The sequence below is a fragment of the Scardinius erythrophthalmus genome (assembly GCF_964197995.2).
Source record: "Scardinius erythrophthalmus genome assembly, chromosome: 5".
Classification (NCBI taxonomy): domain Eukaryota; kingdom Metazoa; phylum Chordata; class Actinopteri; order Cypriniformes; family Leuciscidae; genus Scardinius; species Scardinius erythrophthalmus.
The window spans coordinates 2,306,362-2,378,450 of record NC_138225.1 but is presented as its reverse complement, the minus strand read 5'-3'; the positions used below and the strand labels follow the sequence as shown (position 1 = coordinate 2,378,450).

Here is a 72,089-nt window from a genome sequence, read left to right as displayed (position 1 = left end):
CACACACACACACACACACACACACACACACACACACACACACACACACACACACACACACACACTCACACTCACACTCACACACTCACACTCACACACTGGCTGAATGTCATAAATGAGAGCATATGTTGTTCCTCTGAAGGTGCATGGCCTCCTTATATCAGGAGCCAGACTGGTCCACCAAACTAGAGACTGTGAAAGACAAGATCGTCCAGAGACTCAGCGGTCCTGCAGTCAGCTGGGAAGAGGCTTATGACAAACTGAAGAAATATTACTATGAGAAAGACCTATTCAGCTTGACTGACATCTGGGCAACGATGTTCATTACATGTTATGTGAAAGAGGTCTGTAACTATTCATAATACAACACTCAATGATGTATGATCTTAAAGTCTACTTAAAAATTAAAATTCTGTCATCATTAGGGGCTTTCGCACCGGGAAACCTTTTCACAGTTCCTAGAACTATTGGCGGAAGTTCCCGGATGTCGGCGTGTTCGCACCGCAGGAACTGGGAATGATTTTAGTTCTAGGAACTCCTTTTAGAGGAACTCATTAACTCCTCCTTCAGAGTCGGTCTAAACCAAGCGGGAAGGAAGTTGACCGGAAGTTGATGCCGGCCGCGTGCCACCATCTTGTAGCAGAACTTCACTTGCGTTAGCATTCCATTGACTCCCATTCATTTTGGCGTCACTTTGACAGCGAATAACTTTACATCTGAGGCGTTTGAAGACTCCATTTGTCCATTATTTATTTCTAAAGAAACACGACAATGTATAAAATGCTCCATTACCTTGTAGCTTATGTTATGGCCCCGTAGAAGCAGTTTTTGTAAAAGTAGGCTAACGATTGCATCATAACCACGCGACTCTCTGTCGCACAGTAGAGAGATTACCGTATGGACGGGAGGAGAAGCTCGCACACAATCGGAGGGATGTGGAGGCAAAATGACAAAATAATTAATCAGAATACCTAGCAAAAGTTGCTCCTGCTCCTAGCTCATGGACACCTCCTACTCACGCTCTCCGTCTCTGCAAGTTTCGGAAGGGAATGATTCAGATTTCTCTTGGCACAGCCACTAGAAGACAGACGGGTTGCTCACGTCACATCTACGTCGTCAAGCTCAGTTTGAGTCGGTTTGAGTCTGCGCGTCAGGAACGGAAGTCCTAAAAAATCGCTAAAAATGGGCTTCACTTGTCTCAATTGAGTTCCAATGAGATGGCTCTGTCCACTTCTTATACTGTCTATGGTCTAAACCAGCGCTATAGGAACTATCCGTGACGTTAGTGTTCGCTGATTGGCCGAACGCACGTGAAACACCAGAACCCGCCAGTTTTAAAAAGCTGTGTAAACACACAGATTAAAACCTATATATTTACTCCATAAACTAACTCTACGAACATGTAAAACAGTGATAGATGAAGCTCTTAATCTTTACACTGAGGAGAAAATCCAACGTGACTCTGAGGAGAATAAGAGAAACATGATTATGTATTTCTGCTCAGCAACACTGGACATCAAACACACGGCACGCTAATAACTCTTCATCACTGTCTACTTTCTATGTATAACAGTTCTATCTAATAACGTGTTGGACAGATTGTTAACTAATGAACATGGAGAATGCGAGCACTATGAGCTCTGGTGTTCTCAGCGCTGTCAAAATAAAAGTCACAACAACAATATACGTCTTGCAACCAGGAAAACCTTCCTATGGGAACCATTAGTTCTCTGGGAATCATCCTGGTGGCCAGTTCCTAGATCTACCCAGTGCGAAAGCTCCTATTTACTCACCCTCAAGTTGTTTCAAACCTGTATGAATTTCTTCTGCTGAACACAAAAGAAGATATTTTGTAGAATGTCGGTAACCAGGCAGTTGATGATGGACCCCACTGACTTCCATAGTAGGAAAAAAAATATAGAAGTCAAAAGTCTGAGACCCTATTGAAAATCTGAGATTTATAAACGATTCCTAGTGTAACTGTTGTAGGCCAGTGAGAGCTGTGTGTGTAAACCTCACTCCCCTGATCTCAAGAGTAACAATAGAGACTGCGGTCTTTAGCTTTCCAGGCCGGAGACCCTGGATAGAATCCGAACGGGTAGCGAGAACCGGTTACACTAGCAGGTGTTTTTCACTTGATCTTGATTGTGACTGAATAAATTGTTCCAGTTCTCTCCTACACCAACATGATAAATAACAGCTGCTGAATTTTTCCTCTTCAGATTGACGAACACACACTCACAGATCAGTGGGACCAGAAGAGTAAAGACCCGTTTCCCATCTACACAGCGATCGACAAGCAATGCAAAAAGAGCAAAGATGCAGGTGTGTGTGTGTGAAAGACAGACAGTTCATGTGTTTGTGTCAGCTGTTATATGGACGTGTTTCTGTCTGCAGACCCCTGGTTTGAGTTCACTCCACATGAAGCCGGTTATTCCCTCACTGGAGCGTTTGTGGAAACATCCAACTTTGGCAGCAAGTTTGCAAATGGCCGTAAGATCAAGAACCAGCCTGAGATTGACATGCTGTACCTGCAAGGTAACAAACTCTGTTACAGGAGAGTTTATTAATATTTATAATATCAACTTACATTCTCTTGATTCTCTATTGTACATTGACCTGAATTAGAGAATAGTGTAAAACAGATCAATAGTATCTGGGTGTAGAGGTTTGAAATCTTGAGATATGCAATGGCTTACACTAATAACTGTCTAATATTATTCCAAGCAGCTAGTCCCATTTGCAGTGTTCATTGCCAGCCCAGCAACACAGTTCAATAAATCCACTTTGAAACGTTGTTAAAATAAAAGATGAAAATCTCCGGTTTTATTCCTTGGTTTCAAATTTACAAAAAAGAAAATGTGAGCTGACTAATACACTTATTCTGTAGTTGCTAATGAAATAAAAGATATAAGTAGCTAGAAGTTAGCAGTTAGCAGGTAAGAAAACCGTTCGCTTCCACAGCTCTCAAGATCTGAATCACATAATGTCATAAGAATCAACGTAATATAGCCGGAGTTGGCCTTTTCTTAAAGAGGCAGTACACTATTTTACCAATATGTACCAAATACTATAAACACATGAATTCTAGTATGCTTTTAACCTTTTAAGTATTATTTAACATTTTAACAATTACATGAACTTCTAAATGAAATTATTTACCTTTTTAACATTAATTCTTATTCACATTACTATGAATTGTACTTTGGCCTCAATAGTGTAAAACAGATCAATAGTATCTGGGATTGATCTGGAGATCAGGGGTCTCATTTATCAAGCCTCTGAGAATTACTCACAAGAACACTGCTAAGAATTGACTTAAGAGTAAAACAATTCTTGGTTCAGAGCAGCTTTTAAAAGTTAGTTATCAAGCATCTCAGTCGTAATTTAAGTGAAGTGTAGGACTAAATCTTAAGTGTCAGTCTTAGAGATAATTCACTACACTTTGCTGTGTCACAAATGGGATTTTGGATGATGACATAGTTATGGACCAATCACTGAATAGATTTCCTTATTTAAGAATATTCTCAGATGAATTTACATTGAATGGTGAAAGTTTACATTCAACACACATTTGACAATAAATAATTTTCAAGAGAATACATTATGATATACACATTGAAAATGAAAGATAAACACATTTTCCACTTTCCGTCTTAATTACAAATTTTAAACCGGTGTGCTGTTAACAAAACATTCTTCCTCTCCTGAAAGATCTGCGCAGATCTCTGTCTCCTCAGTGCCTTCACAAGCCCCTACTGGCAACTCCTAGACCTCTCGAGCTGTCTTAAAGGGATAGTTCACTTTGAAATTAATTTTTGATATGTTTTAGCTTACCTCAAGGGCATCCAAGATGTAGGTGTCTTTGTTTCCGCAGTAGTTTCAATTTTGATATTTTTAGGTCAAACCGTTCTTGTCTGTCAGTCATATAATGCAGGTCGATGGTCACTGTCTCAAAACACAAGCACAGAGTCCAAATTAAAACAATTCCCCATCGTCCAAATGAAACAATTCCCCATCATAAGTACACATTGATGGCCTAAGACACGAAACGAGCGGTTTGTGTGAGAAAACGAACAGTATTTATATCGTTGTTATCTCTTGAAAACAGCACACGTCCAAATGATCTGACGGCGCGGGCGGGTATAGATATATACATAGATGTCACCTTGGCTACTGCAGTTCATTGGAACGAAACCGTAGCCAAGCGACATCTAGTGTATATATCTATACCCGCCCGCGGCACTAGATGTCGCCTTCGTTACTGCAGTTCATTGGAACGAAACCGTAGCCAAGGCGGCATCTATGTATATATCTATACCCGCCCGCGCCGTCAGATCATTTGGACGTGTGCTGTTTTCGTTTTCTCACACAAACCGCTCGTTTCGTGTCTTAGGCCATCAATGTGTACTAATGATGGGGAATTGTTTCATTTGGACGATGGGGAATTGTTTTAATTTGGACTCGTGTTTTGAGACAGTGACCATCGACCTGCATTATATGACTGACAGACAAGAACGGTTTGACCTACAAATATCAAAATTGAAACTACTGAGGAAACAAAGACACCTACATCTTGGATGCCCTTGAGGTAAGCTAAAACATATCAAAAATTAATTTCAAAGTGAACTATCCCTTTAAATAACCGGGGGAGAAAGAGTGATTCTTAGCCTTAAGAAATGTGATAACTTGCTTTTATACTTAAGTTTGAAAGATGGAGTAAATTTCATGAATTATTAGCACATAAGACTAAAAGGGCACTTTGAGAAGCTTAATGAATACGGGCCCAGGTCTGTCAAAACTGAAATATAAAGCATTAAAATTAGAAATGCTGAAAAATCATTAAAATCATTTCACCAACACACTGAGGTGCTGCTTTTCAACATAAACCTTCTCATTACCCAGTGATTTAAAGGAAAAATTATTTTTGCTTAACAGTAAGAGCTTAAATCAGACTGTATTACGCATTTTATTTTAAAAATGATACATTTTCGTTTATTGTGAACACTTTTAAGCTCATATATGTTTTCTGCAGCTATGTGCGGCAGCGCTTTTGCCGATGAAGACGAGATCCGTCAAGTCCTCTGTGATAAAATAAAAGGTGCAACTTCATTTGTTCTGAAGATTCAGTTCTGTCTAAAGCTGAGAGTCATTTCATTATCATGTGAACCTTAATTCTATTTGATTTCCCCCCCAGAGTTATTACAGCATTTAAAACCTAAATCTAAAACACAAACAGAAATGATGATGCGTATGGAAACGATGGAAGGTAAAGCATTTATTACATCTTTTATTTATTGACCAAGTTGATTTATCTTTTGTGGTATATGTGGAAGATCATTCAGTGCTGTGGTTCCCAAACTCTGGAATTCTCTTCCTCTAACTCTTTGTTACAGTTCTACTATATACTCAACTAAAAACCTATCTTTTCTTACAGTATTTCCAACCCTCCTCTGTTTAGTGTTCTGCTGTTTTGTTACTGTATATTGTATGTATATGTCCTATGTGATGCATACTAATGCCTAATGCTGTGTTTCTGTAATATTCTTGTACAGCGACCTTGAGCTTGGGAAAGGTGCTTTATAAATAAAACATATTATTATTATTATTATTATTTTGTGTCTAATGATCTGTTCATGCTACCTGCTGAGGAATAAAAAGTTAAACTCTTTACTGATGAAAAATAAAAGTGAGCTATAATGATGAGTGTCACCTTAAAACACCTGATATCTGAATGTCATAAATTTGGGGATGGAAAGCACTTGATATTCAAGACATTTTGCCCTGTGTTCATGTTTGTTCAAGGTGTGTTTTCTTCAGAAGAGTCAAACTCCCCATCCACAGACGAATGTTACCAGGCGCTCATGGATCTCGTGGACATGAATCTCTTGGTTTTGAATGGCAAAGATCCGTCAGCTTACGATAAATCCATCAGAACAAAACTGAGAGGTAAGAATACACAAAAGTGTGCTGGAAAATGTATCTTTAATGGCCTTTCAGCAACATTTAAACAGTAAAATAAACTACAAACTTATTGATGAAACGGTAATATGCAAAAACATCTAATTAACACAAGATACACAAACCTGTATCAGATTAAAATAACTCAATCATGTTCTCCTCTTTTCTCAGAGATCTCTGGAGGCAAACATCAGCTGATTTTTCAAACGGAACAATTGAATGTCGCTAAAAAAGTTGATGCAAAACAGTTTATGAAACAATACACTGAGGATGTGTTAAATTTTTTGAGTCATTACCGCAGTTTCAAGCATAAAGGTAGGTTGACCTGTCTTTACAGTGTGTTGATTTGTATAATGTACTTCATTTTTGATTTTCTAGCCAGACTGATGCATAAACCGAGTGTGCTTTACTGTAAGATTCCATAAAGCTTCCAATAGCACCATCTTAGTGAAAAACAAATATACTAAAATGTATTTGAAATACTTTGTTTTGTGCTAAGTATACTACAAATACATTTACATATTTATTTGCTTAATAAAAATACCCTGCAATTGTACTTTTGGAATACCAAACTGGTATACTTAAAGTCTGCTAAACTGGAACAACTAATTTCATACTCAATGCACTTTAATTGTGAGGAAATAGTGCTGAGGTCCGAGATATACTTAAGTATATTTGATTGTGGTAAAGTGGAACAATTGTAAGTATACTTTAAGTACACTTTAGATATCATGTATTTAAAAACTGATATTATACAGCAATCATACAATCCTTATTAATAATGATATCAAAACACATTTTAGGCACATTTCTTAATATTATGCCTAAAATGTGTTCAGTAATTGGTTCTGATACTGTTTTATATTCTGTATCAGAACCAATTACTGAATTTAAGAACCACTGCGTATTTGTTTTACAGATCTTTGGGTGAGTATTTTTGATTGCATGGCTCAGTGGATCTGGGGCAGGAAATATGACTTTCTTCACAACATGAAAGGTGAGAACAGAAACTCATAGACAGATGCTAACTGGAAATTTATTGTGATTAATATAATAATGCTGTGATCCCTCAGATAAAGCAGTGCCCTCCACTCTTCCGGAAAGTGAGACGAGAGATTATATGGACGCTGGACTGTTGCTGAACTCCCCCTATTTCCCAGTGCTGAGAGAAGAGAGAAACATCGACCTCATCATTTCCCTGGATTTCAGTGACGGTGATCCTTTAATGGTATTATACGCACAGAGAATTCACTCATAGAAGTTCATTTAAAGAGATAAATCCCCCAGAAATCATCATTTATTCCCTCTCATGTCGTTCCAAACCCGTGACTTGTTTCTTCAACAGCAGATTTTTGACATTCATAGTGACAGAGCTCATACTAATCTAAAATAAACACATTAACAGATCATTTCAAATGCTGTATGTCAACAAACAAGAAAGAAAACCATTTAAAAATAAAAGCATGGGTTTTCATCTAACCATATTTATTTATAATACCTAGAGAGTGCTGTTCGCTAGCATTCTCATTTATCTCAGAGGGGGTTTCTCATCTCGACGATTTTGGTGAATACTTTAAATTTAAACTTGAAATGTCTATTTAACCCTTTTAATGAAACAATAATGTGCTGTTTTTTACTGCAGACAGTGAGGGAAGCTGCTAAGACGTGCGGGGAACTAAAGATCCCTTTCCCTGAGGTCAACATTCCCAATGGACACTCCGAGAAACCGAAGGACTTCTATGTGTTCAAAGGCCAAAACACTCCAACCGTGATACACATCCCTCTCTTTAATGAGGTCAACTGTGGAGGCAAGTTAAAGTCTTAATGTCCTGAATAAAACTGAAATATCAACTGTGTTCTGATTTAAGTGTGTTAATGTTTCTTCAGATGATATTGAGGAGTGGAGGAGCAAATATACCACTATACAAGGTCCTTTCAGCGCTGAGATAATCACTGATCTGATGGAGGTCGCTGGAAAAAACATCACAAACAACAAAGACAATCTGCTGGAGCAGATCCGTGCGGCCATGAAAAACACAAAAGATGAATAATAAATATCAGTGGTGTGCAGCGATCTGAAACTAGACGGCAAAGTCCTCACTGTGTGTTTTCATGTAAATTCCAGTTACACTTAATGTGGACACGTTTTTGACGCATGTGAAATGTGCATGAAAACATGTGGACGGAGCAATAGGCCAATCATTATGTGTTTTTTTCTGTTTAATGTTAAATAGTTTTTGCATGTTTCAGTCTGTTCATATAAACAGCTGATCATTAAAGGTGCTGTATGTAACTTTTTCACTCTACTAAAGCATAAAAATACCATAATATGTTTGCAGATATTTGGGAAACATGCTAAATTCACATACTTGTTTCTCTGAAAAACACTTCCACAGCCAGTTATTTTACTTTGAAATGCGCGTTTCCAGGCTGGAATGTTTCTTTTTGTTTTGGTCTGTGATACTTCACGTTGCCAATTTGCCAATTTTCATTGTCCATTACGCTCGTCCCCGTTGCGCATGCTAAAACTGGCAACCCGAGTGAGTGCCGTCCAGTCTGAGGAGCAGGAGGCGGGAAAAACCACGATCTCCAATATTTTGAATAATACTGCAGTACCTGTTTCGACCACTAGCTGTCATTCTTACATACTGCACCTTTAAAGGAACATTCCACTGTTTTTTGAAATAAGGCTTATTCACCATCTTTTCTACATTTAGATAGGTGGGCAAACGCATTGTTGTCTAAGTGCATGCATTGTTTTAGTTTGGAAGCGCCACCGCTAACTTAGCTTAGCACAATGAATGGAATCCTTTGTTGCCAGCTAGCAGTGCAAACTAAGTGCAAACTACAGCTACAGGTTTTATTTTACTATGCAAATAAAATAAAAAAATCATGAGGAAAACAAAAAGCTGAAAGGAAAAAGCAAACATTGATTACAACATTTTACTAATACAATTTATTAATATTTTGTTGGTTCTCTCTTGTCTATGCATGTGTTCATAATTTCTTTGTATGACCGCCTGGACAAAAATTATATTGCACAATTTGGCATGTTTCACTGTGTTATTATCACAAATAAAACAATCAACTCCAAGCACAACTACGCAATATGATAACAATATCGTTAACAAATTTTTACAAATGTTTAAATAAATCAAGATTCCTCAGGGAACCTACATACCATGGGTGCTTCTCATTTCTTATTTGTGCATCCTCGTTTCCTTTCCTCGCGTCTCAACTCCACCCCCTGTAGGATGCGAGGGAAGACTGCAAGGAAAGAAAAGGAGGACGGAGGAATCGAAGAAAATCCTTTTTGATACATTGGAATACTTGATCACTCGAGCGTCACCTCACCGCGTCATCAGCTGCGCTCAAAGGATCTGCCCTTATGTTGTTGAAGTTTGTTTATTTAAGAAATTCATAATATATAATAATAAAGCAAGATACCCTGTTGAAATATGTGGTTTATATAAACTGCAGAAATAAAGTATAAATTAAGATTATTGTGAGAGATGTGAAGGGGGAGGAGAATTGATACGTGCGTCACGTTTAGTCAATAAAACACTTCCGCATAGGATAAACCTGTGTATCCTCGCTCATGACTCCTCTGGAAGCCTCCTCAATCCATGACTCCTTGCGGTGTAATTAGAGAATTGAGATGTCCTTCAAGATGGCTGAGCTCGATCGGTTTCCGGGTCATAGGATGGAGGATGGAGGAGCGAGGAGACGAGGAGGGATATTGGGAAGCACCCCCTATGTGGCGAGCAGGACGAGGCCGAGGGCCGCGAGAGAGCGGCACGAGGCCGGTGGCGTGATTACTGATGAGCGACACCTGCGCAACGCACCGGTCTCGTATCTCTCACGGAGGAACGGAAGCATAAAGGAGGAGCGACGACAGTGAAGAGCGAGAGAGGACAGGCCTGTTGTGATTTTTATGTTTTATTATGTGACAGCAGTCGTCTGTGAGGGGCTGCTGTCTTTTACTTTCGTTTTGTTGTTGATTTATTTTTGATATTAAAGCTTCATGAATGTTCGCCGGTTCCCGCCTCCTTCTTCCCATAACATCTGAACTGCGTTACACCATACATAACCCTAAGACATTCCCTTTCAAGGGAACTCAACTCTGCATCAGTAACTGACGATATGGTGATGTTAACACCCACTTCGCCATGCTGACCAATGCACTGTGAAGGTCACCAAGCACAAGCTTGTCAGGCTTAAGCGCTGAAGGACTGTGAGGCCGTAGACCTTTGGCAGGCCCAACTGGGTCACCTCGAGTCTATACTGCGGACGTGTAACACTCCGAAAAAATAAATAAAAATGATGGCTGAACCTGTAGCACTCTTCAGAGTATGGTGGTATTTATTTACAAGTGCCAGAAAGTCAGTATATATACAAGTGTACAGTCCCGTAAAACAAAGTAATAAAACAACAAAAATAAAACAACAAAATAAATCAAAGAGATTAAACTAGACAAATATGTACACAAACTCACAAGAATCCACAATATACGATATAGGTATAGCTCACGACTTCGCAGTAGCACGTTGGCTCGACTTGGTAAACAAGTCCTGTTCTGGAGTCTCAAGTCCTGTTCTGGAGTCCTTTTCTCTGGCACCAAAATTAATAGGTAAGTGTCATAAGGTGATATCTTCCACATTCAGATTGACATATATCCCCACCTTAGAACAAAACAAACTTTATACAAACTAATTTCAATAAACATAATAACATAATAAACAAGACCACCATAACTCAAATTACTGTGTGTCTTTTAACCTAAAACTTGGGTACCCCACATACAGACACAACATAGTTTCACCGGGTTCCAAAACAATCTCCGTTACCTTAAATTATACGCTTATCTCTGTAAAGCTGCTTTGAAACAATCTACATTGTTAAAAGCGCTATATAAATGAAGATGACTTGACTTGACTTGACTTCTGGTCCACTGCGCCGGCGCGGCATAGTCCGATGACGTCATAACCGCCCGCGCTACCTGAGCTTGGCAACCATTGAAAGTAAATCCATATGAAGTGAGCCATTAGGGACAGGGCCACTGTCATTACAAACAAAATGTTAATAAAGCACAGAATATTTCTGCATCTTTAAGGTCAAAGTGCAATGATTAACTGCGATGTCACAGGAGAAACTGTATCATGTTACTGACCGCATACTAAGCTGAATTGTAAACTGAAGTAAAAGGTCTATAATAAATGCCATGTTTGTATATCATCGGCATTAGATTAATAAATGCATTACCAAGTATTAGTATTCATGGCAAAACTTTTAAACCACTAAACATTAAATTGGTAGCATGTTTTAATAGATATATATTTACAATTTTATATTTTTTATATTCTATAACATTTTATATTGACCTGTCTTTTCCATTTTATCCTTTTATGTAATATTCATTTTAAAAATGTTTTAATTGTATCACATTTTTATTTGATTATATAATCGGTTGAACATAAAAACATAAATTAAAATATTAATTCTACAGTTCATCTCACTTCTATGGTGTCCAAGCAGAGAAGATTGAGCTTTGGCGCCCTCTTGTTTAACTTGTGAATGAAAGATTGTCTCCTATCACACCTGAGCCGCTTCCATCTTTTGCTGTTGTAACTCATAATGTTTTATTGATAGTTCCAGCGCTCGACCCTCTACGTGTTCCTGTATTTTCGAATCTACTTAATATTATTTAACTCTTTTTAGTGTGTGTCAGAAATTTCTATTTGGAAATTATAACATTTCTTGAGCCTATGGTTCATAAAACCAACCATTTAAAATATTCAATCTATACAAAGGTAAAAAATAATAATAATAATGAAAAAAATAGCATTTCAGAGGAACAGTTTATTAATGAATTGGAACAGAAGCAAAGTAATACAATATTTTAATAATCAGTCTCCCAAACTATGTTATTGAGTAAATGTCAAGCATGAAGAAACAGCAGAAACATTTTGAACATATTAAACAGAAATATAACGAAGACATAATATCCCATGCTCTTCTAATGCCACACAAATCACATTTTGTAGAAAAAAAAGAAAAAAAGTGATGACTAAGATAAAACATTTTTTTTCTAATTGTATGCACTGTTAATTTGTATACACTAGAATCTATATGTTCACTAAACTATAAAATCAAATAAAAAAAAACTAATATAATTAAAAAAAATTATTTAAATATAAAAGATAAAATGCATAATAAAATACAGTAAAAATGTAAACATCTGCATTTATAAATATATCAAATCCAATTTAATGTTGAGTGATTCATACCATTAAAATAAATATGATATGATGATATGTTGTTCACCTAACAAAAAACTACATCTTTCCTTCACAGCATAAATTCAATGAGAACAAGTCTGTTCACTGTGAAGAGACCCTCTTTCTTGGACAGTAATGGTGTTAATGTTTACCTGTCAGCTTTGCTCTGATGTCTTTATCATAAGCAGAAGGATCAACGTCTTTCAACATCGCAAGATTCATGTTCACAAGGTTCAAAAGCACCTGGTGACATTCATCTATAGGTGGGGAGTTTGGATCTTTTGTAGGAAGCACACATACAAGAACACACTGTAAAAATGTCTTGAATGCAATCAGATTTATGTTCACTCTGTAAAGGTGGCTCAGATTATTCAATTGTGTTCTCACTTAACTTTCAAGTATATGTAAATTTCAACAAAACCCTTTACCTTAGTAGGGTTAATGATGGGACCACTGACAGTCTTTGCAATTGTTCATATTGTTCATATATTAAGCTTTTGTGTATTTAGTTAAAGCTGTTTAAAGTCCACATGAAATCAAAATTGACCATATTTACTTTGTTTGCCTAAATTGATCGTTTTGTGGTGAACAATTCATCCATGCAAGTCAATCCACACAAAAAAATTTTTTGGCTTCGTAATCTTTAATCAAAATCTGAAAATGCCCCTCCCCTCTGCATTGGAGGACCTTCCCTGATGACGTAGGTTTGAGGACTTGGGTTGGGAAACGCTTAACCACTCCCCTCAAACCGTTAGTCTGTTATGAGCAGAGATGGAGAGGAGGAGCGCTAGAGTAAAACCCTATGGCAAGCCATTTTAACATTTAAAAGCTAGACTGGATATGTGTTGCAGATATCTTTAATTCAGTTTTGCCTAGTCAAAAAGAACATTTCAGATATCCGCAACTACATTCTTCCTATCCATAATTGTCATTTCAGATATCCACAAAGACATTCTTCCTAGGACAAATGACATCACTTTTGCCATTCATTTGAATGGGGTTTATCATTACAGATATCTACAATTCAGTTGCAGATATCCACTATGTGAATTACGGATATCTGTAACTGAATTGTAGATATCTGTAATTCTAGTTTGAGATATCTTCAATTAGATTCTGACTAGTCATAACTCCAGTTCAAGATATCTTTAATTCACCTCAATTCAAGATATCTACATGTTCCTTTTCAGATATCTTAAATTAAGTTTTGACTAGGCGAAATTACGTTGTAGATATCTGTAACTGGAGTTATGTCTAGTCAAAATGGCGTTGTAGATATCTCAAACTGGAGTTAGGGATAGTCATAATTTAATTGTAGATATCTATTATCAAGTTAAAGATATTTTAAAAAATTAAGTTTGATTAGAGATATCTGAAATTTGAGATATCTGTAACTTTTATTCTGCCTAGTCAAAATGTAATTACAGATATCTTGAATTAGAGTTTTGACTAGGCCAAATGACGTTGCAGATATCTGTATGCATGCATCACACTTTAGGCGGGAGCAGAGCGTGTTGTTCAAATCATCAAATCACACCTGTTAACTGTTAACTTTAATTAGCACTGATTAGCACCATGTCGGAGCAACCAGAGTTTTTAATCGTCTTTTTTCATGCTGTTTCAAACTGAAAAAATAAAATAAAAAATAAGAACTAATCTGAACTAAGAACTTTGTTTCTCATAAGGAAGTTAATGTTATTGTACTTTCAATAATGGCATGCATGTAAGCATCTTTATTATAGTGAATTAGTGTGAATCTTTTTCACGCATAAATCTTACGGCAACAACAACCTTTTAAGCATGAACATAAACATAGCATTGTAAAAATTATTTTATTTTTTTTTGTATATAAAAAACATTTTCTGGTGTTTTTTTCGATTACAGCCAATGCCATGCCTGCTTCTTTCTTCTTCCATTCATAGAAATAAAGAAATTAACCCACTTTTTCTTTGATTATGGTGGGGAGGGGAAATGGATATGTAAAATAGAGCAACGTCATGCACAATAATTTGCACTAGTCATAATGACGTTTGAGATATCTTTAACTTTCATTCTGCCTAGTCAAAACTGAATTACAGATATCTGCAATTGTCATTTAAGATGTGTGACGAGTTGAATGTCATTTTCAATGACGTCATTGCAGATATCTGTAATTCAGTTTTGCCTAGTCAAAACTGAATTACAGATATCTCTATCTGTCGTTTCGACTAGTCACAATTACGTTACAGATATCTTGAATGACAATTCCAACTATCCAAAATGTAATTACGACTAGTCAGAAAGACATTGTTGATATCTACAATGTTAATTCCGGATAGTCAAAATTTGCTTTTAAATGTTAAAATGGCTTGCCATAAAACCCTGCCCTCTGTTCAATATTCCTTTTCACTGGGAAATACGTCACAACACTGGAGAAAAGTCGTTTGCAACTTCCGGTTCACGCAGACTTTAAATGATCAAGCTGTCTCATGAATTCCTCCTTTAAGTTTCTTAATATGACCACTAGGTAGAGCTCTAAGCATATTTTTGTATTCTGGTTCTTTTACAGTGGAAGAGATGTTAGAAATAAGTGCACAGAGTCTTTATTAAAACCAACAATAACTCCCACTGTTAGCAACTTACATTAAAAAACAAAATAAACAACAACAGTGGCTCAATAATTGACATTTGAGTTAGGACTCATTTTTATCAAAAGAACTGTAAAGTTGATCAAAAGAGTTTCAAAAGATGTTCTCTATTAGTTTTGTAATTATAGATTTTAACTTTAATGTTTGACTCCACTGTTTTATAGATGAGTGCATCTAAACACCAGGAAAGGTAATTGTGCTCAAATTTCTAAGATTTACTTCATTATATCGCCTAGAAGTACTGTACTACATTACACAAGTCTATTACAAACTGGATAATTATGCAAATAATTGTTCAAAATGCTAAATATATGAAATAGCATCACAGTTAAATGCAGTACGGGTCTGTCTGTCTGCAGTGATGACAAACACTCTCTGAATAAGAAGGAGAAGAAGTTTGTAGACAATAAGAGAAAAGATGTTCTCCAAAGCCTGAAGAAGCTTCAGATACACTGCAGTGAGGTAAAACCTTGTGTGGTGGGAAGGCCCTTTACCTTCCCTTATAATTATGTGGATCGTAAGCCAATTGGCTTTCACTATGGGGATATAAAGTGCGATAGACCTGTGCTTGAGGTCAACGTCATTTGTCAACGTCACTGACGCGCCGCCAACACTTTACTGTGGCTGCTTCCGGCATCAGGTGTGGACATTAGAAAGGTAGGAACGCTTGGTGACTTAAGGAGATTGTTCCTAAAAGTTAGTAACTAATTTTCTCTGGTTGCGTGTGTTTTTCTTGCACCTTAGTAAGCTCTTGATTGCTTGATTGCCATTTCCTCTCGTAAAGTGCGAGTCAGCTGTTCCGTTTCTCGTGCGGGTCTCGCACTACTGCTGTGACTGCCGTTATTGGGTGTGTGCGCTCCTGATTATGCATGCATCATTCGTCATCGGTATGTAACAGGCGTTTACTAGGTTTGGGTGAGGCTTCTATAATAGTAATATTAAATGGTGACATTCAATTTTATTCCAGGTACTCTCCTAAAACGTTGGAGAGCGTAAGCTGATTGCTTGATCGCCATTCCCTCTCGTATGGTTCAAATCAACGGATTTGTCTCTCCTGCAGATCTCGCGCTGCTGCGACTGCTGGCTGGGCGCGTTTCACGTCCTGCCCACGGATAACGTTGCTGTCTTGTTTTGTGTTGATTTTGCTTTACATTTGCTATTTTCTTTTGTTTTGTTTAAGTCGTCTTTATTTACATTTGAATAGAAGTGATACTCTTTGCCTGTGCATATTCTAATTTAGTTTGTTTTCTATTATTTGGTTTTCTAGTTCGCAAAGAGCTTTATCCCTTTTTGGGGTTTGTTTTGCAGTGCATTTATTTTGTGTGGCTTATTTGATTTATCCTATTAAATGTAATTTTTCTTTTGTATTTTTCTAGTTTGTATTTTGTTTTGCTGTTTAGTTAATTATCGTAAACTGATTGAGTTTAGTTTATTTTCTGTAAACTGTTAAACCCAGTTTAGTGTATTTCCTGCAAACTGTTGAGATCATTTTGGGTTATTTTTCTGTAAACTAAAATCCATTGTTTTGCTTTTGTATTTCTTTAACTCTTTTTGTTTTATTTGTTTAATTTGACTTGTAATTTGAGGGCAACTAGGCCTTGTACATTTCTTTTCCAGTTTTGTTAATTCTTATTTTGGGTTTTGTTGTTTAATGTAAAGCGACACAGGGCAATTTGCCTTACTTATTCTGTGAGCATTTTTAGTGACTCTTATTAAGATTGTGCTGTTCTTGTGTCGCAGGATCTGGGTGCCAAAGGCAGGGAGGCCGGCTCTATTCCCTTCTAAGTGGTGGTGGTGTTCACAGTGTGCCGTGTCCATCCGTGGAGTATGGTGTGAGTGCGTGTGTGTGCGTGCACTGGTGAAAGGAATGATTTTTTTGCTATAGGCAGCCTAATCTCTGATAGCCTGACCCTGCTGGTAAGCCCCAGTTAGCTAGTGTCCCTGTGACCTTTCTAGAATCAAACCTTTATGATGAGCTGTGCTCGGCTGAGGCCTGATATATTTTAATGATTGTTTTAAAGTGATTGTGTAACTTAATAAAGTCAACCGTTTTGTATTGTTACCCATGTTTCTGAGCGATTATTGATGAAACGAACTTGCGTGTCCTTTTAAAAGACACTAAATTCTCTGGGTGTAACTCCCTGAGTGGCGTAGTTGGCAAATTATCCTTCAAATACATCTCCGGGTTGCCACATTCTGGCGTAGTCGGCAGGGTTTCATCTTAATATTTTGGCAGAGACATGGGTACATTTTGAGGTTTGATTTTGGTTAATTTGTTTTTTTTTCTTGTTTTTTTTTTCCGTTGTTTGTGACTTTTTGCGTTTGAACAGGGCAGCAGTGTTTCCGTGGGTGGGTTATCCTCCTTTGTAATATTCCTGTGAGGTAGCACTCGTCTTTGGTAAGTTTGTTTTATCTCTTTTGATAAGATGGAGGCTGAATTGCAGGAATTGAGAGAACTGGTGGCTCAATTGAAAGCTGATAATGTGAGGTTGCAGCAGGCTCAGGTGGCAGTTGAGCTGCCTGATGCTGCTGCTGCTAGCACCGCTGCAGTACCACCAGTAATCCCTCAGTTAGCTGTTGCCAGCACCTCTGTACCCGAAAGGTTTGTTTTTGTACCCCGAGACCGTAGATGTCCGAAGTTTAACGGTAAAACCGGTATGGGTATTGACGAGTGGGTAGAGGAGGCAAAGGCCTGTATGAGGATACGCCATTTGTCTAATGCAGATCAAGCATTTTTTCTATTTGACCATCTGGAGGGAGAGGCTCGTGAGGAAGTTCGTTATCGTCCTGAGATTGAGCGTGGGGACCCTGATAAAATTATTTTAGCCTTGCGTGAACTATATGGCTGCTCTCAGTCTTACGTGGCTGTACAGGAAGCCTTTTTCTCCAGAAGGCAACTCGAAGGGGAAACCCTATTAGAGTTTTCCCTTGCTTTGATGGGCCTTCTGGAGAGGGTCAAAAGTCGCTCCCCTAATGTAATTTCCAATGGTGAGATTTTGTTGCGAGACCAGTTTGTGGAATATGTTACTGATAGTTCATTGCGGCGTGAACTTAAACAACTGGTCCGTCGTCAACCCACCGCTACATTGCTTGAAGTTAGAGGTGAGGCGATTAGGTGGGAACGAGAAGGAATGCCTGGCGGGGCGAGAGGGCGTAGTCATTCTATGCCATTAGCTTATGGCGTTCAGTATGGTGTGCGGGGTGGGCCTGCTGCGGGGGTTGAGAGTTCACCACAGCAGTCAGAGCTGGGTGAACTGCGGGATTTATTAAAACAACAACAGCGGCAGTTAGATCAGCTTACCCAAAGTTTCTCCCGTTTTCAGACTCCTTATGTACGGGGTCGATCTCCTCGTTCCGGTCCTGTGATCTGTAGACGTTGTCAACGACCCGGACATTTTGCAAGGGATTGTGATGGGGAACGACTTTCCCCGCGTCCTATGTCACCGTCAACGGGCGCCAATACGACTGGAAATGGGCAGTCTCGTAATCTACCATTTTCGGGAAACTAGTCCCCGCCGGGCTGTCGAGTCACAACTCGGTTGGGGAAGTAATTGGCTCAAGTAATTTAGCTTTTCCCCGCTCATTGTCTCATCTAATGTCATCTTGTCCACATCTTGTTGTTTGTATGGGAGGAGTATCAGTATCGTGTTTAGTGGATACCGGTTCCATGGTATCCACAATTACGGAAAGTTGCTTTTTGCAGCATTTCGAACCTTGGGGTCAAGATCGTCTCAAATCTTGTCAATGGTTACAGCTTAGGGCAGCTAATGGGCTTACGATCCCATATGTTGGTTACCTGGAGCTTGACGTCAAGCTTTGTGACAGGGTAGTTTCAGGATGTGGTGTGTTGGTTGTCCGAGACCCTCCCGGCGGTATGTGTAAAGATGTTCCTGGGGTGCTGGGGATGAACATACTAGGCCGTTGTTATCAGGATCTGTTTGGACAGCATGGCATTGCCCTTTTTGAATTGCCTATCGTTGCGCAGTCTCCGAGTGTTTTACAAGCATTACAACACTGTCAACAAGTGAGTACTAAGAGTTGTTCGGCTCTTGCAGGAAATGTACGGGTACGGGGACGTCGGGCGTGTCGAATCCCTGGGGGCACCATGAAGTTAGTTACTGCCACCTGTTCTTCCCAGTATTCTGGCTCTACAGTCCTGTTTGAGCCCCCTGAGTCAGGTTTGCCGGCTGGGCTCTTAGCATCCCCTGCACTAGTGAGAGTGACCCATGGTACAGTTTGGGTTCCTATCGTAAATGTGGGCACGGTGGATGTGGTATTGTATCCAACAACTGTGATTGGTAGTTTGAGGGAGGCTTATGTCATCAGTTTACCTACAGGAGTTGTGGAAGTTGACCCGGTCGTTGCTACAGTTCAGTCTCTTTCTTTGGAGACAGCCTCTCCGCTGGCTCAGCAGATTGAGTCTGTTGATTGGTCTGTTTTGTCAAGAGAAGAGCAAGTGCAGGTAAGGGCGCTGCTTCAGAAATATCAAGTGGTGTTTTCAGCTCACGAGGGAGATTTAGGCTGTACCCGTCTCATTTCTCATGATATCCCCTTACTGGATGATACCCCTGTCAGGCAGCGGTACCGACGGATACCGCCGTCAGATTATGAAGTGGTTAAGACCCACATTAGTCAGCTCCTGGAGACACAGGTCATAAGAGAGAGTAGTAGCCCCTATGCATCCCCCATAGTGTTGGTTAAGAAGAAGGATGGTAGTCTACGCATGTGCGTAGACTACCGTCACCTGAACGCAAAGACCAGAAAGGATGCATTCCCATTGCCGCGTATAGAGGAGTCCTTGGATTCGTTGACAGGGGCTCGGTGGTTTTCAACATTAGATCTTGCCAGTGGGTATAATCAAGTCCCTGTCACGGAACAAGACAAGTCTAAAACTGCTTTCTGTACTCCATTTGGTTTATTTGAATGGAACAGGATGCCCTTTGGGCTTTGCAATGCGCCCAGCACGTTTCAGAGACTCATGGAGAGGATGTTTGGCGACCAACAGCGACAATCCTTGCTACTTTATCTCGATGACATAATTGTGTACTCTTCTTCAATAGCTCAACACTTGGAGCGATTGGAGGTGGTTCTGGGCCGCTTGAAACAGGAGGGGCTTAAGGCAAGACTTGAGAAGTGTGCGTTCTTCAGACAAGAAGTAAGATACTTGGGGCATGTCATCTCAGCCGAAGGGGTGGCAACTGACCCAAGTAAAATTGAGGCTGTAGCGCAGTGGCGGTGCCCTACCAGTGTGTCTGAATTACGGACGTTTTTGGGGTTTGCCAGTTACTACAGGCGCTTTGTGGAGGGGTTTGCCAAATTGGCTTCCCCCCTGCATAAGTTGGTAGCTGAGGTCACTGGTGGTAAGTCAGGGAGAAGGAAGGGACAGAGTCTGGCTCAAGTGTGGACTGATCAGTGTCAGGAAGCATTTGAGGGTTTGAAGAGCAAGTTAACAATGGCTCCAGTACTGGCTTATGCTGATTTTTCTCGCCCCTTTATACTGGAAGTGGATGCCAGTTACGGAGGTTTGGGAGCGGTGCTCTCTCAAGAACATCAAGGTAAAGTGCGTCCCATAGCATATGCCAGCCGCAGCCTAAGGCCCACTGAGCGCAATATGTCCAATTATAGCTCCATGAAATTGGAGTTTCTTGCGCTCAAGTGGGCCATGGCTGAGAAATTTAGAGAGTACCTTCTTGGCCACAAGTGTCTGGTGTACACGGACAACAATCCCCTTAGTCATTTGGCTACAGCCAAGCTAGGGGCCACAGAACAACGGTGGGCAGCTGAATTGGCAGCATTTGATTTTGAGGTAAGGTACAGGTCAGGAAAGAGCAATCGTAATGCGGATGCTCTTTCCAGACAGGATCCAACTGCTGGGGGCATTCCAGAAGGTTTAGTAGGTGGTAGTGCTGTTCCAGCGTCATTGTATCAGGCCATTAGTATGGGGCGGGTAGCACAGGCAGTTGTGTCAACAATGAGTGTTTTGCCAGATTATTCTGTGTTGGATATATGTTCCCTGCAGGAAGCCGACCCAGTTATCGGGGTTGTGATGAAATTTTGGGAACAAGGAAAGCGTCCAGGGCCTGAGGAGCGTAGAGAGTTGGCTAAGCCAGTGTTGACCTTGTTCCAGCAATGGGATCGATTGGTACTGAAAGAGGGAGTACTACATCGCAGGATTTCTCGTCCTGATGGAGGTGAGGATGTTTTTCAGATGGTTTTACCTGATGTGCTCAGACGGGAGGTCTTGACGCAGTTGCATCAGCAGCATGGACATCAGGGGATAGAGCGAACTGGTGAACTAATAAGACAGAGATGCTATTGGCCAGGTATGTCTGCTGACATTACGCGTTGGTGCCAAGAGTGTGACCGTTGTGAACTTGCGAAGGACATTCGACCAGCAGCTCGTGGCTTTATGGGCCACCTGTTGAGTTCTAGACCCAACGAAATCCTTGCTGTTGACTTTACAATGCTAGAGCCTTCTTCTTCGGGGCAGGAAAACGTTTTGGTAATGACCGATGTGTTTAGCAAGTTTACAATGGCTGTGCCGACACGTGATCAGCGAGCTGAGACTGTTGCCCGAGTGTTGGTTGACGAGTGGTTTTATAAGTTCGGAGTTCCGGGACGCATTCACTCTGACCAAGGCCGTAACTTTGAGTCGGCGCTGATTCGCCAGTTGTGCGAGTTTTACCAAGTGAAGAAGTCGCGCACAACCCCCTATCACCCTGCCGGTAACGGTCAGTGTGAGAGATTTAATAGAACCTTGCATAACTTGTTGCGGACATTACCAAGCTCTAGCAAGAGGGAGTGGACTGCTTGCCTGTCACAAGTGACCTTTTGCTATAACACCACTCCTCACCAGGCAACTGGAGAATCCCCGTATTTTTTAATGTTTGGTCAAGAGCCTCGGTTGCCAGTGGACTTCTTGCTTGGTAGGGTAGCAGAGCCATGTGCGGGTAGCGTGCACAACTGGATCTTAGAACATCAGTCGCGATTACAGGTCGCCTATGAGGGAGCGCGTGAACGTCTACAGGCAGCTGCAGATTATCGCAAGTCACAACACGACCAGCATGTCCGTGACTTGCCACTAAAGGAGGGTCAGTTAGTCTACCTCCGTGATCACAGCATGAGAGGCCGCCACAAGATCCAGGATCTGTGGAGTCCCATAGTTTATCAGGTAGTGAGGGCACCGAAAGAGGGAGGCGTCGTTTACACTATTGCGCCAGTTGAAGATTTGGATAAGGTACGAAGTGTTCACCGTTCACTTTTGAAGAACCGTATCCGGAGAGAATCCATGCTAGTGGATCAGCCTAATGGTCCAGTGAGTGAACCAAGGGTTTCCCCACTAGAGGACGAGGTGGAAGATGTTGACTTAATGGTATTAGTGCCAGAGACCCCTCAACCTGCTCAAATACTTGCACCTGAGGGTTTGGGTCATTTAGCGCCATTCGATCCCACAAATGAGTTATTGTTGGGTAGTAGAGGGAATTGCAATCCTCCAACTGTGGAACCGGAGGTACCCTTGGTTTTACCTTCGGGTTCAACGGGTGACGGGCCGGTTGCCACACGCAGGACTGGACGTACCACAGCGGGTCAGCACTCTAACATGCATCGTCTCCCACGCACTGTGAGAGGGACTGAAAGGGAGGTTGAGGTTCCCATTGGGCCAGTGTCTAGGGCCATCTCAGCTTTGTTTAGGCCTTGGGATTAACCATCTTATTATTCTGAGAATTCCTTTCCTTTTTTTGTGATCGTCGGGACGACGACATAGAAAGGGGGGGTAGATTGTGGTGGGAAGGCCCTTTACCTTCCCTTATAATTATGTGGATCGTAAGCCAATTGGCTTTCACTATGGGGATATAAAGTGCGATAGACCTGTGCTTGAGGTCAACGTCATTTGTCAACGTCACTGACGCGCCGCCAACACTTTACTGTGGCTGCTTCCGGCATCAGGTGTGGACATTAGAAAGGTAGGAACGCTTGGTGACTTAAGGAGATTGTTCCTAAAAGTTAGTAACTAATTTTCTCTGGTTGCGTGTGTTTTTCTTGCACCTTAGTAAGCTCTTGATTGCTTGATTGCCATTTCCTCTCGTAAAGTGCGAGTCAGCTGTTCCGTTTCTCGTGCGGGTCTCGCACTACTGCTGTGACTGCCGTTATTGGGTGTGTGCGCTCCTGATTATGCATGCATCATTCGTCATCGGTATGTAACAGGCGTTTACTAGGTTTGGGTGAGGCTTCTATAATAGTAATATTAAATGGTGACATTCAATTTTATTCCAGGTACTCTCCTAAAACGTTGGAGAGCGTAAGCTGATTGCTTGATCGCCATTCCCTCTCGTATGGTTCAAATCAACGGATTTGTCTCTCCTGCAGATCTCGCGCTGCTGCGACTGCTGGCTGGGCGCGTTTCACGTCCTGCCCACGGATAACGTTGCTGTCTTGTTTTGTGTTGATTTTGCTTTACATTTGCTATTTTCTTTTGTTTTGTTTAAGTCGTCTTTATTTACATTTGAATAGAAGTGATACTCTTTGCCTGTGCATATTCTAATTTAGTTTGTTTTCTATTATTTGGTTTTCTAGTTCGCAAAGAGCTTTATCCCTTTTTGGGGTTTGTTTTGCAGTGCATTTATTTTGTGTGGCTTATTTGATTTATCCTATTAAATGTAATTTTTCTTTTGTATTTTTCTAGTTTGTATTTTGTTTTGCTGTTTAGTTAATTATCGTAAACTGATTGAGTTTAGTTTATTTTCTGTAAACTGTTAAACCCAGTTTAGTGTATTTCCTGCAAACTGTTGAGATCATTTTGGGTTATTTTTCTGTAAACTAAAATCCATTGTTTTGCTTTTGTATTTCTTTAACTCTTTTTGTTTTATTTGTTTAATTTGACTTGTAATTTGAGGGCAACTAGGCCTTGTACATTTCTTTTCCAGTTTTGTTAATTCTTATTTTGGGTTTTGTTGTTTAATGTAAAGCGACACAGGGCAATTTGCCTTACTTATTCTGTGAGCATTTTTAGTGACTCTTATTAAGATTGTGCTGTTCTTGTGTCGCAGGATCTGGGTGCCAAAGGCAGGGAGGCCGGCTCTATTCCCTTCTAAGTGGTGGTGGTGTTCACAGTGTGCCGTGTCCATCCGTGGAGTATGGTGTGAGTGCGTGTGTGTGCGTGCACTGGTGAAAGGAATGATTTTTTTGCTATAGGCAGCCTAATCTCTGATAGCCTGACCCTGCTGGTAAGCCCCAGTTAGCTAGTGTCCCTGTGACCTTTCTAGAATCAAACCTTTATGATGAGCTGTGCTCGGCTGAGGCCTGATATATTTTAATGATTGTTTTAAAGTGATTGTGTAACTTAATAAAGTCAACCGTTTTGTATTGTTACCCATGTTTCTGAGCGATTATTGATGAAACGAACTTGCGTGTCCTTTTAAAAGACACTAAATTCTCTGGGTGTAACTCCCTGAGTGGCGTAGTTGGCAAATTATCCTTCAAATACATCTCCGGGTTGCCACACTTGTATAGGCTACTTAATATCTGCCTGGCTATTCCTTTTTCTTACAAATTATGTCATAACTGATAAACATCAAATGTTAGCGAAGACAAACTGTGTGTGTTTCAGAATGAGGTGCCAAACATTGCATTACTGGGATCTGGAGGAGGACAAAGAGCCATGGTGGGTTTGCTGGGATCCCTGGATCAACTCCAGAAAACAGGTCTTCTGGACTGTGTGCTTTATCTGAGCGGAGTCTCTGGATCCACCTGGTACACACACACACACACACACACACTCTCACACACACACACACACACACACACACACACACACACACACACACACACACACACACACACACACACACAGGTTGAATGTCATAAATGAGCGCATATGTTGTTCCTCTGAAGGTGCATGGCCTCCTTATATCAGGAGCCAGACTGGTCCACCAAACTAGAGACTGTGAAAGACAAGATCGTCCAGAGACTCAGCGGTCCTGCAGTCAGCTGGGGAGAGGCTTATGCCAAACTGAAGAAATATTACTATGAGAAAGACCTATTCAGCTTGACTGACGTCTGGGCAGTGATGTTCATTACATGTTATGTGAAAGAGGTCTGTAACTATTCATAATACAACAGTCAATGATGTATGATCTTAAAGTCTACTTAAAAATTAAAATTCTGTCATCATTAGGGGCTTTCGCACCGGGAAACCTTTTCACAGTTCCTAGAACTATTGGCGGAAGTTCCCGGATGTCGGCGTGTTCGCACCGCAGGAACTGGGAATGATTTTAGTTCTAGGAACTCCTTTTAGATGAACTCATTAACTCCTCCTTCAGAGTCGGTCTAAACCAAGCGGGAAGGAAGTCGACCGGAAGTTGAAGCCGTCTGTCACATTGTACAGTACACATTGATGGCCTAAGACACAAAACGAGCGGTTTGTGTGAGAAAACAGCACACGAAAACAGCACACGTCCAAATGATCTGACGGCGCGGGCGGGTATAGATATATACATAGATGTCACCTTGGCTACTGCAGTTCATTGGAACGAAACCGTAGCCAAGCGACATCTAGTGTATATATCTATACCCGCCCGCGGGCGGGTATAGATGTATACACTAGATGTCGCCTTCGCTACTGCAGTTCATTGGAACGAAACCATAGCCAAGGCGGAATCTATGTATATATCTATACCCGCCCGCGCCGTCAGATCATTTGGACGTGTGCTGTTTTCGTTTTCTCACACAAACCGCTCGTTTCGTGTCTTAGGCCATCAATGTGTACTTATGATGGGGAATTGTTTCATTTGGACGATGGGGAATTGTTTTAATTTGGACTCTGTGCTTGTGTTTTGAGACAGTGACCATAGACCTGCATTATATGACTGACAGACAAGAACGGTTTGACCTAAAAATATCAAAATTGAAACTACTGCGGAAACAAAGACACCTACATCTTGGATGCCCTTGAGGTAAGCTAAAACATATCAAAAATTAATTTCAAAGTGAACTATCCCTTTAAATAACCGGGGGAGAAAGAGTGATTCTTAGCCTTAAGAAATGTGATAACTTGCTTTTATACTTAAGTTTGAAAGATGGAGTAAATTTCATGAATTATTAGCACATAAGACTAAAAGGGCACTTTGAGAAGCTTAATGAATACGGGCCCAGGTCTGTCAAAACTGAAATATAAAGCATTAAAATTAGAAATGCTGAAAAATCATTAAAATCATTTCACCAACACACTGAGGTGCTGCTTTTCAACATAAACCTTCTCATTACCCAGTGATTTAAAGGAAAAATTATTTTTGCTTAACAATAAGAGCTTAAATCAGACTGTATTACGCATTTTATTTTAAAAATGATACATTTTCGTTTATTGTGAACACTTATGTGTTTTCTGCAGCTATGTGCGGCAGCGCTTTTGCCGATGAAGACGAGATCCGTCAAGTCCTCTGTGATAAAATAAAAGGTGCAACTTCATTTGTTCTGAAGATTCAGTTCTGTCTAAAGCTGAGAGTCATTTCATTATCATGTGAACCTTAATTCTATTTGATTTCCCCCCCAGAGTTATTACAGCATTTAAAACCTAAATCTAAAACACAAACAGAAATGATGATGCGTATGGAAACGATGGAAGGTAAAGCATTTATTACATCTTTTATTTATTGACCAAGTTGATTTATCTTTTGTGGTATATGTGGAAGATCATTCAGTGCTGTGGTTCCCAAACTCTGGAATTCTCTTCCTCTAACTCTTTGTTACAGTTCTACTATATACTCAACTAAAAACCTATCTTTTCTTACAGTATTTCCAACCCTCCTCTGTTTAGTGTTCTGCTGTTTTGTTACTGTATATTGTATGTATATGTCCTATGTGATGCATACTAATGCCTAATGCTGTGTTTCTGTAATATTCTTGTACAGCGACCTTGAGCTTGGGAAAGGTGCTTTATAAATAAAACATATTATTATTATTATTATTATTTTGTGTCTAATGATCTGTTCATGCTACCTGCTGAGGAATAAAAAGTTAAACTCTTTACTGATGAAAAATAAAAGTGAGCTATAATGATGAGTGTCACCTTAAAACACCTGATATCTGAATGTCATAAATTTGGGGATGGAAAGCACTTGATATTCAAGACATTTTGCCCTGTGTTCATGTTTGTTCAAGGTGTGTTTTCTTCAGAAGAGTCAAACTCCCCATCCACAGACGAATGTTACCAGGCGCTCATGGATCTCGTGGACATGAATCTCTTGGTTTTGAATGGCAAAGATCCGTCAGCTTACGATAAATCCATCAGAACAAAACTGAGAGGTAAGAATACACAAAAGTGTGCTGGAAAATGTATCTTTAATGGCCTTTCAGCAACATTTAAACAGTAAAATAAACTACAAACTTATTGATGAAACGGTAATATGCAAAAACATCTAATTAACACAAGATACACAAACCTGTATCAGATTAAAATAACTCAATCATGTTCTCCTCTTTTCTCAGAGATCTCTGGAGGCAAACATCAGCTGATTTTTCAAACGGAACAATTGAATGTCGCTAAAAAAGTTGATGCAAAACAGTTTATGAAACAATACACTGAGGATGTGTTAAATTTTTTGAGTCATTACCGCAGTTTCAAGCATAAAGGTAGGTTGACCTGTCTTTACAGTGTGTTGATTTGTATAATGTACTTCATTTTTGATTTTCTAGCCAGACTGATGCATAAACCGAATGTGCTTTACTGTAAGATTCCATAAAGCTTCCAATAGCAGCATCTTAGTGAAAAACAAATATACTAAAATGTATTTGAAATACTTTGTTTTGTGCTAAGTATACTACAAATACATTTACATATTTATTTGCTTAATAAAAATACCCTGCAATTGTACTTTTGGAATACCAAACTGGTATACTTAAAGTCTGCTAAACTGGAACAACTAATTTCATACTCAATGCACTTTAATTGTGAGGAAATAGTGCTGAGGTCCGAGATATACTTAAGTATATTTGATTGTGGTAAAGTGGAACAATTGTAAGTATACTTTAAGTACACTTTAGATATCATGTATTTAAAAACTGATATTATACAGCAATCATACAATCCTTATTAATAATGATATCAAAACACATTTTAGGCACATTTCTTAATATTATGCCTAAAATGTGTTCAGTAATTGGTTCTGATACTGTTTTATATTCTGTATCAGAACCAATTACTGAATTTAAGAACCACTGCGTATTTGTTTTACAGATCTTTGGGTGAGTATTTTTGATTGCATGGCTCAGTGGATCTGGGGCAGGAAATATGACTTTCTTCACAACATGAAAGGTGAGAACAGAAACTCATAGACAGATGCTAACTGGAAATTTATTGTGATTAATATAATAATGCTGTGATCCCTCAGATAAAGCAGTGCCCTCCACTCTTCCGGAAAGTGAGACGAGAGATTATATGGACGCTGGACTGTTGCTGAACTCCCCCTATTTCCCAGTGCTGAGAGAAGAGAGAAACATCGACCTCATCATTTCCCTGGATTTCAGTGACGGTGATCCTTTAATGGTATTATACGCACAGAGAATTCACTCATAGAAGTTCATTTAAAGAGATAAATCCCCCAGAAATCATCATTTATTCCCTCTCATGTCGTTCCAAACCCGTGACTTGTTTCTTCAACAGCAGATTTTTGACATTCATAGTGACAGAGCTCATACTAATCTAAAATAAACACATTAACAGATCATTTCAAATGCTGTATGTCAACAAACAAGAAAGAAAACCATTTAAAAATAAAAGCATGGGTTTTCATCTAACCATATTTATTTATAATACCTAGAGAGTGCTGTTCGCTAGCATTCTCATTTATCTCAGAGGGGGTTTCTCATCTCGACGATTTTGGTGAATACTTTAAATTTAAACTTGAAATGTCTATTTAACCCTTTTAATGAAACAATAATGTGCTGTTTTTTACTGCAGACAGTGAGGGAAGCTGCTAAGACGTGCGGGGAACTAAAGATCCCTTTCCCTGAGGTCAACATTCCCAATGGACACTCCGAGAAACCGAAGGACTTCTATGTGTTCAAAGGCCAAAACACTCCAACCGTGATACACATCCCTCTCTTTAATGAGGTCAACTGTGGAGGCAAGTTAAAGTCTTAATGTCCTGAATAAAACTGAAATATCAACTGTGTTCTGATTTAAGTGTGTTAATGTTTCTTCAGATGATATTGAGGAGTGGAGGAGCAAATATACCACTATACAAGGTCCTTTCAGCGCTGAGATAATCACTGATCTGATGGAGGTCGCTGGAAAAAACATCACAAACAACAAAGACAATCTGCTGGAGCAGATCCGTGCGGCCATGAAAAACACAAAAGATGAATAATAAATATCAGTGGTGTGCAGCGATCTGAAACTAGACGGCAAAGTCCTCACTGTGTGTTTTCATGTAAATTCCAGTTACACTTAATGTGGACACGTTTTTGACGCATGTGAAATGTGCATGAAAACATGTGGACGGAGCAATAGGCCAATCATTATGTGTTTTTTTCTGTTTAATGTTAAATAGTTTTTGCATGTTTCAGTCTGTTCATATAAACAGCTGATCATTAAAGGTGCTGTATGTAACTTTTTCACTCTACTAAAGCATAAAAATACCATAATATGTTTGCAGATATTTGGGAAACATGCTAAATTCACATACTTGTTTCTCTGAAAAACACTTCCACAGCCAGTTATTTTACTTTGAAATGCGCGTTTCCAGGCTGGAATGTTTCTTTTTGTTTTGGTCTGTGATACTTCACGTTGCCAATTTGCCAATTTTCATTGTCCATTACGCTCGTCCCCGTTGCGCATGCTAAAACTGGCAACCCGAGTGAGTGCCGTCCAGTCTGAGGAGCAGGAGGCGGGAAAAACCACGATCTCCAATATTTTGAATAATACTGCAGTACCTGTTTCGACCACTAGCTGTCATTCTTACATACTGCACCTTTAAAGGAACATTCCACTGTTTTTTGAAATAAGGCTTATTCACCATCTTTTCTACATTTAGATAGGTGGGCAAACGCATTGTTGTCTAAGTGCATGCATTGTTTTAGTTTGGAAGCGCCACCGCTAACTTAGCTTAGCACAATGAATGGAATCCTTTGTTGCCAGCTAGCAGTGCAAACTAAGTGCAAACTACAGCTACAGGTTTTATTTTACTATGCAAATAAAATAAAAAAATCATGAGGAAAACAAAAAGCTGAAAGGAAAAAGCAAACATTGATTACAACATTTTACTAATACAATTTATTAATATTTTGTTGGTTCTCTCTTGTCTATGCATGTGTTCATAATTTCTTTGTATGACCGCCTGGACAAAAATTATATTGCACAATTTGGCATGTTTCACTGTGTTATTATCACAAATAAAACAATCAACTCCAAGCACAACTACGCAATATGATAACAATATCGTTAACAAATTTTTACAAATGTTTAAATAAATCAAGATTCCTCAGGGAACCTACATACCATGGGTGCTTCTCATTTCTTATTTGTGCATCCTCGTTTCCTTTCCTCGCGTCTCAACTCCACCCCCTGTAGGATGCGAGGGAAGACTGCAAGGAAAGAAAAGGAGGACGGAGGAATCGAAGAAAATCCTTTTTGATACATTGGAATACTTGATCACTCGAGCGTCACCTCACCGCGTCATCAGCTGCGCTCAAAGGATCTGCCCTTATGTTGTTGAAGTTTGTTTATTTAAGAAATTCATAATATATAATAATAAAGCAAGATACCCTGTTGAAATATGTGGTTTATATAAACTGCAGAAATAAAGTATAAATTAAGATTATTGTGAGAGATGTGAAGGGGGAGGAGAATTGATACGTGCGTCACGTTTAGTCAATAAAACACTTCCGCATAGGATAAACCTGTGTATCCTCGCTCATGACTCCTCTGGAAGCCTCCTCAATCCATGACTCCTTGCGGTGTAATTAGAGAATTGAGATGTCCTTCAAGATGGCTGAGCTCGATCGGTTTCCGGGTCATAGGATGGAGGATGGAGGAGCGAGGAGACGAGGAGGGATATTGGGAAGCACCCCCTATGTGGCGAGCAGGACGAGGCCGAGGGCCGCGAGAGAGCGGCACGAGGCCGGTGGCGTGATTACTGATGAGCGACACCTGCGCAACGCACCGGTCTCGTATCTCTCACGGAGGAACGGAAGCATAAAGGAGGAGCGACGACAGTGAAGAGCGAGAGAGGACAGGCCTGTTGTGATTTTTATGTTTTATTATGTGACAGCAGTCGTCTGTGAGGGGCTGCTGTCTTTTACTTTCGTTTTGTTGTTGATTTATTTTTGATATTAAAGCTTCATGAATGTTCGCCGGTTCCCGCCTCCTTCTTCCCATAACATCTGAACTGCGTTACACCATACATAACCCTAAGACATTCCCTTTCAAGGGAACTCAACTCTGCATCAGTAACTGACGATATGGTGATGTTAACACCCACTTCGCCATGCTGACCAATGCACTGTGAAGGTCACCAAGCACAAGCTTGTCAGGCTTAAGCGCTGAAGGACTGTGAGGCCGTAGACCTTTGGCAGGCCCAACTGGGTCACCTCGAGTCTATACTGCGGACGTGTAACACTCCGAAAAAATAAATAAAAATGATGGCTGAACCTGTAGCACTCTTCAGAGTATGGTGGTATTTATTTACAAGTGCCAGAAAGTCAGTATATATACAAGTGTACAGTCCCGTAAAACAAAGTAATAAAACAACAAAAATAAAACAACAAAATAAATCAAAGAGATTAAACTAGACAAATATGTACACAAACTCACAAGAATCCACAATATACGATATAGGTATAGCTCACGACTTCGCAGTAGCACGTTGGCTCGACTTGGTAAACAAGTCCTGTTCTGGAGTCTCAAGTCCTGTTCTGGAGTCCTTTTCTCTGGCACCAAAATTAATAGGTAAGTGTCATAAGGTGATATCTTCCACATTCAGATTGACATATATCCCCACCTTAGAACAAAACAAACTTTATACAAACTAATTTCAATAAACATAATAACATAATAAACAAGACCACCATAACTCAAATTACTGTGTGTCTTTTAACCTAAAACTTGGGTACCCCACATACAGACACAACATAGTTTCACCGGGTTCCAAAACAATCTCCGTTACCTTAAATTATACGCTTATCTCTGTAAAGCTGCTTTGAAACAATCTACATTGTTAAAAGCGCTATATAAATGAAGATGACTTGACTTGACTTGACTTCTGGTCCACTGCGCCGGCGCGGCATAGTCCGATGACGTCATAACCGCCCGCGCTACCTGAGCTTGGCAACCATTGAAAGTAAATCCATATGAAGTGAGCCATTAGGGACAGGGCCACTGTCATTACAAACAAAATGTTAATAAAGCACAGAATATTTCTGCATCTTTAAGGTCAAAGTGCAATGATTAACTGCGATGTCACAGGAGAAACTGTATCATGTTACTGACCGCATACTAAGCTGAATTGTAAACTGAAGTAAAAGGTCTATAATAAATGCCATGTTTGTATATCATCGGCATTAGATTAATAAATGCATTACCAAGTATTAGTATTCATGGCAAAACTTTTAAACCACTAAACATTAAATTGGTAGCATGTTTTAATAGATATATATTTACAATTTTATATTTTTTATATTCTATAACATTTTATATTGACCTGTCTTTTCCATTTTATCCTTTTATGTAATATTCATTTTAAAAATGTTTTAATTGTATCACATTTTTATTTGATTATATAATCGGTTGAACATAAAAACATAAATTAAAATATTAATTCTACAGTTCATCTCACTTCTATGGTGTCCAAGCAGAGAAGATTGAGCTTTGGCGCCCTCTTGTTTAACTTGTGAATGAAAGATTGTCTCCTATCACACCTGAGCCGCTTCCATCTTTTGCTGTTGTAACTCATAATGTTTTATTGATAGTTCCAGCGCTCGACCCTCTACGTGTTCCTGTATTTTCGAATCTACTTAATATTATTTAACTCTTTTTAGTGTGTGTCAGAAATTTCTATTTGGAAATTATAACATTTCTTGAGCCTATGGTTCATAAAACCAACCATTTAAAATATTCAATCTATACAAAGGTAAAAAATAATAATAATAATGAAAAAAATAGCATTTCAGAGGAACAGTTTATTAATGAATTGGAACAGAAGCAAAGTAATACAATATTTTAATAATCAGTCTCCCAAACTATGTTATTGAGTAAATGTCAAGCATGAAGAAACAGCAGAAACATTTTGAACATATTAAACAGAAATATAACGAAGACATAATATCCCATGCTCTTCTAATGCCACACAAATCACATTTTGTAGAAAAAAAAGAAAAAAAGTGATGACTAAGATAAAACATTTTTTTTCTAATTGTATGCACTGTTAATTTGTATACACTAGAATCTATATGTTCACTAAACTATAAAATCAAATAAAAAAAAACTAATATAATTAAAAAAAATTATTTAAATATAAAAGATAAAATGCATAATAAAATACAGTAAAAATGTAAACATCTGCATTTATAAATATATCAAATCCAATTTAATGTTGAGTGATTCATACCATTAAAATAAATATGATATGATGATATGTTGTTCACCTAACAAAAAACTACATCTTTCCTTCACAGCATAAATTCAATGAGAACAAGTCTGTTCACTGTGAAGAGACCCTCTTTCTTGGACAGTAATGGTGTTAATGTTTACCTGTCAGCTTTGCTCTGATGTCTTTATCATAAGCAGAAGGATCAACGTCTTTCAACATCGCAAGATTCATGTTCACAAGGTTCAAAAGCACCTGGTGACATTCATCTATAGGTGGGGAGTTTGGATCTTTTGTAGGAAGCACACATACAAGAACACACTGTAAAAATGTCTTGAATGCAATCAGATTTATGTTCACTCTGTAAAGGTGGCTCAGATTATTCAATTGTGTTCTCACTTAACTTTCAAGTATATGTAAATTTCAACAAAACCCTTTACCTTAGTAGGGTTAATGATGGGACCACTGACAGTCTTTGCAATTGTTCATATTCTTTTCGCACAACCAAAACTATGATCTTCCGCATAATTTGTCAGCGTGTATCTTGAACATTTGCTTGGCCATGAAAGATAAATGCAACCAAAAAATAAATGCAATAAAATTCTTTACCTTGCCTCATTTTCTCACATTTCTTTTTCATTTCAGGTAGTAAAAGAGCTGAAAACAAAATCAAATGGAACTGTGAGTTCACATGATATAATGAAATAACTCGAAGCAGTCTTAAATCCTCAGAACAAGTGCGAGTTGTACCTTTTATCCATTTCCAGATCTCCTCTTCATCCGCTAAAACGCTGCTACACAGAGCTGCAGAAAACACATGATGAAGCAAACAGAACGCTAAAACTAATTTTGTCTCTGCAACTTTGTGAAAGCTCACGGCAGAGAGTCTGTACTGTATTTTGACTATTCTTTAATTTAGGTCAATTTAAAGTACTGTTTACTAGTAAGCTGATATTACAAATAATAATAATAAACTCTCCATTGATACCTTGCAGGTACAGCATGTCAATCTCAGGCTCGTTCTTGATCTTACAGCCATTTTCAAACTTGCTGCCAAAGTTGGATGTTTCCACAAACGCTCCAGTGAGGGAATAACCGGCTTCATATGGAGTGAACTCAAACCAGGGGTCTGCAGACAGAAACACGTCCATATAACAGCTGACACAAACACATTAACTCTGTCTGTCTTTCTCTCACACAAACACAAACCTGCATCTTTGTGCTGTTTGCATTGCTTGTCGATCGCTGTGTAGATCGGAAATGGATCTTTATTGTGCTGATCCCTCTGATCTGTTAGTGTGTGTTCATCTACCTGAAGATAATTTGTTTTACATCATAATGTTGTTGTAGAGACTGCCAGGACAATCACAAAAAAGTTTGAGTGATGACATTTTTCGTTAGTCTGGCTATCACCAGATCAAGCTCAATCTTTTAAGATTGAACATTGGTTGGGGAGTCTGCTCTGTATTTTCGACTGCACAAGAGTTGTGAACAACGGGCATAGTTCAAATGACTCTGTACGCACTTGGATAGTCCTTAAACCAATCAGACCAATGATCCGGGTGATGTACTTTGCAGAGCGCCACGAAAAACGTGTTGGTTTGGAGCATTGATCAGCGGTTTGCAGAAGCAGCAATGGCATCAAGCAATTATTGCAGGTTGTGCAAAAAAAACATGAAAGTGAGTGGTATTTACACCCATTCGAGCGATTTGTTTGCTAAAGAAGCCATTGAGCATCATCGAGAGGTTAAAAGGAATTGGATTGACGTTCGTGTGATAGAGCTTCTCTATAGTCATCATGTTAAACCTGCCAATAGCGCCAGGTGGATAAGCCAGTTTGTGATTTACGATAGAGTTTGGTGCAAAACAAACTGAAATTGAATGTACTATTTAAAAAAATTCTCGACCTTGGCCTTTGGTCTTCTGTGCTTGACTGTGTTCATGAGTCTCTATTACTCAGTTCACTCTCACTCGCCCAGAAAAACACACAGAAAAAAGTTGTGAGAAATTAAGACGCGACATGAAATACAATCCATTTCTTCTTTGTGTTCATTGTAACAAGAAGTTATCGCGTTCACATCCGTCATTCTAACTGTCATCAGACAGACGGAGTTCCTGTCTGGAGATGTTCAACTCAGTAAAGAAAGTACACAGATACTTTTTTGGGGGATTTCTAAGTGTTGTATTTCAAGTCGTAACCCGAGACGTTCCCTTTCGAGGGAACTCGCTCTGCATCGGAGCGACACTTTGGGGAACGAATACCCACTATGCCACAATGAACCCCGCCTATCCTAGTGTGAGGCTGAAACAGGCACAACTTAGGATGAGAGCACTTGTGCACCTGGCATCGAAGGAAGGTTTCCAGACTATAAAATCTTGTAAAAGTATGAGGGGTGGCCCATCCAGCCGCATCACACATTTCTTGGATAGGGGCCCCTGAGAGGAGGGCTCTAGAGGACGCCATGACTCTGGTTGAGTAAGATCTCACGGCCAAAGGTAAAGGCAAACTGTGCACCTGACAGGCCAGAGAAACAGCCTGAACTATCCAGTTGCTGATGGACTTTTTGGATGCGGGGAGCCCCTTCTTGGGTGACCTGAAACACACCGGCAACTGGTCTTACTTCCGCCAATGAGAAGATCTCTGAACATAAATATTGAGGGCTCTGACAGGGCAAAGCAAATGGAGTCTCTCATTTTCTGCCGTCACGTGAGATGGAGGATGAAAAGGCTTAGTCACATAGCCTGGCCTGGGATGCAAGATAGCCTTTCAGGAGCAAACCTCAGGCACTCAGGAGATATAGAGAGGGCCTGAAGATCTCCTACTCTTTTAAGATTACTAAGAGAAAAGCTACCTTGAGAGAAAGGTTCTTGGACTCAGCCGACTCTAAGGGTTCGAAGGGGGCCTCGAGCAGTCCTTTGAGAACCACTGCCAGATCCCATGTGGGAACTCTGAGTCGCGAGTCTCATCCTCCAAGCTCCTCGAAGGAATCGTATTACCAGAGTCGAAACGACTTTCCAGCGACATGGTGCTCCCAGCATAGGACCTTGGGACAGTTGGTGAGTTTCTTCCACATAGATAGGGAACGAAGGTATCTGCGCGTAACCCTGATCATGCGGAACGGGTTCATGTGAAACGTGGAGTGGAATCGGGGAAATCCCCTTGGTTTTTAACCACCATTGCAGGGCCCCTTTTGTACAGCAGGCCAAATGGTATCACATTGGATGCAGCTGCCATGAGGCCTAACAACCTTTGAAATGTTTCACAGTGATGGCCTGGCCTAGCTTTATCCTGGACACCGTGGCTAGGATGGACTCGATTCTTGCGATTGTGTGTGTGAGTGAGTCAGTGAGTGTGTGAATGAATGTGTATATGTACAGTATGTGTGTGAGTGAGTGAGTGTGTGAGTATGTATGTGTGTGAGTGAGGGAGTGTATGAGTGAGGGAGTGTGTGTGTTGTTTGTACCAGGTGGATCCAGAGACTCCGCTCAGATAAAGCACACAGTCCAGAAGACCTGTTTTCTGGAGTTGATCCAGGGATCCCAGCAAACCCACCATGGCTCTTGCTCCTCCTCCAGATCCCAGTAATGCAATGTTTGGCACCTCATTCTGAAACATTAAGCATGTGTCATTTTCACAATCTAGAGCAGGGGTGTCCAGACTCGGCCTAGGAGCGTCACTGTCCTGCAGAGTTTAGCTCCAACTCGCCTCAACACACCTGTCTGGAAGTTTCTAGTATAAGACCTTGTTTAGCTGGTTCAGGAGTGTTTACTTAGCTAAACTCGGAAAGACAGTGGGTGGCCCTCCACTGTTCTAGAGAGTGAAGCTGATGTTTAACATCTGATGCTCATCAGCCAGTCAGAAATATGTAACAGAAAATGTTTCACCTGGCCACAGTTTATCTGAAGCTTCTTCAGGCTTTGTTGAACAGCATTTCTCCTTTTGACCACAAACTCCTCCTCGCTTTTATTCAGAGAGTGTTTGATTCTCACCTCACTGAGACAGACAGACCAGTAATGAAGTTAACATGACTTATTTGATATATTTAGATATCAGATATTCTAGATTTGTATACACTTTAGTCTGCAGTTCATTTTAAACAGTTATTGTCTGAATGTTATAGACTTTGTAATGCAGTATCACTAAGTAATGAAGTGTAAAGCCTCCATAATTCTAGGAATCTGAGCAGAATTACCTTTCCTTGGGTTTAGATGCGCTCATCTATAAAACAATAGAGTCGATATTAATGTAAATTTCTATTATTTGAAAACTATAAACACATTTTTTAATTGTTAGAAATATAAACTAATCCCTGCAGTAGTTTTTACATTGATATACTCAATTTATTTGATTGCTTTATGTCCTAATTATTGGATTAAAAATACAATTATTTATAGTATTTAAATAACATTGTACAGATTTTGGTGTATGGAAAATAGAAAACTGTATCACACTGAAATACAAATCCCCCAAATATTTTTTCACCATAATGATTGTGTATTTATGCACTTTTAGTTTAACTCTTTTTATTGATGCTTTTCAATCAGAGAGTTAGCCTACTAAAAGAAAGAAAATACAGCATTTATTTCGACATATGGACTAAGAAATCAGGATGAGATTAAACAAAAGTATTCCTTCAGTTACAAAAGAAAGAGAAAAAAAAGAGAAAGAAAATAATTATAAATGCAAGCTCTAAAATATACTAGTATATTACAATACAATATAAGTAAAATAATATTTAATTACAATATATTCGTACCACTTATATCCATAGTGTAGTAACAATATATACAAAATACAGCAAAAATGTAAACATTACTAAGAAAAAGGAAAGGAAAATTATAATCTTACATAAAGGAAAATTATAATCTTTTTTAAAGTACAGAAGGAAAGGTTGTCAAATCATATGAAATAGTTCTGTTCTGCCAAGAATTGTACATGTAAATTTTTTCTATGTATTTATTCACTTTTGGTAGTGTGCAGGTCATTGTTATTGGTCATGTTTAAATTGGTTTTACAAAATGCTAGATTAATTCTATTGTCTTGCTTTTGCTGAATTATTATTTTCTTTTACATAAAATCTTTAAACATATACTTACTATTCCTGTAAATCCTGTAAGTCTTCACTAATAACAAGACAGCAGCCTTTGTGTCTCGGACCAGCAGAAGATGCACTTTTATTGGGCTCTGAAATGAAACTGTAAGTCTAGATGCACGATCATGAGGGGTGGAGATGATAAATATTAAGCTATATAATCATATACATCATACAGGAAACCTATTGTCCTGATTGAATGTTCATAGAAGGTATTTTTCTCTTAGAAAAAGTGAAAGGCTTCATGCACATTTACAGTACAAGGCGTGGTACATTTTTGCACAGGGAAAGGCTTGCATGTTAATTTAAACATGGGAATTTTTCACCCATTCTTTTTATTATTATTTTATTATGTATTATTTATTATTTACGGCCACATTGATTTTCCAGTGTCATTTTGATTTAAACTAGGTAATGAGTTTAATTTCCAGGGAATTCCTGAACTGATCAAATCTATACCTTGAATGGAATATAAGATGCTTTGGATAAATGCATGTACAGTAATGTAAATGTAAAAGTTGGTACTTGTTTACCAATTAGTGCAGTGAAGAGCCTGAGATGAAACATGAGATGTGAAGTAAACAAACTTTGCAAACAAATTATGCAAAATGTGTGAAAGTGTATTTATAGGACACACAGTTATTGATTTAATCACCTTGAACAAAACGGAAAATCACAAACAAGTTTTTAATTTTGAAATATATGTCATGATTTCAGGGATTCTTATTAGCAAAATAATTGTACAACATTTAAACCATTTTTTTAACATCCATTCAAACCCCTTGTCCTAGGGTCACGGGGATGCTGGAGCCCAATGTCTCGGTCCAAAGGCAGGGAAACACCTTGCAATGATGGACAATTTAATGCCACCAGCATGTCTTTGGATTGTTGGGGAAACTGGAGTGCCCGGAGAAAACCCATGCCAACATAGGGAGAACATGCAAACTCCAAGAAGAAAGGCCTCCGGGCTCAACCGGGACTCAAACCAGGGACCTTCTCGCTGTCAGGAGACTGTACATGTACATGTGCAAGAAGCAGGATAATGTACATCTATGTTACATCGAACTACCTTCAATGTTTTGCTCTGGATTCATGGTTCTAAGGACAAATTTTGTTTCTGGAAGGTAAGTATCTCAAATTTAACCAATAATTACACTACATAACTTGCAGAAGACTTGGCTAACGAATCTGAGGAAGTTTTTGCGATAGTTTCATTTGTAGATGTTCCTAGCCTGAAAGAACGCAGCTGTGTACATGTTTACCAAAACTGCCACACAAAAAAAGACCTATAATAATGCTCAAATGTCAAATTAGTATCACTCAACAAGAACAGTGTATCATAGATATTTGGTAGTATTTTCAAAGCTCCTGTATCTTTTCCTAAGTTGCTTAAAATGTGGAGGTGGAAAATTTGGAGGAAGATCTGAAGGCCAGAGCAGGGAAATTGGTGTCAAATAAAATAAATTTAATAAAATAAAATAAACAAAAAATGAATTTCTAAGCTATATTAGCCAAGAAGCGTAAGTTTATTTATTACATGGCTCTGAGTCTGTGGAATACTTGATGCTGATTCGTCAAAATGCTAGGAAAGTTGTTTTTTTTTTCGTGAAAGTTTTGCATTTGGTGAGCTGATAAAATATTAAAACTCAATCAAATCAATATTTTGTGTACAGTTATTTAATTATGCCATCCAGTATCGAGGCCTCGCTCTCTCTAGGTTCATGCAAATGCAGCGGCGGCCATTTTGTGATTATTGTTTTGTACACTGTTGGATTATAAGAAACAAACAGGTATGATTTTAAAACGGTTTAATCTGAAATCAATATCTCTTATCTTCATAATTATTTATGTGGCGAAATTCTGTGTAATAAGTGATATGACTGTATACCGTATCTCTTAAATGTCCGTCTAGTTTGAACTTGTTGCGCAAGCAACGGCTCTCTCCGCAGAAGCTTTGCATTTAAAGACCTAACAAAATATTTAAATTCAGATCAATATTTCATGTCTAATTATTTACTTATGTGGCAAGTAGCTGTGTAATAAGCAGGATAATGTACATCTAGCCGTTGTTATCTCAGAATAAACCCCCGACAGGTGATGAGGACCCCGACGCGAAGCTGGATGAACATTATCTCTTACATATTACAGCTGCCAGTAAGTCATTTATATCTCATACTCGGGAAACAAACACAAAATTATGTAGTTATGTTTTTAATGAAGATATTACAATGATATTCATATAAATAAGTGTGTGTGTGTGTGTGTGTGTGTATGTATTTGAGTGGTCAAACCAGTTTGCATGTTTCAAAACACAGTTTGAGCTGGCCAAGCTGGTTTTTCCAGCAGTCGTTGTCAAAAGTATTCATGTCTAATACAAACACACTTTCAGTGTGAACAGCCCTGTATTCACATGACACAGCACTAGTTGAAGTTTCTCAAAGTTAAAGTTAAAAGTAGGTAACAGTGCCAGGTTTGTTTTCCAAAGTCCACAGGTGCTAAACTAAAGACCACCTGTGCAGGTCTCAGCCTCAAAGTGCCACGAAGGAAACGCGTAACCAGAGGATCTGTTCCCAAAGTTATACCGCCCAAAGGAGTGTGAAAAGCAGCTATGGCCGCCACATAAACCTTCAAGGTGGAGGGAGATAGACCTGCAGAGAAACGCTCTTGCAATAATTCCAGAACCGTACCAACAGGGCAGTTACATGGATCTTGCTGGCGCTCTAGTGCACTCTCCAATTTAGTGCGTACAGTTTCCTCATGGAGGGAGCTCCGGATTGGAGTATGGTCTCAAGTTTAGAGACCTGAATCTATGAGCTGAACCCCTTCAGGGGCCAGGCCCACAGTTTCCATAACTCTGTACAAGGGTGAAAGATTGTGCCCCCCACTTGGGACAACAGGTCCCTCCTGACTGGAATCTCGAGTGGAGAGCCATCGAGGAGAGACACTCTGGCTGGCCAGTAAGGGGCTACTAGCAATAGACAGGCCCCGTCCCGGTGAACCCTCTCCAGAACTCCCAGGAGCAGAGCGATCAGGGGAAAATGCGTACTGACGTAGCTCCCACGGGATCTCCACCACCTTGGGGTGGAGTCTCCATTCCTCGGGCCCATTCCTTCAAGCCACCACTGCAGGGGTCTCATGTACAGCTGGCCAAAAGATACCAGAGAATTGAAGTGATACAAGCAGGAGACAGATGTGCCTGCATGATCGTCGAGTCCCAAGCTATGCTTAGAAAGGTGGTTCTCTGAGCTGGAAACAGCACACTTTTCTTGACGTTGAGCCTTAACCCCAACCTCTTCATATGCATGAGAACAACATCTCTATGTTGAACCATTTCAAAATAATTGGTAAATGGACTGCATTTATATAGTGCTTTCAACAGACCCGGTGTCAGCCATGCAAGGTGCCATCCAGCTCGTCGGGAGCAGCTCGGGTTAGGTGTCTTGCTCATGAACAGGGCAGGAAGAAGCACACTGTGTGAACTGTTGCTAGTTCACCATTATTTATATATGTTATGCTTGTAATGGTGATAACTCGTTGTATGTCAATACCATCTTTCTGTTAAGATACTTTTTTTAAACCATAGTGGATTGAATTTAAGCATTTTAGTGAGGTTATTGGGACAGCTAGCAACTGAGGAAAAACTACCTAGCTGCAGTGTACAATACATGTTTTGGCGGGAAAATACATGCCCTTACGTCATCTCCGTCAGACGTCAACTCCGTCAGGTTCTGTGTCTGACGGAGTTGACCTGTAAGCTGACGGAGTTGACAAATCCACCAATAACCTCTTAATGTGTGAATATAATATTATTTGTGAATATAGTGAAGGGTTAAACTGTTATTTCAGGGTTTTATTTACACATAAATGCACATACATAGCATGCATTACATTATTTAACCATACACATCTGACTTGTAGAGAATGGGCAGGCAGTGGTCTGCTTATTATTGTGTAATGTGTGACTTTGCCAGCACTTTAATATATATGTAGAGACAGAGATAGAGAAATGAGAAGCCAGTGTAGGGCTGGGCGATATGGGCAAAAAAAAAAAAAAAAAAGATCACGGTAATTTTTTTTTATATCAGTCGATATCGATAATTATCACGATAAATGTCAAATCTTTATTTCTTTCAAGTTTAAAGGCAGATTTTTGCTCCTAAGTGAAAGTTGTAGAAAACAGAGCGTTAATTGTGGTTTTAAACTACTCTTTATTGTCAGAACATATCATGACAAACAGGTGAACACTTCACAAATCTGAGGTAAAACATTCAAACATTTTTTGTCAACACCGTCAGTTTTTCGTCAACACCATCAGTTTTTCGTCAACAGCGTTGGATGTATGAATGTTTTTGTTATTTTTTGGGGAAAAAAAATATTCTTCCTTCAGTTTATGTTGTTTTTGTAATAAAGGACCATCTGATCTACATCCTCTTATGTTTTATTTATTTAAGGAATTTGTTTTTACAATATTGAAATTAAAAACAAAGTTTGAAAATGCAAATATTTAGAAATCTGAGTTTTCAGAATAGTGTGACATCACAACTTAAGTTTATATATTGTAATTTTTTTTACATATCAGAGTAACTAAACACTATTTCAATATACTTCAGAACTTTAGATTCTTGTTGGATTTGAAGAATTAAAATTGTATACTTTTTAGTGTGTCTGACGGAGTTGACACAAATCCAGTTCTGAAGGGGAACATGTTTATTTGTTAAAAATGTGTTTTTATTTAGAACCTGTTCCTTTACATGGTTAAATAGCTAAGACCTTTCTCTGCAGAAACATATAACTCTAATTGATATAGTGTGTATTTAAAAAAAAAGTTTTTTAAAACATGTTTTGTCCCGACTCTCAAGAATCAGTGACCTAATTAATTAATTATCCAGAAATAGTGCTGAGGTCCAGCTGAAGATATACTTATTTGATTGTGCTAAAGTGGAACTATTGCAAGTTTACTTTAGGTACTCTTTAAATATCTTGCATTTAAAGACTGATATTATACAAAAATCATACTATCCTTACTTATTATATATAAAACACAAATATATATTAAAACACATTTTAGGCTTAATTTTAAGAAATGTGCATTATGCAATATCGAAAGTACTCCAAATAAAGTTTAATTATAATGCGATATATCATTAAAAATGTTAATGGTTTTGTAGTATACTTAGTATGAAATAAATGTATGTAAAATACATTTTGGCATATTTTGTTTCAATAGTGACCACCTAAATAATCTAATGTAGTGATTATTCATTTTGATAACTCAATCTTCACTTTCTCAATGAACGAGAGCATATTTAAACACTGATAAATCAACTCATCAACTTACCTACTAGCTGTCATTCTTTACATACTGCACCTTTAAGAGGCATATTGATAATTAGTTAGTTACCGAACTGATCAACAATAATAGGTATAAATTAGCTATTGAGCTGAACAGAAACTACTGCTGACGTCGCTGACTCTCACTACTACTTCAGTTAAAACATTAATCATCTCCTTTAACTGTTTTTCTTTAGCGACCTCACGAATCTCTTTCAGCAGTTTCTCTTTGTTGTTTGTGATGTTTTTTCCAGCGACCTCCATCAGTTTACTGATCATCTCATCGCTGTAAGAACCTTGAAAGGTCTTATATTTCTTCCTCCAATCCTCAATTTTATCTGAAGAAACATTAACACACTTAAATCAGAACACAGTTGATATTTCAGTTTTATTCAGGACATTGTAAGATCATAACTTGCCTCCACAGTTGACCAGATTAAAGAGAGGGATGTGGATCACGGTTGGAGCGTTTTGGCCTTTGAACACATAGAAGTCCTTCGGTTTCTCACAGTGTCCATTGGGAACGTTGACCTCATGGAAAGGGATCTTTAGTTTCCTGCATTTCTTGGCAGCGTCCTTCACTGTCTGCAGTGGGAGAATATTGCAGTATAACTTCATTAAAAGGGTTAGAGGAAGATTTCACTTCAAATTAAAGTTGTGTGAACTGGTTGTCAATCCCAAAAAATAGACAATGTGAATGTAGCCTTTGGGATTGATTGACAAGCGCATTTGCTTACAGGTGAGTCTCAAAATGTCCTGTTCACACAAAAACTTACAGTAGCGCCTCAAATACTTTTTGTATGAATGTGCAACAAGAGTCAAGCCCATATTCTCTTACCAGTAACAAAGAGACAGTGACCAAAGTAATATCAAAGTTGGCAATGTACATAAACCTGAAAAGTCTTGAGTTGTGCATAGAACCCAAAACGGACAGGAGCAGCTCCGGTGGAAAATTGTCATCATATACTCATCCTCAAGTTTTTCCAAACCTGGATTTCTTTCTTCTGCTGAACACAAAGGAAGGTATTTTAAAGAATATGACAGTTGTTGGACCCCATTCACGTCCATAGTATGGGGTCCATCAACTGTTTGATGATGTTGTACTGTTTGACTACTTGTAATGATGTTCTTCAAAATATCTTATTTTGAGTTCAGCAGAAGAAAGAAATTGATACAGGTTTGGAGCAACATGAGGGTGAGTAAATGATGACAGATTTTTCATTTCTAGTGGATCCATTCCTTTTAATGAGCTTTTATGAGAGTATGTGAGCATTATTATATAGAGAGAGAATTATATAATACCATGAAAGGATCACCGTCACTGAAATCTAGGGAAATGATGAGGTCGATGTCTCTCTCTTTTCTCAGCACTGATAAGTAGGGGGAGTTCAGCAACAGTCCAGCGTCTATATAGTCTCTCGTCTCACTTTCCAGAAGAGCGGAGGGCACTGCTTTATCTGACAGTATTGGAGTGAGAGATCACAGTGTGAAATTAGTCCATTTGTTATTCATGTTGAATTGCCAGTTAACAAACGGTTCTGTCCTCACCTTTCATGTTGTGGAGAAAGTTATTATTCCTGCCCCAGATCCAACAAATCATACACTTCATAATGTTCAAGCAAAGACCTGCAGAGGGTACAACAAATGCAAAATGATTTCTGTTGTTTTTTTACAGTAATTTTACTGTATTCTTAATTTCCTACTGTAAAATACTGTATACTGTTGTTACTGTACTGTACTGTACGTCTTGTATCCAGATGACTAGGAGAAAAAGTTCTATCCTACACAATTATCCGCTAAAATTCTCTTATTTTTCCAATTAGAAGCTTATTTTACGCACTGAATTGCGTGCTAAATTAATAAAAAAAAAATACTGATAAAAACAACACACATTTGGATCGATATTTTTAGGTGAAGATCGATCCTTTTCGATACCACGTCAGTATCGAAAGTATCTCAACAGTGTGTGCCTCAACAAGCTCATTTTTTGAGATATCGACCTAAAATGTGGAACACAACTTGTTCAGATTTTTTGCTTTCATTTTCTTGCAGTTAAATATATTTTGTAATATATATATTTTATATAAAATTTATTACATGGCTTGGCTGAATTCCAATGTAGAATGCGGTGTGTTATTTCTTAATAACAGACCGTTGCCATGAAAAACAGCGCGTTGCTATGGACGCGGAAAGGACTATTTTCTTTAGCGGAAGCAATACAATCGTTTTTAAATCAATAAACTCCTTTTTAAATAAATTATTTGTGTCAAAATATTTATTTATTTTCTAGGTAGCCATGTAAAAAGCGGGATAATGTATAGTGAGCCGGTTGTTATAGTGAATAACAACCCCTTAACAATCCCCTTTATTCACTATAACAACCAGCTCTCTAGGCCAGTGTTTCTCAACCAGTGTGCCGCGGCACACTAGTGTGCCGTGAGAGATCGTCAGGTGTGCCGTGGGAAATTATCTAATGTCACCTAATTAACCATTGTTGGGTGCCTGTGCTGTAATAAAGTGTGGCAGATAATGTAATACTCTTCTATTCCAGTGGGTGGCAGCAGAGGCTATGAATGCCTGTAAAAACAATATAGTTAGCGCTGCGCGACCGCGCACACGCGACAGTGACAGTGACAGTAAGACGAGCAAGTGACAGTGATGGAGAAGTTTTTGAGACGAGAAAATGCAAATGCCGAACAGGGCCCTGGCCAAAATTCTGACCCAGATGAGGGCCCTAATATGAGTGGTCGACAAAAGAAAAAAGACAAGACGGTGAGCTCGAGGCAATACAGCGAAAGCTATCTTTCCTTCGGATTTACTTTCACCGGCGATGCGATGGCGCCAACTCCGCTGTGCTTGGTGTGTGGGGAGAAGCTTTCCAATAGCGCCATGGTGCCAAGCAAGCTTAAGCGCCATCTCCAAACTAAACACCCTTCCGTCCAAAATAAGCCGATGGACTATTTTGTACGCTTACGTACAAACAACGAGAAACAGGCAACTTTTTTGAGAAAAACCACGAAGGTAAATGAGAGAGCCCTCAAAGCTAGCTACCTTGTTGCTGAACTCGTTGCTAAATCAAAAAAGCCCCACACTGAGGCAGAAACATTAATCCTGCCAGCTTGTAAAGCCATTGTAAATGAGATGCTTGGCCCTGACGCAGCCAAAGAGATAGCTAAAGTATCTCTCTCAGATAGCACAATTGCCAGACGCATTGATGACATGTCTGTGGACATCGAAACTGTTGTTTTGGAAAAGATGCGCGTCAGTAAGAAATTCGCCTTGCAACTTGATGAGACAACAGATATTAGTGGACATTGTCAGCTCTTGGCCAATGTGCGTTTTGTGGATGGAGATGCCATTCGAGAAAATTTCCTATTTTGCAAGGCACTGCCAGAAAAATCAACAGGAGAGGAAATATTTCGGGTCACGTCGGAATATCTTGACAAAGGCGGGCTTACGTGGGAAAACTGCACAGGTGTCTGCACTGATGGAGCCGCAGCCATGGTCGGGCGCATCAAAGGCTTCGTAAGTAGGGTCAAAGAAAGAAACCCAGATATTACTGTCACGCACTGTTTTTTGCACCGTGAGGCCCTCGTTGCGAAGACCTTACCAGCAGATCTATCTCCTGTGTTGGATGATGTTGTGCGCATAGTGAACTTTGTGAAGACGCGACCTTTGAAATGTCGCTTATTTGCGTCTTTGTGTGAGGAAATGGGAGCAGAACATAAAGTCTTGTTGCTCCACACGGAGGTCCGGTGGCTGTCGCGCGGCAAAGTGCTGGCCCGTGTGTATGAGCTGCGAGAGGAACTTAAAGTTTTTCTGACAAACGAGAGGTCCGATTACTCAAAGCTGCTTGCAAGTGATGAGTGGTGTGCAAAGCTGGCATACCTGGCTGATATATTTCATCATCTGAATGAACTGAACACACGGATGCAAGGCAGAAATGAAAACCTGCTTACAAGCACTGATAAAATTAACGGATTCCGTTTAAAGGTGCAGCTCTGGCAACAACATGTGCAGCGTGGCAACCTTGAGATGTTCCCACTCACCGAAAAACTGCATGATGGCAACACTGCTGCAATGTGTGAGGTGATTGGCACACATTTGAAAACTCTTGAGGAGAAGTTGTCATTTTATTTCTCTTCAGCCTTCACAGAATGCCTTGACTGGGTTAGGGACCCATACAGCTCAGCATCCGTTGCTGGAAAGGACATGACTTTAAAAGAACAAGAGGAACTCATTGAACTGAAACAAGATCGTGGTTTAAAGCTAAACTTTGCTGATCTTCCTTTGGACAGTTTTTGGTTATCTGTTGCCAAGGAGTTCCCCATTCTGGCCAACAAAGCTATTTTGACATTGCTCCCGTTTTCAACCACATATCTGTGTGAGCTGAGCTTCTCAAGCTTGACTGCGATAAAAACTAAAAACAGAGAGAGACTGAGATCTGTTGAGGAAGAGCTTCGTGTGTGTCTTTCTACCATTCCTGCCAGGATATCCATTTTGTGTTCATTGAAACAGGCCCAGGCTTCACACTAAGTGAGTATAAATACATTTAGAAACTATAGTATTAATTATATGTATTATATGTACTGTTAAAATGTAATTTTGGTTGGTGGTGTGCCCCAGGATTTTGTAAATGTAAAAAATGTGCCGCGGCTCAAAAAAGGTTGAAAATCACTGCTCTAGGCTATACATTATCCCTTACATAAATTATTATATTTTTAAATTTGTACATTTTAATAAACTCAAACTTACATAACTTTTTTTCTGTTTCACTTTCATAATTTATTTCAACAATCTGGCAAATGTCTTCTTTAAAAGACCAACCATAGGTCTATATTCCAAAGCATTCTTGAATTACAACCATTTAAGTTTGTATAGTGATTTTCATGTTTATGCGAAGGGTTAATTTAGTGATAACAATGAATTAATAAAGCGGGCATTTGCCAGGTTAGGTGCTCATATATCTCTGAAAATATGCGATTTAAAAAGCCCATTTCGAGTCTTGACTCAATTTCAACCAAATACATAACATTAGCAAACTGTTACTGCGGTTATGGGATAGCTTACATTAACATTACAGCACCTGTTATCGTTGACGTTAGCTCACTTTAACGTTAATAAAAACCTTTTCTACTTTACCTCTCTTGATTTTTGAGGAATCTATGAAATGCTAGTTGATTGGTTGTACACTGGTTGTTGTTGCAGTTGATGGCAGAACACTTTTTTCTTTGTTTCCAATTATTTCCAGACATAATGTTAATGCTGTGTATGGTAGTTGAGCTAACGGTAAAGCCGTTGGTTCAGTCCAAAATGGCGACAGCGCGACATCTAGCGATTGCTGTCAAAACTGCAACGGAGTTTCGCACCTTATTTTTAACGGAAATACGGACGCAGCCAGTTGACAGTATTTTGTGCTAGACTTCCAGTCAGGCACTTCCGGTCACTGGCGAGCTAACTCACTTTTCACCGTAGTGGTTAATCAAACAAGTGTTCGTAACAACTAACTCATCGTTATGGCTTCGAGGAAGACCGGGATTGTTTGTGCAGTTAGAGGTTGTCATAATAACTGATACAAAAGAAAGATTTACTTGGAGCAGGAGTGTTTTAATCATTGAAATCACTGACATTTTAATCATCCGACCGGCGACACACTGGCTTTACAGTCGGGCGTGAGTGTGGCGTTTCTGTTGTGTTTTCTATGTCTTTGCACACCAGAAACATTTCTGACGCGGCGCTGCTGCTAGGTGATATGATAAGCCTCATTGGTGATATATTCGACATATGGGGAGAGAGTTGTGGAAGGCTTAATACATAGGCCTATACTTCATGTTAAACATATAGTATATAGCAGCAAAGACAACGTCGGCACGGTAAAATAGGCTACAGAATATTTCGTTCTCTACTGACAAGTGCAATATTTGAAAATCGATCATTTTTATTAATTACTTTTATATCTGCATTTATGTGAAAACCTAAACTTTCAAACATCAAAATGTCATTTATTAATAAGAATTCATGTCAAAATGACATACAAACATCTTTTCCTATTCTATTTTGCCTGGAAACGCTTCCAAGCTTGTTGCGTGTCGCGTGAAAAATAGGCGTCAATTCTATTTCTAGCATGTGCGCGTGTCACAGGCAGTAACTTTTTTTACCTTAACTGAACAGCTTCGGAGTCATTGGAATGGTTATATTACTTATTTGGGGTTGAATGGTGGTCGTTTCGCACCCTCCTGGTGCCCGTGAGCGGAAAATACGCACTTGCAACTTTGAGCTGGCGGGCCGCCGGCCGCCGCGTCAGGAAGTCTCGCGTGATATCAGGTCTCGCGATGTAAACAATTGCTTTACGGCCAAAAGAAATCTGCTAAAATACTGTCATTATTGCGCTCCCTCACGCTGTCCGAACCCGAATGAAGAAGACGTTTTAAAGAATGTCACATCTGCTTTGATGTCGTTGATTTATAGCCTCTGGTGTCTGAGAATCACCAACGAGTTTTTACAACAGTGTTGTCAAATATCTATTCCGAAGCTGTGGGGGGAGCTCTAGAGAGAAACCTGCGAGCAAAAAGCGAGAATACAGCGAAGAAATCCCGAAGCTACTGAATGCTGCTTTAACATCAAGGGTGCAGGGATTTGTATTATTTTGAAGCACCCCCAGACGCCGCCATTGGCTAACGGAACCCCACCTGCAGTTAGCATCCCATTGTCTCCCATTCATTTTGGCGTCACTTTGACAGCGAATAACTTCACATCTGAGGCGTTTAAAGACTCCATATGTCCATTATTTATTTCTACAGAAACACAAAAATGTATAAAAGGCTCCATTACCTTGTAGCTTACGTTATGGCCCTGTAGAAGCAGTTTTTGTAAAAGTAGGCTAACGATTGCGTCACAGCCACGCGACTCTCTGTCACACAGTAGGAAATTACCGTATGGACAGGAGGAGAAGCTCGCGGGCAATCGGGAGGACGTCGAGGTAAAATGACAAAGTAATTAATCAGAACACCTACAAAAAGTTTCTCCTGCTCCAAGATCATGGACAGCTCCTACTCACGCTCTCCGTCTCTGCGAGTTTCGGAAGGGAATGATTCAGATTGATCTTGGCACAGCCACTAGAAGAAAGACGGTTTGCCCACGTCACATCAACGTCGTCGAGCTCAGTTTGAGTCTGCGCAGTACGCTGGACCCCCAGGAAGTAAAAGTTTCTAATTGGCTTCACTTTGTCTCCGTTGAATCCAATGGGGTCGCTGTGTCCATTTCTTTTACTGTCTATGTTTAACATGGGAACCGAAATAAAAACGGACACGCACGCAGCCAGTGTGTCGCCGGTCTGAGGAATCCCTTCGCCTGTGGTTAAAAGCTTTAAATTTGAAGAAACCACCGAAACGACCGTATTGTTCTTTTCATTTCGTGAACACAAGACCTACAGAAGACCACCCGATACCAGAAAATTGGCTGGGCTACAAAGTCTCAAAAACTCCAAGGAGAAACAAAATCATTATAGTAACCCCTGTATAAAATCTAGTCATCATGGCATAATGGCATGATCATGATCATGGCATTTATTTTGTATGATTTACAATTATTTATAGCCATCTACTTATTGCTATCCTGTGCTTTGGTTGCATTCTGATGGCATTAAATACATTTGACATGACAAAATACCTCCATAGATATATTAGTACAGCGTTGGCTCGACCGTGTTTAGTGCTGAAGGCGCCGGCGAAGTTTTGGCACTCTGCCAGCTAGATGCATAAGTGTTTTCAACAAGGTCCGGTACCCGAACTGGGTGAGGCGGGGCTTTAGTTCTTTGTTGTTTTCATCTGCTACGGCATGCAGAGTTCTCAAGTTTTATCAAAATCTTGGAGTGAGATCACATGCGGTTGGGGGAGGAGCCCTGATGGAGCCCCGCCCCCCAATTTTACCCATTGTTCATAATTAACCAGCACAAATTGAAATTATAACAATTGGTAAATCTGATAAATGACAGAGCAATTAATCACATCAAATATACTCTTTAATGTTATATTTCAAAATTACAATTAAGTTACAAAAATATAACAAATTGCTCCAAACAGTTTGGAAAAACAAATATTTTTGCATTTTGAATGTGTCTAGTCGAAATGGTATAATGATTTATTGTGTGGTGGGACATTGAGAACAAATGACATATTAGAGAATTATTAAGGTATGTGTGTGTGTGTGTGTGTGTACACGAGTACACACTCCAGCTTATGAAATGTGTTTTGTGTTGCAAGTGTTTAAAAATACAAATGCAATGGCAATCAATGATTAATGTAACGTTATGTTTTGACAGGATATAAATTATTACCCAGAGCACTCTGCTTTAATACGTATGTAGCCTTAATGTAACTAGAAAGACTATTAATACAGTATAATATATAATATTATTTAAAATAAAATAAATACATTTAAATTTATTTAAAATAAAATGAAGAAATACATCTTCATTCCTTCCCATACCCACAAACATTTCCCTTAGTTTCAGATAACGTAAGCTAGCCAAACTGAGCCAAAGCTTCTGGCCTGGTTGTAAAGTAGTTGTAGAGTTTTTGACTTCATCACTAATAATGTATATGATGGGCTATATATTAAATGTTCTAGCCTTAAAATGTTAGATGAGCTTTCTTCCAACTTACCTTCTCCATCATCACATCGTGTGTTCGCGCAATGTTGTTGGTTACCTAGTAACGAACGTACGGTGGCCGAGAATGTTCCGATACTTCCGTGTGTTCGTGCATCTATGTTTCCTATTAACGAACGCAATCTGGCCGAGATACGTGCTGGCGGCAGGAAACTTCACTTTGTGTACCCGCGCCTCATATACAACGTTATTTATAAAGCTTGTAGGACAACTTTGTTGGCATTGCCTTTTCAGCGTGAGAAATACGCGGTGTGGCGTGTGAGCTTGTGAACTGGTTGAATTGCGTGTGTCTCACGGCCAATGCGTGGGACTTGAGAACCCTGGGCATGTGTAAAAATTTTCTGTCAACTCTGCATAATCCTTCGCGATTGATATCGTTAGTTAGCCCAGGGAAGCGAGGAAACGGAAGAGCCGCACAAAAAAACAGAAATTGGACCCATATTTACTTCCGCATTCTAAAATAAGGTGAATACTCTTTGGTTTTGCGTCAGCCATCCCTAGTGTTAAGTGATCTTGGTCTCACTTCAGCTGAAAATTAAGCAGAAGGTATTGTGTTCCTGGTAATCTGTTTAATAATTACTGTTGTGAGTTGCGGGAGCAGTTTTACGGAAACTTAGACTAAAGTAGCCTACACCTCAGTTGCTTAGAAGACAAAAATTATTGGTTGGTAAAAGTGGTTTACTAAATCAAAAGTGAAGTACAATGTACAGTGTGTATTATTTTAGAGACAGTTCAACCTACCAAATGGCCCCCAACTTTTGACTGTACTCAACCATGAGTCAAATCCATCTGTGGTGTAACTCATATTTGGAGCTGTAGCTTCTTTATCAGAGAGATCCAGCTTTTTCAGCTGACCTTTGCCTCCAGAGAACTCTGTAAAAGAAAGAAACGTTATTAAGTGATTCCACACACATTAACCCAATCGTAAAGCTGCTTTGAAACAATCCATACTGTTAAAAGCGCTTTATAAATGAAGGTGACTTGACTTGACTTGATATCATATACTTTTGTGTAAAGCCATCAATAAATCTTGGTGATTCCTATTTAAACAGAGCTGAGTTGTGCTTGTGGGTGTCTGTTTAAGGACAGGTTATGTAAGATCCATATTTGAATAGGAAATATATTTTAATTTTGATATCCCTAATGCAGGGGTCGGCACCCTATGGAACGCGTGCCAACACTGCGCATCATGTGCGCAAGTTACTGACTGACAGCTTACAAGCTTGTTCCGCTGTATATAGTCAATGGTATACATTTTTTGAGATATTCAGAAATTTGTATAGAGCCCTTATTAAACATACCACACACATCGAAATTACTGTGATGAATGTTGTTATGTCCAAGGACTTATTTATTTATTATTATTATTTTTTTTTTAACTTCTTTGGTTTGCTTTACTGAAAGGGTGGGTATGGTTGTGTGCCCTGTGTTTTTGTCTGCTCTCAGGCAAAATCATCACCACCTGTAACTCGTTTGTGAGAGTGTGCCTGAAGGCGCTTTGACCATAGATATCATATAAAGGCTAGATGTCTAAAGGCGGAGTCACTTACGGCATCACCGGTGGCCATCTTACCACAGGGAAGCTGTGAATTAAGGTGAGTGATCAGCACACAGTGATCCTCTTATCTTGCTGAAATCTTGACGGATTTACAAACGGTTTGGTTTCTTACAAACGTGGCTATAATTCTGTCATATGGAAGTCTGTTTTTATAATTATTCATATGTATGCAGTGTTATAACTACATCTCTGATGTTTATAACAAACCAAACCGTTTGAAAATCGGTAGAAAATTGAGCAAGTTATGGTTATTTAAAAGTACATGCACCATGTTACGAGTGAGCGAGCACCCTGTGGTAAGATGGCCGCTGTGTGCGGACGTCGACCTCCATTGGCCAGCAGGGCAACTGAAAATTAAGCAGAAGGTATTGTGTTCCTTTTACGGAAACTTAGACTAAAGTACACCTCAGTTGCTTAGAAGACAAAAATTATTGGTTGGTAAAAGTGGTTTACTAAATCAAAAGTGAAGTACAATGTACAGTGTGTATTATATTAGAGACAGTTCAACCTACCCAATGACTCCCAACTTTTGACTATACTCAACCATGAGTCGAGTACATCTGTGTTGTAACTCATCATATTTAGAGCTGTAGCTTCTTTATCAGAGAGATCCAGCTTTTTCAGCTGACTTTTGCCTCCAGAGAACTCTGTAAAAGAAGGAAACATTATTAAGTGCTTCTTATACAACAACAAAGAAATATAGTCTGTGTTTTTCTATTAATTTTTGTTGTTGTCCAAAACTCCATTTTTCTGTTTCATTAAATAGTTTTTCACAACTGTTATACTGCTTAAAATCGTGTTGAAAATGCATTGTACGTTTTAAAATATAGATAGGTCTGAAATATGGCCTTTGATAGTATATTTTATATTTAAAAAAAATAAAAGGTATTCTTCTCAAATCAGTGTCAATAAATAGCAGGTTCCCAGTGTGACAACTTACACAAAAGAGATTCAAATAACAAACAGCCTCAATTATTAAATGGTTTAAATACATAGAGATAATTAACCTGAACAGAAACAGGTGCGGGATTAATTTACAACCAAGAAAACTATTTGGTTACTAACGTAACCTCAGTTCCCTGAGATGAGGGAACGAGTATTGCGTAAGGCTAGCCTACGCTATGGGAAAACCTTCTTTTCTTGAGAATATTGAAGCAAACTTTATAAAACGCAGTGGAGTCTGTGCTGTGCTGCGTGTGCTGTGTGGAGACTGTGCTGCGTCAACTGTACAAACCTATGGCGAGGCGGATTTGACGCGAGAACCAATCAGGACGTGTGGCGCCCCGGCGCGTCAGAGCCCGCCAGTATGGGCGTTGTCAGAGGCTATATATTGGCGTGCCTCGCCTAGGTGCTCCAGGATTTAAACAACTGAAGCGATCCCCTGATCCCTAGCACTGTAGCACGGCGAGTTACGCAATACTCGTGAGGCTCGAGAGGCGTCTCGTATTGCGTAAGGCTTGCTTACGCTATTAGCCTGGGTGCCAGCCTGAACCCCGCCAACAACATTTTTTTGGTCGTGAAGTTCGGTCTGGACTCGATCCGTTGAGGAGTAATTATGCCCGGCTCCCAAAAGGCCGAGCCAATCAAATTGCCAGGGCGGGCTTTAATCGATGATGGACAGATGATCTGCGGTTACGTAATCACCCACGTCACCAAAGATCGCTTGATTTGAATTAGTTTACAACAAAGACAACTGCAGCTGGAGAATTGAGATTTCACGAGTTCACATTTACAAATAAGTCAGATAGAATAAATGCGTATATAAGATTTCACGAGTTCACACAAATAAGTCAGATAGAATAAATGCGTATATAAGATTTCACGAGTTCACACAAATAAGTCAGATAGAATAAATGCGTATATGACGTGCTGTCCGAGGAGAGGGCTGTGGGCTCGGTAGCCATACTCCCCCGAGTCCCCCATATTCCTGGTTGTGAGAGAACAAGTCAAGACAAGAGTGAGGATTCGGGGTGGTGGAGGGATGCTGAAAAACTCTCAAGGAGTGTTAGGTAAGTTGACAGAGTGAATATGCTTCCTCATGCTGATAGATAGGGTAACGTTAGACATGGTATTGTTTGATGACAAGTTCATATTGGATTGATTATTTGTACGTGCTCCTCCCGAACTTTGTTTATGAAACATCATGTGTAGATTCCGCCATCACGTCTGTTATAGAAGATATCCACTGCGCATTCATTTTAAAAGAGGAACAGAGAGCCGCAACATTTTGTTGGTTGAAAATATGAATGAAGGCCCAACCAGCTGCCGCACAAATGTCCTCAATGGGAATTCCACTGGACCAGGCCCACGAAGAGGCCATGCCTCTCGTGGAGTGAGATCTGACGCCCAAGGGGCAAAGAAGGCCTTCGGACTTATAAGCTAGCGCGATTGCATCCACTATCCAGTGTGACAGTCTCTGCTTTGTGACGGCTAAACCTTTATTGTGGCCGCCAAGGCATAAAAGGAGCTGCTCTGACTGCCTAAATGAGGCAGAATGCTCCAGATAAATCCTGAGAGCCCTTTCGGGGCAGAGCAAATACGCATCACTCTCATCATCTGGCGAGGAGAGAGCCGTCAAGAAAATGACCTGTGCTCTAAATGGAGTGGAGAGCACTTTAGGAACATAACCGTGCCTCGGTTTAAGGATGACCTTGGAGTCGTTTGGCCCAAATTCCAGGCAGGAGGTGTTCATAGATAGCGCTTGTGCCAACAGAAAAGCAGTTTTGAGCAAGAGCGACTTCAGGTCCACAGGCCGAAGCGGCTCGAATGGGGGACCCTTCATGGCCTCCAGGACTTTAGAGAGGTCCCAGATAGGCACAGACAGGGGGCGCGGAGGGTTTAACCTCCTAGCGCCCTTGAGAAAACGCACAATGAGGTTGTTTCTTCCCAGTGGTTTGTCGGCTACCGGAGCGTGAAAAGCTGTTATGGCTGCCACATAGACTTTGAGCGTGGAGGGGGTGTGACCCGCATCCAGTAGCTCTTGTAAAAATGAGAGCACACTCGGTACTTCACATGAATGAGGGTCTACATTTTGTGTAGTGCACCAGCTAGAAAATACTGCCCATTTCTGAGCGTACAGGCGCCTTGTTGAGGGCGCTATCGGTTCCGAAATGGACGGGGTGCGAAATCGTTCTGTTCGCCTGTGTGAGGAGGTCCTTCCTCAGTGGAATCGGCCATGGGGCTGTTTTCAGCAGCTGTAACAGCTCTGGGTACCATAACTGGGTTCTCCAGGGGGGCTATTAACAGCACTGCACATCTGCACTCCCTGATCCTTTCGATAACCTGTGGTAGCATCGTGACAGGGGAGAATGCGTACAGAGGGTGGCTCGGCCAGTCGTGGGTGAGCGTGTCCCTGTTCTTTGTAAAAAATATTTGGCAGTGAGTGTTGTCTTCTGAGGCGAAGAGGTCGACCTCCGTCCGTCTCTCACTTGGTGGTCTCTTAAGTAAGGGAGAAAGGACTAAGGCTACTGCCTTCATCTCTAGACAGTTTATATGTAGGCGTTTCTCTGGGTCTGACCACAGACCAGAGACGGGCCTGCCCTCGTAAAGAGCCCCCAGCCTAAGCGGGAGGCTTCTGTCAAGATAGTTTTTCTCCTTGAGATCACACCCAATATCACGCCAGACCGATACCAGTCGGTCGCTTTCCAGGGGGTCAGGGCTCTGATGCAGCCGTGACTCGCTCTGATTTGTAAGTGACCAGATCGCCACAAATGAGCTGGGACCCGTGGTTTTAGCCAGCACTGAAGAGGATGCATTCGCAGCAGTCCTAGTTGGAGTACTGATGAGGCCGAAGCCATGAGACCCAGCATCTTCTGGAATCTCTTGAAGGGAACACGGGCCCCACTGTCTCAAGGGGACGAGCGCCGCGTCCATACACTTTGTGAAGGTACGGGGCACTAGAGACAGGCCGAATGGTAGTACTGTGTACTGATAAGCCTGCCCTTCCAATGCAAACCTCAGGAATGGTCTGTGAAGGGGCACTATCTGGATATGAAAATAGGCGTCTTTCAGATCCACTGAGAAAAACCAATCTCCCGGGCGAATATGCGTGAGAATTTATTTGGTTGTCAACATCCTGAACAGACGCGTCATAAGCGCTTTGTTCAGGTGTCTGACATCTAGAATGGGTCTGAGACCGCCAGAGTGACTGTAAAAGCTTGACTCGCTCTGTGACATAGGAGCTGTTTCGACAGCCCCCTTTTCCAACAGTTTTGACACTTCGGTACGCCCTCTTCGAGCGCTGTCTCGGCCTTGGCTCGAAAGCGCGGAGGTCTGCGAGCAAACTGGAGCAAGTAACCTCGTTTTATTATGTTCAACACCCATTTCGACATTTCGGGGACAGCCTCCCAGGCTTCAGCCCTCATAGCTAGGGGTTGGTAGGAAGCGTTGTGACGTAGAACGAATGCGACAGCACAGCCAGAGAGCAGAGCAAAACAAAACTCCACTCAGGATTTCCGCGATTTAAAAAACGTGTATTTAAAAGAAAATGTCGGAGGATTTTGATATTAGAGAAGATGATATTGAGTTTTTGGCCCAGTTTTTTTTGTTTTTGGCCTACGTCTTGATGCTTCCTACGCTACGTCCTACGCCGGCATCCATCTCCTGTGAACGCGCGTCGATCGTTGCCAGAAGCTAGTTATTTTCATTTATAAAGTTTTAAATATGTATATTTTTATGACAAAACCACACAGATTACCCTCAGAAGGCCTTCGTTTATCCCCCTGGAGCCGGATGGATTACTTTTGTGAAGGATGCATGCACATTTTTGGGACTTGAAGTAGGTGGACTCCATAACTTGACATTATAACCACTGAAATATCTAAGACATTTTCTAAAATAACTGAAAATGTGTTTATCTCGAACGGTTTGAGGGTGAGTAAATCATGGTTTAATATAATTTTTGGCCAAACTATCCCTTTAAGGGTTCTCCTCAAATTCTATTACTGATCATCTACAGACCACCAATGCATTCCCCTAGAGTTTTTCTTGATGAACTAGGTGAACTATTTTCTTTTATTTGTTTAGAGTTTGACTGTGTTTTAATATCTGGGGATTTCAGTTTGCATGTTGACAATCCAGATAACGACTAGATGATGATAGATGAACTACTCTCACTGCTTAAACACATTTAACCTAACTCAACATGTACAGGAAAAAACACATTCCCTTGGTCACACACTTGACCTGGTGATCACAAGGGGGATTTATATTTCTGTGACTGTAAAGGATTTAGCATTGTCTGATCATTCCTGCATTTTCTTTGATGTTTCCATGTCTCCTCATAAGTCTAACAGCTCTGTGATGATAGAAAATTTGGTTCTCGGACCTAGTGTCTCTCCTCGACGGCTCTCCCCTGGAGATTCCGATCAGGAGGGACCTTCTGTCTCAGGCGGGGGGCACAATCCTTCGCCCCCGTCCAGAAATATGGAACCTGTGGGTTTGGCCTCTCAGGGGGCTCAACTCATAGATGCTGGTCTCTCAACTGAGGTTGTAGAGACCATACTTTCTCTAGACTGTATAGAAAACTATACGCCTTGAAGTGGAGGGTCTTCACTTCTTGGTGCAATGGGTGACAGTGGGATCCAGTTAACTGCCGAGTGGGTTCAGTACTTGAGTTTCTGCAAGATCGCTTTTCAGCAGGGCTATATCCCTCTACCCTGAAAGTATACATGGCGGCCATTGTGGCTTTTCACGCATCCCTAGGAAGGGACCCTCTGATAACTCGCTTCCTCCATGGTACACTGAGGCTGAGGCCTGCAACTCGAACTAGGGTTCCTGCCTAATTTCGAAAGCTAAAGGGATTTTTAACTTTCATTATCTAAACGTTCAGGTTAAATCTTACGTTTTCCAATCAGTTCTAAGAAAGACTTTTACCTTTAAAGAATAAGAGGTTAAAGAATAACAACAGCTTAAATGGAGTCAGATTAATGATATTGGAGTCAGATAAATAACTGAATTATGCAAGTCATCCTTCAACTGCTTTTTGTTCTGATTATTGGTTCAAAATACCAGCGTAAGCTTCCAGCCTTACACCTCTAAATGAAGTCTAGCACACTTTAAGAAAATCTTACCTTTCAGCTTTGTTCTGATGGATTCATCAAGAGCAGAAGGATCTTTGCCATTCAACACAGCAATATTAAGGTCCACAAGATTCATGAACACCTGATCACATTCGTCTGCAAGATCTTTTAAAGAAACCCCATCTTTTCCCAACCACTGATCTGAGTAGAATGGTGACATCCATCTTTTCTTCTGAGCTGAGTATAGATACATGAACTAAATTAATAACTTTTTTTACAACAGAAATGCATCAACACTGGACTTACTTAAACATAAAAGACAGATCAATTTATCAGTAAATAAAAGCAATAAGAAATATTTTACCTTCAAGCTGAGTGAAGAAATCTGGAAAACAAAAATCAAATGAATAATTTCAGAGTTCACATGATAATGTAATGACTGTCAACTTTAGGCAGAACTGAATCTTCAGAACTAATGCAATTGCACCTTTTAGTGTTTCCAACACGAATTTCTTATTCTCATCTCCGTCAGCAACAGCACTGCCACACAGAGCTGCAGAAAACACATTTAAGTGTTTAAAATTATTGGGGGAAAACAGCCTCTAATTTTTAAATGTAGGCTAATATAATCTAATGTCAGTGGAGACGGGTGGGACATATCCTCAACGCATTTCGCCATGGCTTATTTTGACCCCACTATTTTTATGACACAGCTCAAGAAAAGGATGGATTTGAACTGAGGAGGAATCTCATATTCTTTGAACTGGACATTTATTTCATTTATGTTTGTCTCATAATGAGAAGCAGACTGATGCATAAATTATGTAATTTGAGCCTTTAATTTTCAGGAGGAATAATTGCTTTTTTAACTGAATTTCGGACATCTCTAATTGTAATGTTTTAGTTTATATTTAAGTTTTGACTTGAAAATAAGAAAATACAGACCTGGGGCCTCATTTATAAAACTTTGCGTAGGATTTGCGTCAGAAATGGCGTACGGATGAAACACAGGACGTGCGTACGCACACAAAAATATTTGGATTTATAAAACCGTGCGCACGCACATCATACGCAGTTTTCCCTTAATAAATCACAATCAATTCTAAATGTAGCGCAGCTTTTGCGGCTTCATGTCACGCCCATAGTTGCCCATAAATAGTCCGGGAAACGCCCACAAGTTAATATTCATCGATTGCGGAATCATGGCAAACACAGAGAGGAAAACCAAGAAACGTAACGCAAGATCAGCCATTGTGCGTCATTACGCATTGTGACGGCATCATGGCATTTTATTACCATACATTTGATTGCATCTGACAAGCTACAGATGTGTTATGAGGATGAATTGCATAACATGCCAATATTATTGCAGAACATATTTCATTTTCTTTTTGCAAATATGTGTTAATCTTCATTTGATTTTGTTTGTTTTACACTGCAGATCGATCAAACGGGTGTGCGCGTAGGCTGTTAATTGTAAAACTTGCTTTGTGAAGTCTTCATGTTATTTATGAGAGGCGTATTGCAATTTCTTTTACACAACGGTCTACAATTTCACACACTTTCACGTGTTTCTTCCCTCTGCCGACATTTCTCATTTCACCCGTTTGTGTGCATACGCCTGGGTTAGAGTTTGCGTGAAGGACCGCACATTTTCCCGTCAAGTTTGCTTTTTATAAATACCAATTATTGCGTAGAGAGCGGTGTACGCCTTCTTTTGTGCGTAAGCAACGTTTACAAATGAGGCCCCAGATCTCCAGATCAATACATCACAGAGACCATTGATCTATTTTATACTATTCTCTAATTCAGTTCAACGTACAGTGTACTAGAGAATCTGTAGAGTCTAATATTGAGAATAAGAATATAATAGGAATTAACTCTCCTTTAAAACAGAGTTTGTTACCTTGCAGGTACAGCATGTCAATCTCAGGCTGGTTCTTGATCTTACGCCCATTTTCAAACTTGCTGCCAAAGTTGGATGTTTCCACAAACGCTCCAGTGAGGGAATAACCGGCTTCATATGGAGTGAACTCAAACCAGGGGTCTGCAGACAGAAACACATCCATATAACAGCTGACACAAACACTGACAACATAAGTCATTTAAATTTCTGTCTCTTTCACACAAACACAGACCTCCTTCTCTGTTCTGTTTGCATTGCTTGTCGATCACTGTGTAGATGGGAAACGGGTCTTTACTCTTCTGTTTCCACTGTTTTGAGAGTGTATGTTCATTTATCTGAAGAAAACATTTTTTGTAGCATCATTTTATTGTAAGACAACTTCAATTTCTTCAGTTATCAACAACTTCAAGTGATAAAACCTACTCATAAAACCTAACATGTTCTCTTTATAAAGTACCATTGTGGCAATCTGAGGAACCCAAAAATTATTTTATTTTTACTCTATTTTACTTTTATTCGGTTAGATTTTATATAGAGAATTTTCCTAATCAAAAATCAAGTTAATTTGATCACCATTTCATTCCCAGATAGAGAAAAAGATATATGATTGTTTGACCTTAAGTATTATCTTTTGCTGCCTAAAGTTTGGAATTTTTAACTCTCAACTTTCAATAGGTTATTGGTTAAAAGTGAACATGCATGATATTGTTCACACTATCAATAGTATCTTTAGTCATAGTTGGGGCTATGAGTTGAAACATTGTTTATTTCCAGGATAAAAAAGTTTATAAATCTCAGATTTTAATAAGATCATAAAGGGCATGAAGTCATGAAGAGCTGTGTAATTAATTGTCACAGACCTCTTTCACATATGTTGTGACGACCATCGCTGCCCAGAAGTCAGTCAAGCTGAATTTGTCTTTCTCATTGTAATATTTCTTCAGTTTGTCATAAGAATCTCCCCAGCTGACTCTAGGACCCTTGAGTCTCCGGACGATCTTGTCTTTCACAGTCTTTAGTTTGGTGGACCAGTCTGGCTCCTGATATAAGGAGGCCATGCACCTTCAGAGGAACCAAATTATCAACAAGCAGAAAGAAAAATATATTGAATACTGGAAAGAAACGACCAAAACACAAAGTCAATTTTATCAATGTTATTAGACCCTAAAAAGAGAATTCACACTGGCAAATTACCTGAGTACAATAAAATGTCCTAAACTAAGAAAAATGTTGACAACATACAGACTGAGTAAACACAGCCTGGCCATAGAGAAGGGTCGCCACAGACAGAGCTGGCTCCCACAAGAGGAGAGACTCCGCTCCCAGTGTGACAGGGGACAGCTAGAGACAGAGCTGTGTGTGTGTGTGTGTGTGTGTGTGTGTGTGTGTGTGTGTGTGTGTGTGTGTGTGTGTGTGTGTGTGTGAGAAAGAGACTCTGCTCCCAGTGTGACAGGGGACAGGTCGAGACAGAGCTGCACTTTCTGACGTCACGCCCCAAATATAATACACTAAGACAAAAACACTTTGCAAACATTTCCCAAATGTTTTCCCAATGTGTGTGTGTGTGTGTGTGTGTGTGAGAGAGAGAAAGAAAGAAAGAGAAAGAGAGTATGAGAGTGTGTGAAAGTAAGAGAGTATGTATGTGTGTGTGTGTGTGTGTGTGTGAGAGAGAGAGAAAGAGAAAGTAAGAGTATGAGAGTGTGTGAAAGTAAGAGAATATGAGTGTGTGTGTGTGTGTGTGTGTGTGTGTGTGTGTGTGTGTGTGTGTGTGTGTGTGTGTGTGTGTGTGAGAGAAAGAGAAAGTAAGAGAGAGTGTGTGTGTGTGTGTGTGTGTGTGTGTGTGTGTGTGTGTGTGTGTGTGAGTGTGAGAGAGAGAGAGAGAGAGAGAAAGAGAAAGTAAGAGTATGAGAGTGTGTGAAAATAAGAGAGTGAGTGTGTGTGTGTGTGTGTGTGTGTGTGAGAGAGAGAGAGAGAGAGAAAGAGAAAGTAAGAGTATGAGAGTGTGTGAAAATAAGAGAGTATGAGAGTGAGAGAGTGTGTGTGTGTGTGTGTGTGTGTGTGTGTGTGTGTGTGTGTGTGTGTGTGTGTGTACCAGGTGGATCCAGAGACTCCGCTCAGATAAAGCACACAGTCCAGAAGACCTGTTTTCTTGAGTTGATCCAGGGATCCCAGCAAACCCACCATGGCTCTTGCTCCTCCTCCAGATCCCAGTAATGCAATGTTTGGCACTGTCCTCTGAAACGCACACAGATTGTTTTGCAAACATTTGATGTTCATCAGTTACGTCATTTCGAGAAGATGCTGACAGATATATGAAATATACGATTTTTTACCAAGTCAGAGTTTATCTGAAGCTTCTGCAGGCTTTGGTGAACAGTTTTTCTCCTCATGGCTACAAATTCCTCCTCCTTCTTATTCAGAGAGTGTCCGATTCTCACTTCACGGTTTCTGCAGCTACACAGACAGACAGACTGAATTTAACATCACATTCTATTGTTTCATACATTTTTGATTTCAGATTAAAAATACAATTTAGCCAGCAGGTCATTTACATCAGTTATTCTGAGATTTTTTTCCAGTTTTGTATATAAAAAATTTTCTATAAACTTTAAGAGACATTTAATCATGTAAGTATAAAGTACTGCAGTACAGTAGCCTACTTATTTTACTGCTTCTATGAATCTGAGCAGAATTACCTTGAATTGGATCCAGCCATCTATAAAACAATTGACATTAGTTAAAATTTCTAAATAATTTGATTCGAACTCATGAAAGTTTCACTTTTTCATAAAAGCTTCTTTTAAGGATGTTGTAAAAGCTTTAAAACATATACTCACTGTTCTTGTATAGTTTAGTAAATCCTGAGACTTCACTGATAGCAACACAGCAGCCGTCGTCTCTCAGAACAGACTGAGGAAGTGCTCTAAAGCCACTCCCCAATCTAGACATCAACATTAGAGGTGGAGATAAGGTACATTAACCCTTTATGGGGCAAGTAACCATATTTAGTCACTTCCACACACATTCAAAATGCCCTCCCCCTGCCTCCATTCGGAGTTGTATAGTCATGTGTGTGTTCTCTCAGTTAATCATGGGAGATCAAGCTATCTGACAGATATTGACATCAAGGCATCTGACCAATCAGCAGTGGCCTGGAGCACCTCAAACACAGCCATCTTGCAGAAATCATAAATATTGCTTTTTTGAACCTGGCTTCTCCCACGGCTATAGTAATAATAACATCATAACTAAACATGGTAAGTTGATTTAACTCACAAATTATTTGGTTGAATAGTTGTGTTAAAGATTAACATTGTTGTTATTTGCATAGCATTTGTAAAAATTAGCTTAATGTTTGGCTGAAAACTAAATGGACCATATTTGATCATATGCCCCGTTCACCTAAGACTAGCAAGTGTCCATTTTTAGACATATGCCTTATGAATGTATGTTTTTTTTTTTTATTATAGTTAAATGGCACGCACACACAAATAAAAACAGGGACACTCTTAGGTGTTAAAATGTTTTGGCTCAGGGGGACTGCTGTGGTCCCCCATATGTGTGCACAGTCACACACACACTTACTGTGGTTCTGGCTGTATGGAAATTTAAAAATGTATGTAAAACAACTATTTATACAATAATCATTCAATTAAAAAGCCCTTGTAGCAGCTGCCACAGCTTTTTTGTGTTAACTGCATATTTTATTTGCAAAAAAAGGCACAGATTTACCACCACTTGATTTTTTAATATATCTTAACAGCTTTTCCCAGGCATAGCTTTGCAAAATCTGAAAGGGATGGTTCGGAGTAATTTCAATCTAGGGTCCTTTGCACCATGACCTCGAGCCAAACACCCCCCCAGAAGCTTTTTTTCCCTTGGTCGAACATTATTACAGTTAGAATTTAGTGTTTACAGAATTTTTTTCCCTAGACTTGGTGTTAACGAATGAAATCGATCATCAAATGGTTTCTCTGGTGGTTGGTGTGTGGCTATTCCCCTGCCAACGTTGAGTGTGGAACAGATTATTCATGATCGGCAAAAAATGTCAGCGTAAGTAGTGAACCCCTTAGTGAACCAATGTTTGTTATGTCAATTATCATTCCCTGTTTTGATTCATAGTCTTCCACATGTATTAATTTAGCATAGTGCTGGAAAAAAATGTTTTGGAAGGCAGGGCTTGCCAGCAGGGTCCCACCAAACGCCATTCTTTAAAGCACAGCCTGCTTTTCTCCATTGTTGCTTCTCTGCCGTAGAGGAGAATGACTGTATCTCTAGAATAGATTCAGAAGGGGAAGTGGTTATAGGGTTATCATGGGGACAGAGCAATATAGTGGTTTAGAAGCTGCAGCTTTTGCAGTTACTTCTCGCTCTGCTGAGTGAGCCGTGCACCTGCAGACTGCTACAGTTTTGGGCGGAAGAACGGCATGCAATAAGTCAGATTTCATTACAGAGTAACAAGAGGTGCAATTAGAGCGGATTGTAGGATTCCACATAGGAAAACTTCCTTTGGTCAAGCTGTTTTTTCATTCAGAGCATCACATTCATGACGAATGCTCATCGTTTAACTCATTTAAGCATCATTTTAAGAAATGGCTTCTTCATAATAAACAATGTGAACATTAATGCTGAACATTTAGGCCAAATAACATCACACTATTAATGTACACTGTCCCTTTTCTAAATAAATAAAAATAAATAGATATTTGAGAACTGGAATTCCATCGGATTTAAAAAATGTCCTGTGCTTCCATAAAGCTCCAAAGTCCCAAAAGCCCAAAAACAGAATATAGGCTATATAGTCCTATACACACAAGAGCAACAACCCTATTAAGGACAACAACCTGACAAATGTCTTGAAATACATCATCTGAACAATGTTTTGAGGTGTGGTAACTGTAGTAGAAGTGGAATAAATTACTCCGGGCCCTTGAATTATTGAAAAATAATGCACACCTGAATAATGCGCTTTTTTTTTAAACAGCCTGTCGTCAATTATTAATATTGCTGCGGAAAGAATCACGCTTTTGGGGTTATTCATGTTCTGTTGAAAGTAGGCCTACTTTGTTGATGCTTTTATACTTCTAAATTTAGGCTACTTTTAATGTTAGATGGTTGAACGGTGAGTAAAATAATTAGCCTTTTTCACATGGAATAGAAACTATATTAGTGTGCTCTTTTCTTAAATAACGTTTCTTACCTTTTGTGTTTTGTCTGTTTTCCAAGTTGTTGTTATATAAACTACAACTGAAATAAGGTTTTACTTGTTCGTAACTTATACGGCCACTCAGACCGTTGACTCATTGAGATATTACACTCAAATGTACCGTGGTTTGATTTGTATTTACCGGCTGCCAAGCCATCAACTGAAATATTAATTCAGTAATTTCCCTCGCATAACCACACCATGAGAAATTATTTAAAAACATTTATTCCGACTTCAGATGCACATTTATTCCCCCAAGGATAAATTAAACACAATCAATTCTATGGGTCCAATTTAAGCATGTATTAAACTCAGCACAATGCTAATCCCAATAGAATAAATCAAATCAAGTCAGCTCTTATTTATCATTTATTTCGTGAGGCATATTAATAGTGCAAAGGAGAATATGGTTGATTATGATTTCACTTTTCTAACTTTAGTTAGTGTGTAGGCTAATGTTTGCAAAGTTCCGACGCTCAAAGTTCAAAGCAAAGGGAGATATTTTCTTTTAAAGAAATCGCGTTTTAAGGACTACAACAAACGGCTGGTAGAGACTACACCACATTCCTCCCGGGTTAGTGACATCACCAACCCTAGAATTTACATAAACCCCGCCCCCTGAACACGATTTATAGATTATCAAGACAGAATATGCTAATCAATAACTGGAAGATAACTACACATAATCTACATAAATTCATTAACTAACCATTCAGAAATATCAAGCGTAGCGTCAGTTCTGGCAGGTCACGTTAGTCAAGCTCGCATCAGTGACTCTCAGCTGATCCACGTCTACCTATTCACCTTATTTTCGAACGCGGAAGTAAACATGGGTCCAGTATCCGGTTTTTGTGCGGCACTTCCGTTTCCTCGCTTCCCTGGGCTAACTAACGATATCAATCGCAAAGGATTATGCAGAATTGACAGAAAAATGTTACACATAACGTAACAGATGAATACAACAAAGAGCTAAAGCCCCGCCTCACCCAGTGCGGGTACCGGACCTGGTTGAAAACACTGCATCTAGCTGCCAGAGTGCCAACTTCGCCGGCGCCTTCAGCACTGCCCTAAACACGGTCGAGCCAACCCTGGACTAATATATCTATGGAGGTATTTTGTCATGTCAAATGTATTAATAATGCCATCAGAATGCAACCAAAGCACAGGATAGCAATAAGTAGATGGCTATAAATAATTGTAAATCATACAAAATAAACGCCATGATCATGCCATTAAGACTAGATTTTATACAGGGGTTATGATTTTGTTTCTCCTTAGAGTTTTTTATTGAGACTTAATAGCCCAGCCACTTTTCTGGTATCGGGTGGTCTTCTGTAGGTCTTGTGTTCACGAAATGAAAAGAACAAACATACGGTCGTTTCGGTGGTTTCTTCAAATGTAAAGCTTTTAACCACAGGCGAAGGGTGCGGTAAAGTAGGTTTTATGTTGGACATTCGTTAGACATTCGCCAAGCAAATTAAGGGACTGTCTCAAAACTGCACACACACACACACACACAAATAAGCATTCCAAGGTGCGAAACATAAGTGCAGATATAAATGCAATTAAAAAAATATTATTTTGATTTTCTAATATCGCACCTGTCAATACAGAACGAAATATTCTGTAGCCTATTTTGCGTCAATACTGCCGACGTTGTCTTTGCTGCTATATATATTTATGTTTAACATATAGGCCTTCCACAACTCTCTCCCCATATGTCGAATATATCACCAATGAGGCTTATCATATGTCACCAAGCAGCAGCAGCGCCGCTTCAGACACGTTTCTGGTGTGCAGAGACATAGAAAACGTCACGCAACAGAAACGCCAAGTAAATCTTTCTTTTGTACCAGTTATTATGACAACCTCTAACTGCACAAACAATCCCGGTCTTCCTTGAAGCCATAACGATGAGTTAGTTGTTATGAATACTTGTTTGATTAACCGCTACGGTGAGCTCGCCAGTGACCGGAAGTGCCTGACCGGAAGTCTCGCACAAAATACCGTCAACTGGCTGCGTCCGTATTTCCGTTAAAAATAAGGTGAATATAGGAATACGACGCCTATATCACTGTATACATATATAAGCTCCTTAAAGGGACACTCCACCCATTTGCATTAAGCTTTGCATTGTTAGAAACCCAGTCATACTATTGAATGGTCGTGCAACACTCTCTCATTTTCCCCTGAGACGGGAGAAATCCGTTATTTACCTTTTACACTTCCTCCTACAATGACGCAAAAATCGTCATTTTGCGTCATTGTAGGAGGAAGTGTAAGAGGGGGGGATTTCTGTTGAGACTACAAGCACTAGTTCCTCATCTTTCCCAGGGGGCGGGACCCGCTCACGCTACAGATCAGTGGGTGGGACTTTACTCTCTGAAACTGAAATATATCCTCCTATCAATATCCTCCATCTTGTTTGAAGCTAAGCTAACAGGCGCTGTGGAGACAGATGTAAAGTAATGACAATAGCGGAGGAGAGTGCTCAATATGATAAAGAAGAAGAGGATTTCGGAAGTCTGATGCTTGAATCAGGTGTTTGTGGCTACCTTTACAAGCCGCATTATAGCGAAGAGCAGCCGAGGCAGAAGACCTGCCTGCCGCGGACGAGGAGCCCGGACTGGCTCGAGTTAGGGCGGACTGGTGGCGCCGGTGATCTCACTATGCAACTACGAACACAGAGATAGAGTCTGCGGCAAAGAATTTCAACGATGACAATTTCTCCTGGACGAAATCTCTGAATCAGACGAGGACACGGACGTTTGTGTTGTGAACTATCCTAGTTTCGCACCGCATATGTTCTGACTGAACATCCAGGTACCATGCAATAATTCACCTTTTCGAAAGAAATACAAACAAGGAGTAATGCACTAATGAGTTCGCCAACTAACTAGACAATTTGTGTGAATGTGAAATGAATTTCAAGCTCTGGTGGTAGCTAGCCTTGTAGACGGAAGAGTGATTTCTCTTATAGGCAGATATGCGCTTTCTGGATTAGTGGGAGTGGCTTGCGGAGCTGTGCAATGTGGTGCATTGTGGGAGTTGTTGTCTTTCATACAAATGCGTCCTGAAGTTATTTTTTGTCTTTCCTCGGTCACGAAGGCACCAAATTCAAAATTTATTTTACATTTCGACTACATATATGACCCACTTTAAATAAAAAACAATGTTCAAATGGGTGGAATGCCCCTTTAAAGGGGTCATATAATGCCATTTTTGTTCAAGCTAATATGATTCTTTAGGGTCTAAATTAAAAGTTTGTAATATACTTGAATTAAAAATTCTCATTAGTATTGTAAGAAAACACTCATTTTACCTGGTCAAAAACAGCTCTGTTTTCAGCACGCCGTTTCAGTGCATGTGTCTTTAAATGATAATGAGCTTTGCTCACCCCGCCCCTCTGTTCTGTGCGTACACCGTTTGAAATAACCATAACGCATTGTTCATTATAAACGTGGGATTATGAATTATATTGAGAACGTCGTACATAGAAAACATGCTGTAACGTTAAAGGTGGGGTAGGCAGGATTTTTCTAAAAAACGTTTTTCAAAATTGGTTTAAACTGTCTTTATATATCAATACATAATTAAAATGTAAGTACTCTGAAAAAAAGATTATAAAAATCGAGTGACTCTAGATCTTTTAATCTGCAATAAACACAGCTCATTATTTCCATCCGGGATGAAACAAATGATTGGCTTGGGCGACTGTCACTATCTCTCGCAACCATGGCTACCACCCCTGTTTTTACCGGATCTGCCCACATGCGCGCACCCGTTTGATTTGAGTTCAAGGCACGGAAGTTACCTAGGTAAGAGCATAGACAGTATATAAACTGGACACAGCGACCCCATTGGATTCAACGGAGACAAGAGAAGTCAATTAGAGGCACTAACTTCCTGATGGTCGAGCGTACTGCGCAGACTCAAACTGAGCTTGACGACGTAGATGTGACGTGAGCAACCCGTCTGTCTTCTAGTAGCTGTGCCAAGCGAAATCTGAATCATTCCCTTCCGAATCTTGCAGAGACGGAGAGTGTGAGTAGGAGCTGTCCATGAGCTAGAAGCAGGAGTAACTTTTGCTAAGTATTCTGATTAATTACTTTGTCATTTTGCCTCCACGTCCCCCCGATTGCCCGCGAGCTTCTCCTCCTGTCCATACGGTAATCTCTATACTGTGCGACAGAGAGTCGCGTGGTTATGACGCAATCGTTAGCCTATTTTTACAAAAACTGTTTCTACGGGGCCATAACGTAAGATACAAGGTAATGGAGCCTTTTATACATTTTCGTGTTTCTTTAGAAATAAATAATGGACAAATGGAGTCTTTAAACGCCTCAGATGTAAAGTTATTCGCTGTCAAAGTGACGCCAAAATGAATGGGAGTCAATGGGATGCTAACAGCAGGTGATGGTCTGCTAGCCAATGGCGGCGCCTGGGGAAACTTCAAAATAATATGAATCCCTGACCCCCTGAGTAAGAGCAAAATAATGGCAGAGAAAGATCATTCAAATTTCACATTACCGGCATATGCAGCTAGCGAAGGCAAACAAGGCAAAAAAAGAAAGACAGTACTAGAAAAGGCAATGAACAAAAAGTTTTCGGATAAACAAAGAAATAAAACTAGAGTAAATATTGGTGTGGGTTTCCAGCGATGGCGAGTACTGAGGGACCTCAAGGGGCTGAAAAGTGACTCCTTGATGGCTTTATTTCTGCTGGACAGGTAATCTTTCTTTTTTCATTTTGATTATACTTTTTGTTTTGTTTATGTTTTCAATTAAGCATGTATCACAAGCACACGTAGCTGCCTAATATAGCTAACATAACATTACTTTGCATAACTACAATGTTTTATAC

The 72,089-nt window shown here is 39.7% G+C and overlaps 3 protein-coding genes across 3 annotated transcripts in view; 2 read left to right on the top strand and 1 right to left on the bottom strand.

The window, feature by feature from the left end:
* Window positions 1-8,643, top strand: part of LOC308691320 (cytosolic phospholipase A2 gamma-like) — a gene marked incomplete at its 5' end in the record, with an annotated part of 14,737 nt that extends 6,094 nt beyond the window's left edge. The window contains 9 exons of the mRNA XM_081366395.1: window positions 143-344; window positions 2,223-2,325; window positions 2,398-2,538; window positions 5,036-5,164; window positions 5,806-5,949; window positions 6,881-6,958; window positions 7,035-7,189; window positions 7,604-7,769; window positions 7,849-8,643. Of these exons, the coding sequence (XP_081222521.1) occupies window positions 143-344; window positions 2,223-2,325; window positions 2,398-2,538; window positions 5,036-5,164; window positions 5,806-5,949; window positions 6,881-6,958; window positions 7,035-7,189; window positions 7,604-7,769; window positions 7,849-8,012 (1,282 nt within the window). The 3' untranslated portion in view covers window positions 8,013-8,643. The remainder of the gene's footprint in view (window positions 1-142; window positions 345-2,222; window positions 2,326-2,397; window positions 2,539-5,035; window positions 5,165-5,805; window positions 5,950-6,880; window positions 6,959-7,034; window positions 7,190-7,603; window positions 7,770-7,848) is intronic.
* A 19,405-nt stretch (window positions 8,644-28,048) lies between these two features.
* LOC308690493 (cytosolic phospholipase A2 gamma-like) lies at window positions 28,049-29,859 on the top strand. The gene is made up of 4 exons (XM_081364976.1): window positions 28,049-28,175; window positions 28,252-28,406; window positions 28,821-28,986; window positions 29,066-29,859. Exons 1-4 carry the CDS (start codon window positions 28,124-28,126, stop codon window positions 29,227-29,229), a joined length of 537 nt encoding a protein of 178 aa, XP_081221102.1. The 5' UTR covers window positions 28,049-28,123; the 3' UTR covers window positions 29,230-29,859.
* A 12,509-nt stretch (window positions 29,860-42,368) lies between these two features.
* On the bottom strand, window positions 42,369-64,869 carry LOC308690490 (cytosolic phospholipase A2 gamma-like). The gene is made up of 16 exons (XM_081364972.1): window positions 64,858-64,869; window positions 64,717-64,736; window positions 64,354-64,474; window positions 64,113-64,255; window positions 62,881-63,082; window positions 62,253-62,355; window positions 62,021-62,161; window positions 60,602-60,667; window positions 60,479-60,499; window positions 60,166-60,351; window positions 54,607-54,741; window positions 53,278-53,409; window positions 45,417-45,494; window positions 45,171-45,325; window positions 44,288-44,453; window positions 42,369-44,206 (listed from the first exon to the last, which is right to left on the bottom strand). The coding sequence occupies exons 2-16, from the start codon at window positions 64,734-64,736 to the stop codon at window positions 43,971-43,973; spliced, it is 1,905 nt and encodes a 634-aa protein (XP_081221098.1). The 5' UTR covers window positions 64,858-64,869; the 3' UTR covers window positions 42,369-43,970.
* Between the last annotated feature and the right edge of the window lie 7,220 nt (window positions 64,870-72,089).

Excerpts from the sequence above, each read along its gene's own strand:
- LOC308690493 (XM_081364976.1), top strand. The coding sequence starts at position 28,124 with ATGGCTCAGTGGATCTGGGGCAGGAAATATGACTTTCTTCACAACATG. Across the intron at positions 28,176-28,251 it reads CTTTCTTCACAACATGAAAG|ATAAAGCAGTGCCCTCCACT; the intron begins GTGAGAACAGAA and ends GTGATCCCTCAG. Across the intron at positions 28,407-28,820 it reads GTGACGGTGATCCTTTAATG|ACAGTGAGGGAAGCTGCTAA; the intron begins GTATTATACGCA and ends TTTTTACTGCAG.
- LOC308690490 (XM_081364972.1), bottom strand. The coding sequence starts at position 64,736 with ATGGCTGGATCCAATTCAAG. Across the intron at positions 64,475-64,716 it reads ATGGCTGGATCCAATTCAAG|CTGCAGAAACCGTGAAGTGA; the intron begins GTAATTCTGCTC and ends CTGTCTGTGTAG. Across the intron at positions 44,207-44,287 it reads TAATCTGGTCAACTGTGGAG|ATAAAATTGAGGATTGGAGG; the intron begins GCAAGTTATGAT and ends ATGTTTCTTCAG.